Source organism: Eriocheir sinensis, unplaced genomic scaffold, assembly GCF_024679095.1.
Source record: "Eriocheir sinensis breed Jianghai 21 unplaced genomic scaffold, ASM2467909v1 Scaffold171, whole genome shotgun sequence".
Taxonomy (NCBI): domain Eukaryota; kingdom Metazoa; phylum Arthropoda; class Malacostraca; order Decapoda; family Varunidae; genus Eriocheir; species Eriocheir sinensis.
In genome coordinates, this window is record NW_026111084.1 from 561,273 (window position 1) to 631,961 (window position 70,689).

The following is a 70,689-nucleotide window of genomic DNA, read 5'->3' on the forward strand; positions in this document are numbered from 1 at the left end:
ACTGAACTACACCCAAGAAGAATTGAGAGGATAATGCGGAACTTCAGAAGATTATCACACAGATTTGCAACACCAATAATCCTTTCCAAGAAAACCTTGCTCCAGAAACTTTGTACAACATCAGCACTGGAAAGGTTGCCAGGGAAGACATCAAGAAAAGCCTGCTGGGAGTACCTACCAAAGGGAAACAAAGACACCAGGAATTCATTCAGTCATGTAAAGAGGACCCCAAAAACTTCGAGCGGCCCATCAAGAAGGAGAAATTTATGACTTTTGAAGATGGATGTGGAAAAAATCGCAGAGCGAGGAACAATAAAGTGGCGGCTCTCATAGGTACACGCAATCTGTTTGGTCGGCTCCTTGTTCTTGCTACCAAGAAGCAGCTTGATATGCAGCATGTTCTGCAATATCCACTTACTCCAGTACCACTGACTATGGCCAGTCCAGATGAAGTAATGGCAAAAACAGATAAAAGTGCATTGTTTGGAATCTTGGAAGCCCGAGTAAAAGATCATGGCAAACCAACAGCCATCGATGCTTACATAATAGATGGACAGTTTCTTCTGCACAGCATGCCTGGAAACCTGCCGCCAACCTATGGGGGACTCGCCAGGAGCATTCTTCTACAATCCCTTCGAACCCCAGCCAAGTCAGTCCACATCCTCTTCGATGACTACCCACAACCATCCATAAAAGACACTGAAAGGAACAGAAGAGGAGCTGACTGCAGAACTTTCGTCATCACTGGGCCTGAGCAGCGACGAGTTCCAAGAGATTTAAATGATGCTCTCAACTCAAGATCATTCAAAAAGCAGCTGCCTCAGTTTCTCGCCAAAGAATGGCAAGATCCCTGCTATGTAGACATTCTCGGTCACCATGAAGTCATTCTAGATGTCCCGGGTGAATGCTACCGTTTTAAAGTCCAGGAGGGAGTGATAGAACGCACAGCTGTTCAGAGTTTAATCAATGACCATGAAGAATCCGACACAAAAATCTGTCTTCATTCATTATTTTGTGACAATGCCAGCAGCGAAATTGTAGTCAGAGCATCCGACACAGACATAGCTGTGATACTCCTGTACCACTGCAACAAGTTCAAGGGCAAACTTTGGATGGATGTTGGAACAGCAGCAAAGAATAGCCGCCGGTACTTAAGTTTAACTGCTATCCATTCTGAGCTTGGATCAGAGCTTTGTGCAGCTTTACCTGCTTTTCATGCCTTTACTGGATCAGATTACACTTCATCCTTTGTAAAAAAAGGCAAAGTACGACCATTCAAGCTGCTTGAGAAAACACCTGACTACCAGCATGCTTTCACAAATATGACAAGGGAAGCACTTGTTTCTGATGCAGCCAAAGCCACCCTCTTTAGTTTCACTGCAGATATCTATGGTGCAAAAAAGAACAAAAGCCTTGGCGAGGTCAGGTTTCAGAAGTTCATGAAGGTCTATGGACCAAAGCGAGGAAAATGTCTGTTTTCCAACTTGATCGGCATTGATGCCAGTGGATTCGCACCATGTGAAGATGAAATCAGTGCCCACATAAAGCGTGCATCATTCGTTGCAAAGATGTGGGCGGCTGCAGATCAACAACATCTTGAACAGCATCCAACAGAAGAAGCTGGTTGGGAATTACTTGGCGGCGAGTATAAACTGATTTGGTTTTATGGAGAGCAGCTCCCAGACAGTCTGATCCCAAAAGAATCAGAACTACAAGAAATCGAGGAAGAGGCAGAAGCTGATATGCAGGTTGCATCATCTGATGAAGAAATTGGTTCTGATGAGGATGACTAGACGTTGACACATTTGGAAGATTCTGAGTATGATAATTTCATTGTTTGTATTAATCGGCAGATTTGATCTTGTTTACATACAGACTCATCAGCATTTTGGAATTCTATAATACCGGTAATTATCTACTATGACAGTCACATGCCTACAATACATAACTAGAGTAAATGTACAATTTTTTTGAGAGGGTAAACAAGCCATCAAATTATAATTTCATAATCACCTGCTGGGAAATGTAGCTTTGCTTTGTCTAGGTGAGTCAGACTTTATATAAGCTAACATCCTGAGTTCCAATGGCAGGGTAGTGCTACTTGTCCAACTGGAAATTGCAATATGGAAAGATGTGTCAAAACCTGGAACTTGTATCCTAATTTCAGATAATCCTACCCTCACACAGTCCAAGGGTAGGCAACAGAATCTTCAAATAAGAAAGTGACTTGGGGTCATATTGTAATTAGTCAAAATTAGTAATTTGAGCAATTCTCAAGTTGAGACAGATTTTTGCCGAAGGCCAGCACATTAGCATGACATACTTTGGTTTAAAATATTCATTATAAATCCTAATTTCATGTAGACATGCTTGTTATTTTTATAGGCCTTTGCCTATGATTAGGAGATATGTAATCCTGTATATTTTGGACTAAACAGGCATGAAGTGCTCATCCTCTTTATTTTACTAAAAATGTTAAATGTTCACATGCTTATCTCATGGTCTGTAATTCTGTGCCCCATCAATTAAATTTACCAAAATCCTCTTTTAGCATCAGAATCATGCAATTGAATGTTTGATATGAAAATAACATTCATTATTTTAATTTCCTTAGAACTTGCAGAATATTTGTCCCATAACTCCAGAGGAAAATATGTTTCATTAAAATGATAACCAGTATCAACGTTCTGTATGTTATGTATTTGCAGTTTTGATTATAATACACTTTATGAAGAAAATCTTTTTTTCTTTTTCTTAGGACTACCCAAAATGGTCAATATTCAATGACATCAGGAGTGCCACCATCAGACCGCTCATAAGCGAGGTTTTCACCAAAGTCATCATATAAGAACTATCTATCCTTGATAAGTAAGGTCCAAAATATTATTTAACCAAGTTTCATACATGTACTTGAGAAGTGACTTCAACGCGTCATATGAAGCGCCACCTTTAGGTCGTTCTTAAATGAGCTTTGCACCAAATTTGTCACTTAAGAATGATTAATTCTTGATCTGTAGGTCCTGATAAACAATTCTACCAAGTTTCAGCAATGTACTCAACATGTGATTTAAATGTCACAGTACCGCCATCTTTAGGTCGTTCTTAAATGGACTTTGCACCAAATTAGGTATTTAAGAATGCCTTATCTGCAATCAGGCTGTAAAACCGAAACTTTTGACACTAATTTTATCAATGTACTCAAAAGTGTAATTTAAATTCATTTTTTGGGGGGGTTTCAAGAGCGCCCCCTATTAAACGCACCAAAATCAGAACTTAAGAATCACCAAACGGTGGTCTCCTAGGGGTATACTAATGATTGCAACACCCAAACCTTTTGTACTTGAGATGTTATATAAATCCCTGCTAGCTCCTGCAATATACGCTTCGCATTACGGCTAAGTGTGCAGCTGTGACGGCATTACTTGCCGTTATTCAACGAGCTCAGAAGAAGAAAAGACGAGTCTGGGTTCGGTCATGGCTGAAGAGAAGGGAGGGAGACCCATGTTGTGTACAACATCATAACTTTCTTCAGCGTAGACTTACAGAAATCTGAATGGCTGTGGTCCCATAACACGGATGGTCCCTGACTCTTGCTATCAAAGAGTGTACAATGAAGGAGGACAAGTGAACTTTTGAACGAGGATAGGTGGCTATGGCGAGTGTTTATATCAGCTGGCCTGGGCGGTCTTGGTCTTGGAAATCAAAATAAAATCCAACACTGCTTTTCTCAACATTATAAAATATTACAAACACCGTCAAACATAAAAGGAGTATGTCAATAAGTTTTCTAATATCATGGGTATACAGATTCAATACACTAGGTAATATATATTATTCACATATCGGTGCACCAAAGAGCTCATTTGACTGCCTGCTTGCGGCTCGCCGAGCTGCTCCCTGTCCAAGCGGCGAGCTAAACGCAGGAGCAAAAGCTCGAGAGCAAGCCATTCCTCCAGCAAAAGCTGCCAGCAAAAGCTCGTGCTCGCCAGATTTGGTCCAGTGTGACGCCACCTTAACGCGGTATCGCTTCAGGTCCTCCTCCTCTCGGTCCTCTCTTCTGTTTATTCACACACTTGGCTTTTCAATGGTACTGTGCAGCTTAATTTTCCTCCTTGCAATACACCATCCCACTTTACTTTTCAGTTTGTTGCCTGAATCACTTATTGAAATTACTTATCCGTGCACTTATTCAAGCAGCTGTGCCCTTTTTTCCTAGCACTGCATCATGAACACTTTTGTTAGCTTCATAATTTTCCTTTATGTTTCCTGTATGCCTCCATACAGTCCTAACACCATGCAGATCGCCCCGTTGTCCTCCTCAAGCCTCTTAGCCCACTCCTCTCTGATACTGATAACTCCCTTCTCAACCTCTCGTAGTTGCTACATTCTGCAATTAGGTGTTCCACCGTTTCTCTCTCCCCAGCCCTGCAGCTACAGTTCTGGTTTCCCCCGTCCCTGTTCCTGCCATTTACCTCCAGGGTTCCTATTCTTGCTTTAACAACAGCTTACTCCCCCAATCTCCTACATGTCAGTCTACTTCCTAGTCTGGCTTCTGTTTCCTACTGTACCATCTTAATGTCGAGTTGCCATTCATTCCCTCTTGCCATTTGATTTGACCATTCCTTTCAACTTTCTTCTTCACATCCCTGATCCCTATATCATTCCAGTCCTCTCTCAGGTGTTCTCGCATTTTCCACCTCTCTAACTCTTTCCCCCAGGTGGACTTGTTTCCATTTTCTTGCATTATTTTATTTGTCCATCTTTCCTCGGTACTCTTTTCAAATTTATTTAAGAAACCCAACTTACCCTTTATAGTTCTTCCCTTAAACGGGCTCCATCCCATATTCCCCCTGATGGCCTTTACCGATGCCCTCCTAGGAGCTCCTAATCCCCACCTGCCTACCGTGTTCTGAACTTTTTCCAGCTGTGTAATGTCCCCTTCTCTGTAGTGCGTTATTTATGGTACATAGAGGCAATATGGTAGACCTACTTCTTTCCACAGACTTCGCCCTACGTCATATTTATTTACTACTCTATTGCCTCCTTTTATTATCATCCCTGACATCCTCCTTGCCCTCCCTTCATTCATTCATTTTCCTCAGTTTCTCACCTCCTATGCCTTCCTTGCTAACCTCGACCAGGCACGAACCTGTAGGAAACTCGCCTGTTTATAGTGTAGCTCTACTCGCTATAGACACTATGATGAGAAGGCCGAAGCATTGATTCTGGTAAAAAATTATGATATACATAACTGGTAGAAGGACTGAGACAAGACAGGCAGGACAGTAGGCAGGAAGACACCAACCGAAACGAGCGTAAGCCACTCCCATTGAGGTATATATGGGAAGCGAGGAGGGTGCTGAAGCCCTCCAAAGACCCTTCCCATGTCCTCACTTTCCGTTTCCCTATAGTCTCATCAACACCAGAGAGTAGTTCAGCATGCTCTCTAAAGACAGATCCTCTCTCTTTCCACACCACACTACGTTCACACAACATACACACCTTTTCCCAAAATTTAAAATTCAAATTGGCACAATTACGCTCTGCCTAGGAGTCTCCGCCTGGGGGGGGGAGGGACCACAAATACCCCCAGGAAGGACCCCCGTTCTTGCTGCCGACTTGAAAGGTGTCTTGATAACTCCTCGAACCTCTTTCTTCTCAATTTCTGCAACATTCGCGGTCTTCGCTCTAATTTTCATTCTGTGGAACACCATCACTCCTCTTAACTTCAACTTTTCTTCCTCACCGAAACACAGGTTTCTGAGGTTACTAACAGCAATCTCTACTCTGTTCCCTCCTACTATCTCTTTTCTAAATTTCAATCTAAAGGTGGATGTTACGCCAACGTGCGCAATGACATCACTTGCTCTCGTGCCCACGACCTTGACTCTTCAAAATTTTCCACCATCTGGCTAAGACTTCATTATCACTATGACTAAATACATCTGTCTGTTTATCTCTCACTTAACTCTACTAACTATGTAAGATTCTTTGACTACTTGAACTCTAAAGTGGAGCACATCTGGACCCACTCCCTTCGATCAAATCTCCATCCTAGGAGATTACAATGTTCACCACCAGCTTTGGCTTTTATCCTCTTTCACTGACCAGCCTGGTGAACAAGCCTACAACTTTGCTTTCTTCAACAATCTAGAGCAGTTGGTTCAGCACCCTACACGTATTTCCGACCATCTTGGAGACATACCCAACATACTAGACCTCTTCCTTACCTCTAACCCTTCTACTCACTCCGTCAGACTGTTATCTCCGTCGGGCTCCTCCGATCACAGCCTTATTTCTGTATCCTGTCCTATCGCTCCTGTGCACCCTATGGACCCACCGAAGAGGCGATGCTTCTGGCATTTTGCTTCATTCGTTGGGACGACCTGTGGATGTACTTTTCCGATTTTCCGTGGAATAATTACTGCTTCCAGGAGAGAGACCCCCCTGTGTGTGCCCAGCGCATCACAGAGGTGATGGTCTCTGGAATGGAGGCATACATTCCACGTACTTTCTGTACTCCTCATGCTAAAAAAGCCTTGGTTTAATCACGCTTGTTCTCGTGCTATCAAAGATAGAGAGGCAGCTCACAAACGGTACCAGAGCCTTCGCACTCCTGCTAACCATGATCTTTATAGTTCTGCCCGGAATCGTGCCACATCTATTCTTCGAGTTACCAAAACCTCTTTCATGAATACAAAATGTCAAAACCTTGCTCTTTCTAATTCATCCCGTGACTTCTGGCACCTAGCCAAAAACATCTCCAATTTCACTTCTTCATCTTTCCCTCCTCTCCATAATAACCCTGACGGCAGCACCGCCGTCTCATCTATCTCAAAGGCTGAATTCTTCTCTTAAACTCTCTGTAAAAACTCCACTCATGACGATTCTGAACATATTCCTCCTATACATTCCCCCTCTGACTCCTTTATGCCTGTTATTAAGATTCTTAAGAACGATGTTTTCTATGCCCTCAACTCTCTGAAGGCTTATGGACCTGGTGGAGTGCCTCCTGTTGTTATTAAAAACTGTGCTTCCGTGCTGACACCCTGCCTGGCCAAACTCTTTCGTCTCTGCCAATCAACATCTACCTTTCCTTCCTGCTGGAAGAACGCCTTTATACAACGTGTGCCTAAGGGTAACCGTTCCAATCTCTCAGATTACCGCCGTATATCTTTACTTTCCTGTTTATCTAAAGCTGGAGTAGGTAGGAAGACACCTACCGAACGGGCGCAAGCCACTCCCGGTGAGGTATATATGGGAGGTGAGAAGGAGCTGAAGCCCTCCAAAGACCCTTCCCATGTCCTCACTAACCGTTTCCCTATTGTCTCACCAACACCGGAGAGTAGTTCAGCATGCTCTCTAAAGACAGATCCTCTCTTTATCCACACCACACTACATTCTCACAACATATACACCTTTTCCCAAAATTAAAATTTCAAAATGGCGCACATACACCAAGCCTCGGAGTCCCCGCCTGGGGGGGGGGACCACAAATTCCCCCAGGGAGGACTCCCCTTCTGGCTGCCGACCCGAGAGGTGTCTTGATAACTCCTCGAACCTCTTTCTTCTCAATGTCTGCAACATTCGCGGTCTTCGCTCTAATTTTCATTCTGTGGAACATCATCTCTCCTCTAAACCTCACCTTCTCTTCCTTACCGAAACACAGGTTTCTGAGGCTACTGACAGCAATCTCTACTCTGTTCCTCCTACTATCTCTATCCTAAATTTCAATCCAAAGCTGGATGTTGCGCCTACGTGCGCAACGACATCACTTGCTCTCGTGCCCACGACCTTGACTCTTCTGAATTTTCCACCATCTGGTTAAGACTTCACTGTCATTCTATTACTAAATACATCTGTGCTGTTTATCTCTCACCTAACTCTACCAACTATGTAAAATTCTTTGACTATTTGAATTCTAAAGTGGAGCACATCTTGACCCACTCTCTTCGCTGAAATCTCCATCCTAGGAGATTTCAATGTTCACCACCAGCTTTGGCTTTCATCCTCTTTCACTGACCATCCTGGTGAACAAGCCTACAACTTTGCTATCCTCAACGACCTAGAGCAGTTGGTCCAGCACCCTACACGTATTCCTGACCGTCTTGGAGATCGGCCCAACATTCTAGACCTCTTCCTTACCTCAAACCCTTCTGCTTATTCTGTCAAACTGTTCTCTCCGTTGGGCTCCTCCGATCACAATCTTATTTCTGCATCCTGTCCTATCGCTCCTGTACACCCTCTGGACCCACCGAAGAGGCGATGCTTCTGGCATTTTGCTTCAGCTCGGTGGGACGACCTGAGGATGTACTTTTCCGATTTCCCGTGGAATGATTATTGCTTCCAGGATAGAGACCCCTCTGTGTGTGCTCAGCGCATCACAGAGGTGATTGTCTCTGGAATGGAGGCATACATTCCTCGTTCTTTCTCTACTCCTCACGCTAAAAAGCCTTGGTTTAATCACGCTTGTTCTCGTGCTGTCAATGATAGAGAGGTAGCTCACAAAAGATACCAGAGCCTTCAAACTAATGCTAATTATGAACTTTACATTTCTGCCCGAAATCGTGCCAAATCTATTCTCCGACTAACCAAAAATTCTTTCATTAATAGAAAATGTCAAAACTTTGCTTTCTCTAACTCTTCCCGTGACTTCTGGCATCTACCCAAAAACATCTCCTCCAACTTCACTTCTTCATCTTTCCCTCCACTCCTCAGTCCTGACGGCAACACTGCCGTCTCATCTATCTCTAAGGTTGAACTCTTCTCTCAAACTTTTTCTAAAAACTCCACTCTGGACGATTCTGGGCATATTCCTCCTACTCATCCCCCCTCTGACTCCTTTATGCCTGTTATAAAGATTCTTCAAAATGATATTTTCTATGCCCTCTCTGGCCTCAATCCTCAGAAGGCTTATGGACCTGATGGAGTGCCTCCTATTGTCCTTAAAAACTGTGCCTCCGTGCTGTCACCCTGCCTGGTCAAACTCTTTCGCCTCTGCCTGTCAACATCTACCTTTCCTTCTTGCTGGAAGTATGCCTTCATACAGCCTGTACCTAAGAAGGGTGACCGCTCCAATCCCTCAAACTACCGTCCTATTGCTTTACTTTCTTGTCTATCTAAAGCTTTTGAATCAATCCTTAACCGGAAGATTCAAAAGCACCTTTCCACTTCTGACCTTCTATCTGATCGCCAGTATGGGTTCCGCAAGGGGCGTTCTACTGGTGATCTCCTAGCCTTCTTAACTGACTCTTGGTCATCCTCTCTTAGCCGTTTCGGTGAAACCTTTGCTATTGCGCTGGACATATCAAAAGCTTTTGATAGGGTCTGGCACAAATCTTTGCTTTCTAAACTACCCTCCTACGGTTTCTATCCTTTTCTCTGTACCTTTATCTCCAGTTTCCTTTCTGACCGTTCTATTTCTGCCGTGGTAGACGGTCACTGTTCTTCCCCTAAATCTATTAACAGTGGTGTCCCACAGGGTTCTGTCCTATCTCCCACTCTTTTTCTATTGTTCATTGATGATCTTCTTTCCAAAACGAACTGTCCTATCCATTCCTACGCCGATGATTCCACTCTGCATTATTCAACTTCTTTTAATAGAAGACCCACCCTTCAGGAACTTAACGACTCAAGGCTGGAGGCTGCAGAACGCTTAGCCTCAGACCTTACTATTATTTCCGATTGGGGCAAGAAGAACCTGGTGTCCTTCAACGCCTCAAAAACACAGTTTCTCCACCTATCCACTCGATACAATCTTCCAAACAACTATCCCCTATTCTTTGACAACACCCAGCTATCACCTTCCTCAACACTAAACATCCTCGGTCTATCCTTAACTCAAAATCTCAACTGGAAACTTCATATCTCATCTCTTACTAAATCAGCTTCCTCGAGGCTGGGCGTTCTGTACCGTCTCCGCCAGTTCTTCTCCCCTGCACAGTTGCTGTCCATATACAGGGGCCTTGTCCGCCCTCGTATGGAGTATGCATCTCATGTGTGGGGGGGCTCCACTCACACAGCTCTTCTGGACAGAGTGGAGGCAAAGGCTCTTCGTCTCATCAGCTCTCCTCCTCATACTGATAGTCTTCTACCTCTTAAATTCCGCCGCAATGTTGCCTCTCTTTCTATCTTCTATCGATATTTCCACGCTGACTGCTCTTCTGAACTTGCTAACTGCATGCCTCCCCCCCTCCCGCGGCCCCGCTGCACTCGACTTTCTACTCATGCTCATCCCTATACTGTCCAAACCCCTTATGCAAGAGTTAACCAGCATCTTACTCTTTCATCCCTCACGCTGGTAAACTCTGGAACAATCTTCCTTCATCTGTATTTCCTCCTGCCTACGACTTGAACTCTTTCAAGAGGAGGGTATCAGGACACCTCTCTTCCCGAAACTGACCTATCTTTCGGCCACCTCTTTGGATTCTTTTTAGGAGCAGCGAGTAGCGGGCTTTTTTTTATTAATGTTTACTTTTTTGTGCCCTTGAGCTGTCTCCTTTGCTGTAAAAAAAAAAAAAAAAAAAATCCTTAATTAAGATTCAAAATCATTTTTCCACAACTGACCTTCTATCTGATTGCCAGTATAGGTTCCGCAAGGGGCGTTCTACTGGCGATCTTCTTGTTCTCTTAACTGACTTAGCCGTTTCGGTGAAACTTTCTCAGTTGTGCTGAACATATCGAAAGCTTTCGATAAAGTTTGGCACAAGCGATTGCTTTCTAAACTGCCCTCTTTCTGATTCTATTCTTCTCTGTTCCTTTCTCCGGTTTCCTTTCCGGCCGTTCTATCTCTGCTGTGGTAGACGGTCACTGTTCTTCCCCTAAACCTATCAACAGTGGTGTTCCACAGGGCTCTGTCCTATCACCCACTCTCTTTCTGTTATTCATCAATCATCTTCTTTCCATAACAAACTGTCCTATCCACTCCTACGCCGACGACTCCACTCTGCATTATTCAACTTTTCAATAAAAGACCATCACAACAGGTAGTACATGACTCCAGACTGGAGGCTGCAGAAAGTTTAACCTCAAACCTTACTATCATTTCCGATTGGGGTAGAAGGAACCTTGTATCCTTCAATACCTCAAAAACTCACTTTCTCCACCAATCAACTCGACACAATCTTCCAAACACCTATCTACAATTCTTCGACAACACTCAGCTATCACCTTCTTCTACACTAAATATCTATCATTAATTAACTCAAAATCTGAGCTGGAAACTTCACATCTCCTCTCTCACTAAAACAGCTTCCTTGAGGTTGGGCGTTCTGTATCGTCCCCGTCAGTTCTTTTCCCCCGCACAGTTGCTATCCATATACAGGGGCCTTGTCCACTCTCGTATGGAGTATGCATCTCACGTGTGGGTGGGATCCACTCACACAGCTCTTCTGGACAGAGTGGAGTCTAAGGGTCGCTTTCACAGTCACGTTTGTTTGTGTTGATCGTTACCAATGAGCGGCGATCGGCGCTACCAACAAGAAATCCGCTTTCACAGTCGTCTTTCGCGGCGCTGTTTGTTTGCATCAGTAGCAGAGATTGGAACCTCTGGTAACGGAGCTCTGGTAGCCGCAGGGGCTCCCAATGGAGCTTACCAATGACATTAATTAGTAAATAATACAAATTCTTGCTCTCAAATGGTTATATTATTTCCTTAAATAGATGTGAAAAAAATATTAAACAATACAGCAACACGATGCACGGCTTCAATGGTAATATAAGAAAAAAAATTAGAAGAATTTGAATGACATGAACTCACTTCACGTGTTGACCAGTAAACGTCCTGCTGATAATTTCAATTTCATTGATTGATGGTTTATTGTTGCAAAATACACAATAAAGAGAAGGAGGATAATACTTGTCACCATTATTCACCTGTTATGCCTTCTTTGTCAAACTCGTATTATTCTAGTTACCTAATATGTATGCATATATATATATATATATATATATATATATATATATATATATATATATATATATATATATATATATATATATATATATATATATATATATATATATATATATATCAGCCCTATAAAGTAAAGAATAAGTGCGGTCTGATAAATAAGTGTGAATAATTAATAAATGTAATTGATATAGGTGAAGAGTGTCTTGCTGACATCTGCTAAAATAAGAAAACTTTAATTAATACTTCTCACCGTTATTTCATCTTTTCCGCCTAGGAAATATAAGGCTATCAGCAGATTTGACCACTCTTTCATCATTCTTTCATCATATCTATTCTTCACAATTACTATTTATATTTATTCTTCACGTTTACTTTTTGTACGTTTATTTTTTCATATTACTCCTTCATAATCCTCCGCTCAGCTGATGTAATGTTGACATTTCCCGCCGCCCCGGCATACCAACACTGCCGAATCAAGCGCCTTCGTCTTGTCATGATTGTCACCACGCTGGTGGTCGCCGATACCACGAAAACAGCGACTGTGAAAGCGGATCGAGGCGATGGTAATGGTTGTTACCAGGATGGTAGGGCCTTTGGTTAGGGTGCGTACCAGACGACTGTGAAAACGGCCCTTAGGCTCTTCGTCCCATCAGCTTTCCTCTTCTTACGGATAGTCTTCTACCTCTTAAATTCCGTTGCGATGTTGCCTCTTTCTATCTTTTATCGATATTCTCACGCTGACTGCTCTTCTGAATTTGCTAACTGCATGCCTTCCCCCCTCCTGCGGCCTCGCCTCACACGACTTTCTGATCAAGCTTATCCCTATACTGTCCAAAACCCTTATGCAAGAATTAACCAGCATCTTCACTCTTTCATCCCTCACGCTGGTAAACTCTGGAACGATCTTCCCTCATCTGTATTTCCTCCTGCCTACGACTTCAAGTCTTCCAAGAGGAGGGTTTCAGGACACCGAAACTGATTTATCTTTTTGGCCACTCTATTCAGGAGCAGTGAGTAGCGGACTCTTTTATTTCATTATTGTTCTCTTTTTTTACGCTCATGCACTGTCTCCTCTGCTGTAAAAAAGAAGAAAAAAACTCCAGACGGCACGAGGACGTCAGCAGCGACGCACACGGGACGGGAGCGAGACACGTCCTCCTTCACCCACGGCCGCCAGCAGACTCGATGATGCTTTCGAGGATCCTTCAGAACTGCAGGGTTTACCGGAGTGCTGAGTTATTTGCAACTTACCATGGGCTTGTTGTTGCAACACTCAAGCTTCATGTCAGGACAAGAAGAATCTCGAAATGCAACTCTACTGTGTTCCATCTCGAGAGATTGGAGGACCTGGCATGTGCACAGTAGTATGCAGTGACAGTCTCAAATCGGTTTGAAGTGCTCGGCACCCTGGAGGACCCTGTAGAACGGTGGGATACCTTCAAACGCGAGACTCTGCAAGCTGCCGAGGAGTGCACTGGAGAGCGCCCGAGATATAGGAGTGGCTTTGCCTCGGTGGAGACGCTAGACTCTAGAGTATATCGAGGGGAATCGCGCTGCCATACTTGCTGGGAACCGGGACCAATACAGGGCTCTGTCACGTAGGACTAGAGCACTCCTGAGGAGTGACAAGGAGAGGTATGCCAGGGGTCTCGCCGAGGAGGTCGAGGGTCATTTAAATGCGAATGACCTCCGACCTGCTTACCGAGCCCTGAAGAAGCTCCGCTCCAAGTCTTCCTCTCAGGTGAGCGCTATCCGAACAGCTGACGGCTGCCTCGTGTCGGACATGGATGGGGAGAGGGCTCGTTGGGCTGAGTACCTTGAGTAGCTGTATATGGCAGACCCTCCACGTGGGCAGTGTCCAGTTGCTGGGTTGCAGGTGGCGGATGTTTACCTACCCATTGACGAAAGCCCACCCTCTTTGGTTGCGGTCAGAGAGGCTGTGGCTAAGTTGAGGGGTGGGAAGGCACCTGGCGCCTGTAACATCAGCGCAGAGCTGCCCAAAGCTGGAGGTGAGGCCATGATCCACGGGTTGCATGCGGTCTTGACTGCCTTATGGCAGTCCGGTACCATTCCTCCTGACTGGAAGAGGGGGTTGGTAGTCCCTATCTGGAAAGGGAAAGGGGGCCGCCAGGACTGCAGCATCCACCCTGGTATTACACTGCTCAGTGTGCCAGGCAAGGTGCTTGCCCACCTATTGCTGATGAAGCTGCAGAGACCTGAACAGTCTGGGTTCACGCCTGGTAAGTCAACAACTGATCGTAACCTAGCGCTTCGCGTACTGGTGGAGCGCCGAGGTGAGTTTCGACAGGGGACGCATGCAGCCTATGTCGATCTCATGAAGGCGTTCGATTCAGTGCAAGGTGAAGCACTCTGGGATCTTCTGCGACTCCTTGGGATTCCTGCGAGGACTATTGGTTTGCTGAGTGGCCTGTATTCTAGGACAGAGAGTGCTGTGAAGTGTGTGTGGGGGGGCTTGCCCAGCTTCTTTCCCGTGAATGCGGGAGTGAAGCAGGGCTGTGTCCTTGCCCCATCGCTTTCAAACACTTGTATGGACTGGGTACTGGGCAGATTGAATGATTGATTATTGGATCGTTATGTCTTGGCGCCGCAACTGCAGAGTTGTGGACCAGAGTCATTGCGGAGCATCCATTGGCAATACCAGGGTCACTGACCTTGTTTTTGCTGATGATGCAGTAATCCTAGCGAAGTCGCTGGAGGTTTTGGTGATGGCTCTCGGGGCACTGCACGAGGAGGCAAGTCCTTAGGACTTCAGGTCTCCTGGGCCAAGACCAAGGTACAGATGTTTGGAGGCTTGCTGGATGACACAGTACAGTCTGTTCATGCGTGTGGCGAGGACGTTGAGATCTCAGAAAGTTTCACGTATCTTGGTAACGTAGTTCATAACAACGGTGAGTCTGGCCAAGAAGTCTTACGGCGGATTGGTCTGGCCCACGATGTTATGGACTCGCTCAACACGTGTATATGGCGTTGTCGATACCTGTGCAGAAGGACAAAGATCCGGATCTTCAAGTCCCTTGTGCTCCATGTCTTACTCTATGGTTGTGAAACATGGAGACTTGGAGAGGCGGATTAATGCCTTTGGTAATAAGTGTCTACGCAGAATCATGGGATATCCCTCGAATGACTGTGTCAAACCGGCGACTACACCGTGAGACTGATTCGACATATATTACCTGCATAGTTCGTCTATGCCAACTCCGGCTATACGTGGCACGTTTTCCGGAAGCTGATCCTGCGTCTCGGGTTGTCTCTGTAAGAGACAATCCAATGTGGAGGAGCAGAGGCGTTCCTAGAGTATTTGGTATCCGGGGCGGAATATAATTTTGAACCCCCCTACCCTGGTGTGTGTGTGTGTATATATATATATATATATATATATATATATATATATATATATATATATATATATATATATATATATATATATATATATATATCAACACCTTGCTTCTTCTAATTCTTCCCGTGACTTCTGGCATCTAGCCAAAAATATATCCTCCAATTTCACTTCTTCCTCTTTTCCTCCTCTCCTTAACCTTGACGGCAGCACTGCCGTCTCATCTGTCTCTAAAGCTGAACTCTTCGCTCAAACTTTCTGTAAGAACTCCTCCCTGGACGATTCTTGGCATATTCCTCCTACTCATCCCTCCTCTGACTCCTTTATGCCTGTTATTAAGATTCTTCCAAACGATGTTTTCTATGCCCTCTCTGGCCTCAACTCTCAGAAGGCTTATGGACCTGATGGAGTGCCTCCTATTGTCCTTAAAATCTGTGCTTCCATGCTGACACCCTGCCTGGTCAAACTCTTTCGTCTCTGCCTATCAACATCTATCTTTCCTGCCTGCTGGAAGTATGCCTTTGTACAGCCTGTGCCTAAGAAGGGTGACCGTTTCAATCCCTCAAACTACCGCCCTATAGCTTTACTTTCCTGTCTATCTAAAGCTTTTGAATCAATCCTTAACCGGAAGATTCAAAAGCACCTTTCCACTTCTAACCTTCTATCTGATCGCCAGTATGGATTCCGCAAGGGGCGTTCTACTGGCGATCTTCTTGCTCTCTTAACTGACTCTTCGTCATCCTCTCTTAGCTCTCACCAGTCTTTGCTTTCTAAACTGCCCTCTTTCGGATTATATCCCTCTCTCTGTTCCTTTATCTCCAGTTTCCTTTCCGGCCGTTCTATCTCTGCGGTGGTTGACGGTCAATGTTCTTCCCTAAACCTATCAATAGTGGTGTTCCACAGGGCTCTGTCCTATCACCCACTCTCTTCCTGTTATTCGTCAATGATCTTCTTTCCATAACAAACTGTCCTGTCCACTCATACGCCGACGACTCCACTGTGCATTATTCAGCTTCTTTCAATAGCAGACCATCACAACAGGAAGTACACGACTCCAGACTGGAGGCTGCAGAACGCTTAACCTCAGACCTTGCTATCGTTTCCGATTGGGGCAGAAGGAATCTTGTGTCCTTCAATGCCTCAAAAACTCAATTTCTCCACCTATCAACTCGACACAATCTTCCAAACACCTATCCCCTATTCTTCGACAACACTCAGCTGTCACCTTCTTCAACACTAAACATCCTCGGTCTATCCTTAACTCAAAATCTCAACTGGAAACTTCATATCTCCCCTCTCGCTAAATCAACTTCCTCGAGGTTGGGTGTTCTGTATCGTCTCCGCCAGTTCTTTTCCCCTGCGCAGTTGCTATCCATATACAGGGGCCTTGTCCTCCCACGTATGGAGTATACATCTCATGTGTGGGTCGGCTCCACTCACACAGCTCTTCTGGACAGAGTGGAGTCTAAGGCTCTTCGTCTCATCAGCTCTCCTCCTCCTACTGATAGTCTTCTACCTCTTAAATTCCGCCGCGATGTTGCCTCTCTTTCTATCTTCTATCGATATTTCCACGCTGACTGCTCTTCTGAACTTGCTAACTGCATGCCTCCCCCCCTCCCGCGGCTCCGCTGCACACGACTTTCTACTCATACTCATCCCTATACTGTCCAAACCCCTTATGCAAGAGCTAACCAGCATCTTCACTCTTTCATCCCTCACGCTGGTAAACTCTGGAACAATCTTCCTTCATCTGTATTTCCTCCTGCCTACGACTTGAACTCTTTCAAGAGGAGGGTATCAGGACACCTCTCCTCTCGAAACTGACCTATCTTTCGCCCACCTCTTTTGATTCTTTTTTTGGGGAGCTGCGAGTAACGGGCTTTTTTTGTTATTGTTTCCTTTTTTGTGCCTTTGAGCTGTCTCCTTTGTTGTAATATATATATATATATATATATATATATATATATATATATATAAATATATATATATATATATATATATAAATATATATAAATATATATATATATATATATATATATTCATGGTTTTGAATGTCCTGCCTTAATTTATTGGGCTATGATTATTATTAAATTATTATCACCATGCATCGTTTACTATTCCAGGCAGACAAATTCAGAGACAACCACTGAAAAACATAAATAACTGGCTGACTGTCATCATTATTATCATCATTCTTATTATTATAATGGTAACTCTTCTTCAGTTCTTCTTCTTCTTATCATTATTGTTATTATTATTATTATATATGCATGATACTTCAGTCACTTAAAGGCCGATTTCGGTGCTCTGCATGAAATGAGAATAATACTTAAGATAATAATAATCATAATAATAACAATAATAAATATAATAATAATAATAATAATAATAATAATAATAATAATAATAATAATAATAATAATAATAATAATAATAATAATAATAATAGTAATTATTATTATTATTATTATTATTATTATTATTATTATTATTATTATACAAAAGCACGCGACGAAGACGTTTCCATGACGAGCTTGTTTTGTTTCCGTCACACGCTTAGACGTCTCCCCTCTCACCTACCTACGATACCGTTCAGCGAGATTCATGCTACAACAAACACTTAGGCGTCTCCCCTCTCACCTACCAACGATACCGTTCAGCGAGATTCATGCTACAAACACTTAGGCGTCTCCCCTCTCTCCTACCCACGATACCGTTCAGCGAGATTAATGGTACAACAAACACTTAGGCGTCTCCCCTCTCACCTACCTACGATACCGTTCAGCGAGATTCATGGTACAACAAACACTTAGGCGTCTCCCCTCTCACCTACCCACGATACCGTTCAGCGAGATTCATGCTACAACAAACACTTAGGCGTCTCCCCTCTCACCTACCCACGATACCGTTCAGCGATATTCATGGTACAACAAACACTTAGGCGTCTCCCCTCTCACCTACCTACGATACCGTTCAGCGAGATTCATGGTACAACAAACACTTAGGCGTCTCCCCTCTCACCTACCCACGATACCGTTCAGCGAGATTCATGCTACAACAAACACTTATGCGTCTCCCCTCTCACCTACCTACGATACCGTTCATCGAGATTCATGCTACAACAAACACTTAAGCGTCTCCCCTCTCACCTACCTACGATACCGTTCAGCGAGATTCATGCTACAACAAACATTTACATTCAAGATTTTAACATCACATGATACAGTACAGTTCTTTAGCTTCAACATTATGCAAATTTATGTTCTTTATAGTAAATAACATCTCTGCTACAAGCAAAGCAATTCATCTGCTACAGTCATATGAAACACAAGGCGCCGTCACTGACGCGTGGCTGCAGCTGGGTAATCAAAACTCCATCATTATCCACAGCGGCATTATATATGCCGGCATGGCTGGAGATCTGGGGGGCTGGGGCCCGGGGGTCTTGTCTCCGTGTGGGGTTCCCCACACACTAGCTTCTACAAATGAGTATGGCAACAAATGGGGGCTCCCAAATGGACCATTTTGGGGGGCGGCGGGTCCCTTTGTTGGGGGCCTGGGGGGGACACTCCTTTAACCTCTGTTTTGGAGCAGTGAGTAGCGGGCCTTTTTTTTTTTTTTTTTTTCCTTACGCCCTTGAGCTGTCTCCTTAGCTGTAAAAAAAATAAAAATAAAATGGGGTTCCCATTTTGGGGGCGGCGGGCCCCTTTGTTGGGGCCTGGGGGACGTCTTCTTATATGACCCCAACACCCCTTCCCTTAGCTACGTCACTGAATTTAGCCATTAGACTTGAGCCTGTATCATGGCACCCCCCCCAAGCTGTCACCCAGGGCGGACCGCCCCTCCCGCCCCCCCCTTACTACGCCACTGTGGAGGAGGCCAAGGGGATGCCCACGGAGTTCGTGGTTTTAGCAAGTCGATAGATCCTGCCGGGAGGTACTCGGGTTTGGAAGGGGGCCTGCATGGAGACTCGCCCCCCGGCGTATGCCCCCACTGATTGATTGATTGAGTCATCAGAGCTGTGGGGATGAGTGCTAGTTCATAGGCGATAACGTTTTTGAAGTTCACATTTCTAGAACTGTCTTGTAGTCCAATAACTCTTGAGAAGAAGAATTATATATCATACATGACTTTCTGGCCAAGTTTTATTCCCTTTCTTATCACGGACATGGTGGCGACTCTTTTTTCAGTATTGTTCCATATCAATTTGGCAAATATTTATGAACTCAGGAAGCAGCTCCTCATCAATGCTTAGTGCCTTCTCAACATTCACTGATGATATAACAACGTATCCAGTGGCTAAGTTGGCAAGTTGATCTGGGTCTGCATCAGGAATGAGATGGTGGATACACATATCAATTATCATTCTGATTCCATCTCTGTCTTTCTTATCACTCTCCATACGAGCAACTGACTCTTCTTTGTGAGTCATCTGGAATCTTTCATCAGCTGTCTCACCTCTCATGCCAGCCAACTAGCTGCACACATGACGGCTGAGAGCCCATGTTTTCAAGGTTTCTGGATTGAGTGTGACTCCAACAATTTCAGCTCGCCAGTGCCCATACCTCATGAAGGTTGATTCTATGGACATGTCACTCCAGATGCCATTCCATAACCCCTCCATATGCCGCATGACATGTTTGCCATTCAGGAAATGAGCAAGGATATCTGATGGTAGTCTCCCAATCGTTCTCAAGTAGATCAAAAGTGATCTGGCATTGTTGGAGTGCCCTGCAGCAAAGCCATATACTATCACTGCTTTCACACACTACATGCAGGGACCAATCTGCCTCTTTGCTTTGACATATGCCTTCATGATTAAGACAGGCTTTATAGGTAGTCAGTCCATACCCTACATAATCATGATTGCTCTATTTTCCAAATTCTCCATGAGGTCATCACACTTGACTAAAGTGTCTTGAAGGACTGGTTCAAGGATTACTTCTGCCACCATTCGTCAAGCATGTAAACACTGTGGGAACTCCTTGCCTGTGAACATTTTCTTTAAGTTATATAATTAAGATTTTTTTATTTCCCACTTCTGGATAGCGACACAAGCAACAAAAAACAGTCCAGCAAACGAGGGAGCAAAAAAAAAAAAAAAAAAGATTATAATCAAATAAAGCTAGTCCTGTACTATAAATTGTTCAACGCTGACTGATGTCCATCAGGTTGATTAATAATGTTGGGTGTGTACACATTTTGGGCCTATAAAAAAAAAAAATATATATATATATATATATATATATATATATATATATATATATATATATATATATATATATATATATATATATACCCATATGCAAGGTTAGGCAAAAAAAGACCCTCCGGCTGCCGGACTAGAGGGCAAAACATAAGAAAACAAACAAAAAATAAATATAGAATAATAAAAAGCCCGCAAAACGCTACAAATGCAAATACAAATTGAGTTATGTTGAGATGAGGTAAATTTAGGATGGAGAGGTGTCTTGATACTACCCTAATTGATTGTACATCCAGTTCTCATTATTTTATGCTACCAATTACCCCACCTTTACCTGTACACATATACCTGACTGCCTCACTGCCACCCTCCCGTCCCTTGGTAACAGGTATGGGAAACATGATGGAGACTGCTGCTATTGATGATGTTGTATGTATCGTGGAAAGTGATAGGCTATCCTGTTTGTTGATATTGTTGACATAGTTATTTGCCTGAGGTATCAGTTATTTGTTTCATGAAACAGTGATAGTCTACTGTTTGTTGATAGTGTTATTTGCTCAGTATACTTATTATTTGTTAAATGATACATGTGTTTGTTGCATACTTAGGCCCGTCGTCTCAGATGCTGACGGCTCTCACATTCACTATTTCAAAAGGGCGAAAAAAGAGATGAATCGGGTTCTCATTTTTTTTTCACGTCCATAGTACATATTACATAAGACGAGAATAGTGGACATCACTTTATTGAAGAGGAATAATCTTTGGAATACTTGTCAACAACGAACAGAACAACATGCCAGTGATTCAGTGAACAGAACTTAACTTCATGAAAGTCAATTTTCTAAGCTATAACTCTTTAAATGACGTTCATATAGTGCAATACACTTTTTTCGTGTGTGTATTAGTACAATTATTAATGAAATGATTTCGTGAAACAATCCTTAATATTCTTCAACACATACAACATTATTAAGAAAACGTTCATTATGCATCCATATTCACTTAAAAATATACGGTAAACAAGTAGGCTAATCCTTATAGATTCATATTTCGGTGGTGGTGAGGAAGGTGGTGGTGGTGCTGGAAGTAAGGTGGTGGGTAAGATTGCTCCCTTCCTATAAGAGGGAGCACGGGCCTTTGCCAGAGGCAGTGGACTGAGTGGAACGCCAGCACTCTTCGAGCGAGCAACTAACTCTCCTGGGGCCATACTTATAAAGATATTGTGTGTTTGACGTAAGTATCGCCATAACTAGGTGAAAAAGTTGTGGCTCTCACCATTAGATTCAGATTTCATCGCTACCAACCACGGCGAGGCACCTTATCAGCTCAGTTCTTTTATATCAATATTTAGGCTAAATAACACCGAAAAATTATGAAAACTATTTACTAAAAATACACTACATCCGTTATAAAATTGTTTTAGAAGGTAATGATGAAATTTGTAAATATGATGGCATTGCTTATGTCGTCCCCGCCGCGTCTGCTGCTGCTGCTTCACCTTCCCCTCTCTCCGCTGAGTGCGGCGAGCGGAGGAGGAAAGATAACTGGGCTCAGGAGGAAATGCTCCTCCTGGCCCAGTTATTTCAAGAGCGCAAGGCGCTCATGAAAGGAGACTTCACCGTCTGCAATACCCGGGGGAAGGCGGCTGCCTGGAGGGCGATTGTAGATCGCCTTACAGAGGCCTTTCCCCGGGGCAGAACCATCAAGGACTGCCAGAAGAAGTGGCAGTCCCTGTAGTCCACGGCGAAAAAGAACATCTCCGCCCACAAACAAGCGGTCACTGCCACAGGTAAGAAATGTTTCCATGTTTCACGACATAAAATTATTAGTCAAACACTACACTACGGTATAATTCCACTTTAGAGAAAGCAGTGGCAGGTAAAAGGTAAGACGTATTCAACTTTATGTAGCAGACTAACATAATATTAGGCAGGCCCAACAAAACTTACCAGTAACATGATAATCTATATATTAGTAGGTATTTTACAGTTTCCCCTTACTCATCCTTAGTCATTTTCCTGTCTCAAGTTTACCTTGCAGTATTTCTGAATCAATAGTTTTAGAATACATGATAATTATTTTTATGAGACTCATGGACACTAATGAAAACCAAAAGTGATGGTCAGTATAACACCCATAGGACTCATAAAAACTGAACCTCCACAGTCAGATTACTCTAATAGCATAGACCTTTACAGTACTACTACCTGTAAATCATTATACTTGAAGAGGTTGCATAAGGTTCTTAAGGTAAGGGAAATAAAATTCATATGAATTGTTTTCAAGTAGTATTGTCTGGCACGTGTAGTATTTAAGGTTGTGGCTGCCTGCCTGCTTCTGGTGGAACATGTGGTTGAAGGGAGTAGATAACTTTCACCCACATTTTACTAGAAAATGCTCTTAAATTTGTTCCTGTACAAAATTCTATATTTTTTTTATAAGAAAATGGATGTTGTTAAGGCATGTAACTTACATATTGCCTCTGAAAAAAGATCCTTAACCTTAAAGAAAAAAAATGAAATCCATTATTAGAAAACAAAAGAAGGAAATTGTACTGTTGTAATCACTTCAGTCCTTGATCATCTACCTTTTTCATCTACCATGCTCAACACTAGTGCAACAAGTATTTGGTATTGTTATGCTGTATTTAATGTGCATCTGTAAAAGTTTCAATGGCAGCATGAACATGCATGTTGATAGACTTGAATTCAAAATGAATGCCAGAGTACAAGTTGTTCTTCTAAAAGTGTACTACAAACTTTTACAGCCATTGTAAAATAATTCATATGCTTGCATTTTCATTGTTGACATTATTACAATGACTTATGTCATATTTTTAATTCTAGGTGGTGGTCCAGCTCCCCCTCCTCTCTCGCAGCTGGACGGCCTCGTTGCTGACATCTTGGGGAGCGGCAATCTGGTGTTTGGTGGCTGCCACGATCTGCCAACAGACATCCATGTCGGTGAGCCACCTGCTTCTCCCCTCATAACCGTCAGCTTCGAGGATCAAAGGTATGGGCTACTTCACCACTTAGGATTGTATTGTTGATGCTATTTCTCGGGTTACCTGCTTAGTTTATTAGCATAATGAGAAATAAATTAACCCCTCGCTTTTACGGAAATCAACAAACTTTTCTGGTACAGTCCTGTTTCTGAGTGAATTCAATGATACATTTTGACAGGTGAGGGGTTTGGGTCATTAGTGGCCCGGCATAAATTATACGCCCTATTGTAAACACTTTCATTCTTGTCCTTTGGTGAATCCCCTTTCATCTGCAGTCATGAATATATATTTTTAGTTACAATAATGAACACCAAAAGATAACTTTAAGCTCGTATACCAAAGTTTGGATATATATGAAAAGTTTGAACCACTCAGACTACTGGATGTTAAGATGCGTCACCTCCTTTCCCCCTTTTAGTTTGTTATAGCGAGGGTTTATCAAATTGCAAAATTGCATGATTACTTAGCATAAGGAAACATATGTCAAACTGGACTGTAATAGATTTGCACACGTCCATGATTGTCCGGGACCCACAGAAGGTATATGTAAGGTGCCATGGAAATAACTTCAAAAATGAGTTTTTTTTAATTTTTTTTTACCATGCGTGACTGCACATGCTCTCAGTTCTCTCAGTCACACAGCAAAGTTGTTATAATAAAAGGTTTCAGTAGGAATTCCTGAAGTTAAATTTGCTGCTGTGCAATAGCATATATTTGGACTATTTTAGTTTTATTTAAGTTTCATACTATATCTGGAGATCAATTTGAAATTATTTTCTTCCTCATTTGGAGTTTCCTAATTCAATTTTCAGTGTGCTTACCACAAACTAATTGCATTTATTTGTTGCATAAAAGTATGAATAAAAATTTAGTAAATCAACACTTACCGTGTATTATTTTAAAATTAATTTAATAATTCAGTGGATGTAGTGCCAGCATTAACTAAAAATGGTATACGTTAATATTTATTATGATTCTGAACATATTAATACTTTTTCAACATACATCCTTTTCACTTAACCAGCAGGGTACTTGAGGAGGAGGAGGAGGACGACGACCTCGTGCCTGTGCTGTCTGGCCCCAGAGTTCTCCCCTGTACAAGCCACCACCTTCACTGCTGCTGCTGCATCTTCCTCCACCCTCAGGCAGTTCCACAGCCAGCTCAAAGCTTCCTTCTTGTTGATAAAGAAGAAGCCCTTCACCTTACTAAGAAGAGGAAGCTTGAACTGGCTATCTTAGAGGAGGAGCTTGCTATCAGAGCAGCAGTTCGGCGGGCAGAAGAGGCCAAGGTAGCCACCGAAGAGGCCAAGGCAGCCACCGAAGAGGCCAAGGCTGCCTATTATGAGGCCCTCACCAAAAAACTTGGCTAATGGGAACAAGTTTGAGCAGCAGCTTCTGCATCATTATGATGAGATGACGGTTTCTTATTCTAAAATCAGTTAATTTCTTTGCATTATTTACGTTAAGTTCAGACAATTCAATTACCGTGTCATCAGCATTTTAATTATTGTAATTAGTAAAACCACTTCAACAATCGTCTGTTTATAAGCTAACAGCTTCCTTTTCTTTGTATAAGCTAAAAGCTTATACACAAACGATTGTAGAAGTGGTTTTAGTAATTGCACAATAATAAAATATGCCGAAGACACGGTAATTGTTGGTAGAATATTAAATGATGAATGTAATGAGTACTTAGGCCCAGGTTCACCTTTTCACTGACTGGTGCAAATCAAATTTTCTGGAACTTAACGTAAATAACCCAAAGAAATGTTAATTGATTGTAGAATAAGAAACCGTCACGTACCCGATCTCATCATAATTGATGCAGAAGCTGTAGAGAGGGTGAAAGTATAAATATGGAGCTGCCCTGTGTAGGCCACTCGGCCTCTTGCAGTTTCCTTATGTTCTTATGTTCTTATTTGGGTTTAATGATTAACAGTGATTTAAAAGGTAGCAGAAATACAAACATGGGAGTGAATAAATGTGATAGCTTCATTTTGAAAAATTTACACATATGTTAAAAGATAATAAGTAGGTTGAATGCAGAAGCAAATTAAATCAACAAAATTAATCATGGACGAACATTGAATCAGGTGGACATAACCATGGAAGAGGTAACCCATCACCTCCACTCCTGCTGCTACCCCAGCAAACACATGACGTCAAGGTGACGTCACCTCTTGGTCATCTTTAGGTCACGTCTCAGAATGACCATGAACCGACGTCAAGACGACGTCGCAGGAATGACGTTGCCATGACGCGACCATGAACTGACGTCAAACCGACGTCGCAAGAATGACATTGCCATGACGTGACCCTAAACATATTAATAACAGCAGTAATGGGGTAGGAGGGGAAGCAGAAAGACTTCTTATGCGTATATAAAGAAAGACGATTTAATACCATTGAAAAAAATCCCTGAAAATAGGTAATATACAATAAAATAAGCATTATAAAAGTGTTCGAACGCCTTCCAGACTGTAGCCAGTCACAACATATTACAACAACATGAATACCCACGCCAACACCCCATACAGACACTCCAAAAATAGCTGAATAAATCAAATAGACCGATGACAATCCTATTAAAGCTTTGGATACCCTGTTCATTTTAAACTGTGGCGGATATTTGAAGTGAAGCCGGACGAAGGGATTCGGACCCTTCCCGCCACCCTTCGTTTACGTGTACTGTACCGTTTAATGTTTACGTGTGGGTGTCTGGGTGAGCCTGCAGCCACGGACGTCTCCGTTTCTAAGGTAAGTTTTTGCCTCTACCATGTCTTCTACTGACCCCTTCTTCACAGGAATAACACGTAGAGCCATCACACTGATTGTGAACACCCCACAACACCCCCCAAACAGTGCGGGGAGCGGAGAAATAATGCCAGATCTTGGATGATGTTCTGTGTTAGTGTTAGCTGGCAAAGGAGTAATAGTTTTCATGTGTTTTATTAGAATGGCTTCATCCTGGGTGTACTTACGGGACATGGAATGGGTGCCAAGGAGACTCAGGGGGATAATATTCAGGAGGTATGGGCTCTCTCTACCGCCGTTAATACTCACGTTTTCTGCATTATTTCTGTATCAGTATATAGTGTAGACCCTGTTCACTTCCGGAAACCATAAAAAAAAAAAAATACATAAAAAAAAAATTATTCCTGGACCCCGAGAGACATACACCCTCCCTTTATCACATACCGCGCATGACTGATTGTCGCAGAAGCAGTGCCACGGCCTCGGGCTGGTTTGCCGTTAAGCAGTACGTAAGTAGTGTTCAACGTACACCAGTCGGGACAATTTTGAAACGACACGAAAACAATAGAAACGATGAGCGACCAATATTTGTATCCTCCAATGATGCGTGACATTTCTATTCTCAGTGTCACGGACCAATGACAGGGCTTTTTTCTCAAGACCGCAAGGAGCGGGATGGATTTGAAATCACAGATCCACAGTTGAGCGTGAGCCATGGATTGTGCTGGTTGTCCTGCTACAGAGTACGAAGTGATTCAGAACTACCTTAACAAAGACAAGGAGGCTTTGAAAGTGTTTGAAAGCCACGTTATCATACCAACGAAGAGGAGGTGTGAGAGGTGCAATACCGAACTAGAAGTGAATAGTGAGGAGCGACATTTTCGGTGCTATAAGCGTTTTAAGCGTGACCCCAAGAGCAAGAAAAGGACGCGGTGTAATTATTTTGCAGCACAGAACAAAGACACTTGGCTCGATAAGGCGAAACTGCAACCTAGCAAAAACCTCCTCTTCATAAACGCCTTTCTACGCAAATCTTTTACGCAAGCTTTGTGTGAAAAAAACATAGGCCTAAGACCAGCAACGATCGTTGACTGGAAAAGCTTTTGCTCTGAGGTGTGCGTTAACTGGCTTGAAAATCAGGAGCCGATTGGTGGCCCGGGGAAAGTGGTGGAAATAGACGAAAGCAAGTTTGGCAAACGCAAGTATAACGTTGGGCGGCTCGTGGACGGAGTGTGGGTGTTTGGCGGCGTCGAAAGAGGCACAAAGCGGCGCTTTGTTCTACCTGTCGAGCAACGCAACGCCGCCACCCTCATCCCACTGTGCAAAAAGTACATTTTGCCAGGCACTACTGTTTATAGTGACTCTTGGAGGGCGTACAGTTCCCTGAAGGACGAGGGATACACGCACTTCGTGGTAAACCACTCGAAGCACTTTGTTGACCCAGTGACAGGCATACATACAAACAACATCGAACGAGTCTGGAAAGACATCAAGAGCTGGGTTCTTCGATCTGGCAACAAAAAGAGTCACTATAAACAGTACTTTGCAAGATACTTGTTTGCCCACGAACATCCGGACCACAAGACCATCTTGCACCACTTTCTCCAGGAGATAGCACGCTTATATCCACCACCACAATAGGTAAGTTGCATTCTACGTAGTTAGGTTAGATTTGAATATTTATGAAACAAAGGTGATGAAGTGTACCGGCACGTGCGCGGCGATGTAGGGAACAGGTTGACTGGCTAGAGCCCCGCAGGGCTAGGTAGCGCCCCGCAGGGCTAGGTAGCGCCCCGCAGGGCTAGGTAGAGCCCCGCAGGGCTAGGTTAGGTTAGGTTAGGATAGGTTAGGTTAGGTTAGGTTAGGTTAGGTTAGGATAGGTTAGGTTAGGTTAGGTTAGGTTAGGTTAGGTTAGGATAGGTTAGGTTAGGTTAGGTTAGGTTAGGATAGGTTAGGTTAGGTTAGGTTAGGTTAGGTTAGGTTAGGATAGGTTAGGTTAGGATAGGTTAGGTTAGGTTAGGTTAGGATAGGTTAGGTTAGGATAGGTTAGGTTAGGTTAGGATAGGTTAGGTTAGGTTAGGATAGGTTAGGTTAGGTTAGGTTAGGCACAAACTATTTTTTTCTGGGTAATTTGTGGTGTTTTTTTCATGTGGATATGGTTTTTTTCCGGAAATATTAGGATTGTGACTTGATGAAGAAAATTGAAATAGCCCCTTTCCTAATAGTTTCCGGAAAAAAAGACTATCTCCACTTGAAAAAGCACCACATTTTACCTAGAAAAAAATAGTTTGTGCCTGGAAATTCGAGAGCCCACATCTCCTGAATTATTACCACTCAGGGTATTAGGGATGAGTAAGGCCATAGCAGAGAGAGAGAGAGAGAGAGAGTGTGTGTGTGTGTGTGTGTGTGTGTGTGTGTGTGTGTGTGTGTGTGTTTAACCTTGCCATGATCTGCGTGTAGGCCACAAGTATTTCACATAGAAGGGGTTTCGACCCCGAGTTCACGCTAGTGGCGGTGCATCTTTGCATAGTTAGGGAAGAGGCTTGTTGATAATATTTATTTTCCTAGGCACCCAGTGTGAAATACAGGATGCATTGTTAGCCTACCACGCCCTTACCAGCAGCAGCAGACCGTGTGAGAGGGCGTGGACGTAACAATAGTAATAAACAATAATAATATTATTCTTATTACTTATTATTATAATAATAATTATTATATTATTATTATTATTATTATAATTATTATTATTATTACCATATTGGCGGTAATATTGATTAAGAATGAAAAATGTACAATTACAAAATCTATTCAAATTTTCTTCAAGACAGTTATGGTCCATCTTAGTTTAGTTTCTAAATAAAACCAAAAACAAAAACACGAAACCTGCTTCAACGCCATTCCTGAGTGACTAGTCTTTAAAAATAATGGACATAATTAAAACCAAAAAAGAAAGAAAAATATTTCTTTGTGGTTAGGTAATTATTACAAAATTGCATCAAGGCTATGCAATGTATTTTGTCTTCCAAATATTATTGATGTTTAACTGTGACACATAACCTAAGGTTACTGCCAAATCCCACATAGGAATTGTTGTAACCCATCATCAGTTGGCAATCTAATAAACTAAAAGGCAGTATATCTCCTACTCTTAAATAGCTACTCTATGGAGTCCCAAGCTTCATATATTTACTTGTATTAAATTTCTGTTTTCAGTGGAAATGGATGAGTAAAAAAAAAGGGCACGTAAGGAGTATAAGAGGAAATGGATAGCTGCCAAGCGCAAACTTAACAAAGCAAGTCAGCAAATCACCACCACAGATCTGAGTAGTAGTAGTGATGATGATTTAATTATCCCCACCTTAAGTCTGAAAATGGACATACCAACCGATAATGACAGCAGTTCTGATTCTGATTGATGCCCATATGATTGAATCATCAGAGTCTGATGATGATAACACTCAATATTTAGCCACCAAGCAATTAAAAGAAGAACTGAGTAAATGGGCATCTTTCCATAATGTCACACACAATGCTGTAGATGACCTCCTTAAACTACTGATTAAAACTGGTCATAAGGATTTGCCCAAAACTGCTAGGTCATTGAAAAATACACCTCGAGATATTATCACACATATGAAATCAGGAATGGATTATGTGTACCTTGGGTTGAAGGAAGAATTACTGAACCATCTAAACAGTTACACAGCAGAAAGCAAAATGCATTTAACTGAACTTAAATAAGAAAAGCAGCACTTGCTTTGTAACCTGTCTGCTACCGCTGACGCGTCTCACGCGTTCAAAGCTAAACCACTCCTATATACCGCTGACGCGTCAGAAAATTATCGTAATAAATCGCAATAGAAAGAATGCTTTCATGCGCATTTCGGCGTTCACTTGAGTGCAGCACTTCTAGGGGACGGTGAGTGGAATGAACAACTTTTCGTATTGGTTTTGGCTATATTAAGTAATTTTAGCCCCCCAAAAAGAAAAAAAAATTGGCCAATGGGCGGTATAGAGCGCATCTTTTATTTCCCACAGGGCGGTAGCAGATGGGTTAAATTAGTATACTGTTGACCCATGCTAACTCCAGACTAATAGGGGAAAGGTTGGTCTGACAAATGCAAATGTCCGACAGATGAATTTACCCCCCCCCCTCCAAAGGAGAAGAAAAAAAAAAAAAAGCAGGTACTTACACTTGGACTTTAGTCCCTGGGTCGGTCAGAGTCCAAGTTAGTGAGGAGTCTGAGTTAGCGAGGGTCAACAGTATTTGCATCTTTGCCTACGTACCACGCATATCCTGGCTACTGACAAAGCCATCTGGAAGGATCTTCTTAGGACGTTTTCTCTTGATCCTTGATACACCATTACTATCACCATCAGAGTCAGCACTGCTCAGAGTATCCTCAACTGTAGATGTGTGCAGGTAATCTTCACAGTCTTGGTAACTATCTGAAATATGAACAGAAATCAATAAATTATTTTACCATACATGCAGAACTCTACCAAACATGTGGGGTGGCTCTTGAAAAGCAGAAATGCATGACACGAACTCCAAATTTACTTAAACTACTTTCACACATACATGCTCCATACAAAAGTTGGTAATATGATTCCTTCAAACATTTGAATTTTTGCCTACACAGCCAGGTCCCTCTTGAATGTTTAAAGGTTGCCAATGAGTGGCAGAGCAAAGGGACAGTGCACAAACAGTGTGAATGCACACTGTAACAACCACTACATATATGGTGGATTGCCCAGGGCCCCTCTTCACCCACTGAGACCCAAGCCAGCCTTGGCTATGGCTGCTGACACTGGGAGGCCATATCGGATGACTCAAAACCCCCCACACCTTGCTCACAGGGGGGTAATCTCTAGTTGTCAGCGATATTTTTTATCGGTCTGAGCAGGACTCGATCATACTACACGCTCGTACCAAAATGGCAGGCACATGCTACCACTGAGCTAGCCAGTGGCTAGGAGCCCTGGACATGGGTCACAACCCCCTATTAATACATGGTACTCACTCACTGCTTGTGGACAGGGGCGTGGGGTATCAGAAAAAATGCACAAATTTTTCCTCTACGCCCGGGGAATCGAAACCGGGCTCTCTCGGTTGTAAGCCAAGTGTGCTATGATTACACCAAATGCCCCTCAGTGCTCCCAAAACAATAGCTCCCAGCCTATGACTTATCTCTACCTCCATACGGTTCCCCCAGGTTCAATGTCCACATCCAAGTACCTAAACTTCTCCACCTGTATAGAGATTAATATATAATAACAGAGTCTATGCACTCTCAGCTGTAGCTATACATGAAAAGCAGAAAAATATAAGAAGATTAACACCTACCTGATGATATTTTCACTTTAACTAAACGGAATTTCCTCCAAGATTTTAAGTCCGGGTGTTGTTGAGACCTCAATGCCTTCTCTGCATTTACACCTTGAGGCCAATATAAGACTTGCTCTTCGTCATCGATCCAGCTACATGGTACAGTATGCTCCTCTTCTCGTTTTCCCTCAAGCCAGACTGCTCGTTTCCACATCCTGACAATTTATACCAGAGTTAGTAATTCAGAACCTATTGTAATAAGATGTTTTTATTTCATTTGAAGACATAACCTGTATCATTATATATATATATATATATATATATATATATATATATATATATATATATATATATATATATATATATATATATATATATATATATATATATATATATATATATATATATATATATATATATATACATACCATCACAGAGGTAAAACAACCCTGCAGCATCAAATGGTGGGAGATTAGGTTCAAACAATCTTATGTCAAAAATAGATGTGTAAATAGAAATATGACAATGCTGGCAAACATATTTACCTCAATTCTAAATAAGCTATTATATCTTTAACAAAATCAGTAATTTATAAATGCTACAAAATGAAACTTGTCACACCCTGTCAAAAGTAAATAGTCTCACCATTGATGATTATCTTCTCGTATAAAGACTTCCACTAGGTGTTACAGCCATCTTTAGATGTGAAATGAGAACAGGAGGGAATAAAGATGTGAAATGAGAACAGGAGGGAGTAGATGTAGCACACATGAAAAAAAAAAAAAAAATTGAGGCCAGAATATCCAGAATATAAGACTCAAAAGTTCAGTATGAAAAAGGAGACATTAGAGATACTGTATTCATATTATCAAAATAATTTTTTTAAGCAGATGACAAGACAGCAAAGGCAAAAATAATTTAAATATCTTACATACTTTATTCAGTTTTGTCATGCAAAAATGGTATCAATACTACTCCGTCTTTGTAGGGTAATTTCACAACTTTTCTGAACAATTGCTTGGAATGAATAACTTTAATTTTTGTCCTCGAAGTATTTTTCATGAACACAATATTGATGAGTTTTGAATCACAAGGTTCAGTGAAAAAATTTTCAGTAAGGCTTTGGCTTAAAACATCACATGTATAGTATCCATTGTCCTTTACCTCTTTCAGGAAAACAAAGTCCTCACTTTCCAATAGGAAATAATTATCCTTGTACTTTGTGGAAATGCATGTTTCTAGAGAAGTGTCTTTGGTTGCACTGTATCTTTCCTTTTCAGCAAGCCTTTTGAATACTTGTGAGATGGGGTTATTTGTTGACCGCACTAACTTTTTTATTTTATATAAATGATTCTCAAAGGGGAATGCACTTAAAGAATTCAGTGAGCACTGATAGCTTTCCACATCATCAGCTAAATGGATGACATTATGTACATTATATACAACAAAATGAGGACCAAATACATCATGACATTGTTGCACAAAATACTCCAGTAGTTCTCGGGCATATGACAAGTAGCCATTCCTTATATAGTTATTTGAATTCAATAAGATACTAAGAGCTACAGTTAGTGACAGGCTTGTTTTGTAGATTTCAGCTGAAACAATATCTTTCATTGCAATGATACTTGTATACAAGATGAATTGCCTGAATTCAGTAGCCTTCCAGCGATCAATAAGGCAAGAGATCTTGGCTGCCTTGCAAACTCACTTGGGAGTCTATTTGACATGCCCTTTAAAGCAGCAGACACCAAGCTTAACTGATGCTGGGAGAGTTTACACACTCTCGGACCTCTCATAAGAAAAAGTAACATTCTTCTTGTGACACCAAGGCAAATTAGATGCATGTAATCAAGAGGGAATCCTTTAACACAGGATATTCCATACTGAATGAGAGGACTTATTCCCCGTTGATGAGTTCCTTCATAATGACCTAGATTAAATTTTTCATCAGTTCTTTCTCTACATTTATCTTTGGAGTCTAGTATGACAACATTAGAGTCCCAGGTTCCTTTAATCTCACACCTTTCACAAGCATAATACCCGGTGTGGCCTTTAATGCATTTCAGAAAGGCTCGTGCAGGAGCGTCACATATGAACGAAATAATCTCCTCCTAATCTTTTCCCATCCACAAATAAACCATCTTTTGAAAGTTTCATGTATTCACCTAAAAAATCTTCGAGAAAACTTTCTACCGGTTCTGGCTTTGTCTTCCCACAATACAGAGCTACTAATGCTGGCCTGAAATTGCTAAACTTTATCAGTATTGGCCAGAACTGTTCATTACTTGACTTATACAATGGAATTCCATCTACATTTACACTTAATTTAATGAAATCATTGTTTTCTGTGAAATCTTTGTTGCGATTCAATATAATTTGTAAACATGAGGCCATTCCAAAATAAGAATAGCGTCCGCCACATTTTTCAACTGTTGTTACGTGCCTTGGCGTTTGCAGTAATGTCCGTGCATCTTTAGGAAGATTAAGCCCTCTTTTGTTAAGTATTTCTAAAAGCTGACCAATTGCTTGATGTTTTATATTATTCTCAGAGGCCCACTTAGCTAATTCCTCCAGAACAGAATCATCATTGATGCTATCTTTAAGTTCAGGTTGACTATCACTGTCGGTGCCAGATTCTTCTTCTGAAGAGCATATTATATTGTCATCAATCAATTGTTGATAAGGTAAAGTGTAAGGCATATCAGTATTCTCCTTAGCATCATGAAGTTTACTGACTTTAGAAGAAGTATAGTTTTCTTCATCTTCACTACTAGAAAAGAGCTCTTGCAGTTGACGCTGTAATTTCCGGTACCTTTTATAGTAAGCCATGACTTTACTACAGAGCTTTTATATTGAATTATGAGGGATAGTTAACTAAGAATGAATACAGTATCATATATAAAGACTGTTTTAAAGTGAAAGAAACTGAAATGGCAGGACAGAATGCTAGAGAGAGAGAGAGAGAGAGAGAGAGAGAGAGAGAGAGAGAGAGAGAGAGAGAGAGAGAGAGAGAGAGAGAGAGAGAGAGAGAGAGAGGATTAGAGAATGCAAGGAGAGAATGAGAGAATTAGAGCATGCAAGGATAGGAATAAGCGGAGACTGCTGATGTGGCCATCCCCTAATGAGGGGAGTTCTTAGTGACAGGCATCACATATAGGTAGAAAAGGAACTGAAGCAATGTTATCTGAAATTAAGACAAAACAATATTATTAGGTACCAACATTGAGAACACATAACAAGTATGCACACATACAAACATGTAAGCCATCTGCAGATATACAAGGATAGATAGTGGTGAATGATTGGAACAGACATCGCTATCGTTTCCGATTGGGGCAGAAGGAATCTTGTGTCCTTCAATGCCTCAAAAACTCAATTTCTCCACCTATCAACTCGACACAATCTTCCAAACACCTATCCCCTATTCTTCGACAACACTCAGCTGTCACCTTCTTCAACACTAAACATCCTCGGTCTATCCTTAACTCAAAATCTCAACTGGAAACTTCATATCTCCCCTCTCGCTAAATCAACTTCCTCGAGGTTGGGTGTTCTGTATCGTCTCCGCCAGTTCTTTTCCCCTGCGCAGTTGCTATCCATATACAGGGGCCTTGTCCGCCCACGTATGGAGTATACATCTCATGTGTGGGTCGGCTCCACTCACACAGCTCTTCTGGACAGAGTGGAGTCTAAGGCTCTTCGTCTCATCAGCTCTCCTCCTCCTACTGATAGTCTTCTACCTCTTAAATTCCGCCGCGATGTTGCCTCTCTTTCTATCTTCTATCGATATTTCCACGCTGACTGCTCTTCTGAACTTGCTAACTGCATGCCTCCCCCCCTCCCGCGGCTCCGCTGCACACGACTTTCTACTCATACTCATCCCTATACTGTCCAAACCCCTTATGCAAGAGCTAACCAGCATCTTCACTCTTTCATCCCTCACGCTGGTAAACTCTGGAACAATCTTCCTTCATCTGTATTTCTTCCTGCCTACGACTTGAACTCTTTCAAGAGGAGGGTATCAGGACACATCTCCTCCCGAAATTGACCTTCCTTTCGGCCACCTCTTTTGACTCTTTTTTTGGGGGAGCAGCGAGTAGCGGGCTTTTTTTTTATTATTGTTTCCTTTTTTGTGCCTTTGAGTTGTTTCCTTTGTTGTAATATATATATATATATATATATATATATATATATATATATATATATATATATATATATATATATATATATATATATATATATATATATATATATATTCATGGTTTTCAATGTCCTGCCTTAATTTATTGGGCTATTATTATTATTATATTATTATCACCATGCATCGTTTACTATTCCAGGCAGACAAATTCAGAGACAACCACTGAAAAACATAAATAACTGGCTGACTGTCATCATTATTATCATCATTCTTATTATTATAATGGTAACTCTTCTTCTTCAGTTATTCTTCTTCTTATCATTATTGTTATTATTATTATTATATATGCATGATACTTCAGTCACTTAAAGGCCGATTTCGGTGCTCTGCATGAAATGAGAATAATACTTAAGATAATAATAATCATAATAATAACAATAATAAATATAATAATAATAATAATAATAATAATAATAATAATAATAATAATAATAATAATAATAATAATAATAATAATAATAATAATAATAATAATAATAGTAATTATTATTATTATTATTATTATTATTATTATTATTATTATTATTATAATAATAATAATAATAGTAATTATTATTATTATTATTATTATTATTATTATTATACAAAAGCACGCGACGAAGACGTTTCCATGACGAGCTTGTTTTGTTTCCGTCACACGCTTAGACGTCTCCCCTCTCACCTACCTACGATACCGTTCAGCGAGATTCATGCTACAACAAACACTTAGGCGTCTCCCCTCTCACCTACCTACGATACCGTTCAGCGAGATTCATGCTACAACAAACACTTAGGCGTCTCCCCTCTCACCTACCCACGATACCGTTCAGCGAGATTCATGGTACAACAAACACTTAGGCGTCTCCCCTCTCACCTACCTACGATACCGTTCAGCGAGATTCATGGTACAACAAACACTTAGGCGTCTCCCCTCTCACCTACCCACGATACCGTTCAGCGAGATTCATGCTACAACAAACACTTAGGCGTCTCCCCTCTCACCTACCCACGATACCGTTCAGCGAGATTCATGGTACAACAAACACTTAGGCGTCTCCCCTCTCACCTACCTACGATACCGTTCAGCGAGATTCATGGTACAACAAACACTTAGGCGTCTCCCCTCTCACCTACCCACGATACCGTTCAGCGAGATTCATGCTACAACAAACACTTATGCGTCTCCCCTCTCACCTACCTACGATACCGTTCATCGAGATTCATGCTACAACAAACACTTAAGCGTCTCCCCTCTCACCTACCTACGATACCGTTCAGCGAGATTCATGCTACAACAAACATTTACATTCAAGATTTTAACATCACATGATACAGTACAGTTCTTTAGCTTCAACATTATGCAAATTTATGTTCTTTATAGTAAATAACATCTCTGCTACAAGCAAAGCAATTCATCTGCTACAGTCATATGAAACACAAGGCGCCGTCACTGACGCGTGGCTGGAGCTGGGTAATCAAAACTCCATCATTATCCACAGCGGCATTATATATGCCGGCATGGCTGGAGATCTGGGGGGCTGGGGCCCGGGGGTCTTGTCTCCGTGTGGGGTTCCCCACACACTAGCTTCTACAAATGAGTATGGCAACAAATGGGGGCTCCCAAATGGGCCATTTTGGAGGGCGGCGGGTCCCTTTGTTGGGGGCCTGGGGGGGACACTCCTTTAACCTCTGTTTGGGAGCAGTGAGTAGCGGGCCTTTTTTTTCTTTTTTTCTTTACGCCCTTGAGCTGTCTCCTTAGCTGTAAAAAAAAATGGGGTTCCCATTTTTTGGGGCGGCGGACCCCTTTGTTGGGGCCTGGGGGGGCGTCTATTTATATGACCCCAACACCCCTTCCCTTAGCTACGTCACTGAATTTAGCCATTAGACTTGAGCCTGTATCATGGCACCCCCCCCAAGCTGTCACCCTGGGCGGACCGCCCCCCCGCCCCCCCCTTACTACGCCACTGTGGAGGAGGCCAAGGGGATGCCCACGGAGTTCGTGGTTTTAGCAAGTCGATAGATCCTGCCGGGAGGTACTCGGGTTTGGAAGGGGGCCTGCATGGAGACTCGCCCCCCGGCGTATGCCCCCACTGATTGATTGATTGAGTCATCAGAGCTGTGGGGATGAGTGCTAGTTCATAGGCGATAACGTTTTTGAAGTTCACATTTCTAGAACTGTCTTGTAGTCCAATAACTCTTGAGAAGAAGAATTATATATCATACATGACTTTCTGGCCAAGTTTTATTCCCTTTCTTATCACGGACATGGTGGCGACTCTTTTTTCAGTATTGTTCCATATCAATTTGGCAAATATTTATGAACTCAGGAAGCAGCTCCTCATCAATGCTTAGTGCCTTCTCAACATTCACTGATGATATAACAACGTATCCAGTGGCTAAGTTGGCAAGTTGATCTGGGTCTGCATCATGACTGAGATGGTGGATACACATATCAATTATCATTCTGATTCCATCTCTGTCTTTCTTATCACTCTCCATACGAGCAACTGACTCTTCTTTGTGAGTCCTCTGGAATCTTTCATCAGCTGTCTCACCTCTCATGCCAGCCAACTAGCTGCACACATGACGGCTGAGAGCCCATGTTTTCAAGGTTTCTGGATTGAGTGTGACTCCAACAATTTCAGCTCGCCAGTGCCCATACCTCATGAAGGTTGATTCTATGGACATGTAAGTAAGTAAGTAAGTAATGTTTATTGCCATAATATACACACATTGATATATACATATATATATATATATATATATATATGTATATATATATATATATATATATATATATATATATATATATATATATATATATATATATATATATATATATATATATATATCTATATATATATATAATTCTGGCCTGTCAAGCCGAAGCTTCCCGACAGACTGTATTTATTTCATTGTACTATTATTATCTTTCTAAAGGTTGCAGATAGCTCCCAACCATAAAGCTAAATACAAATATACAATAAATAACAACATTAACTATAATACCAGATGAAGTTATAATAGTTATATCTAAAATGTTAACTATAATAACAACTACAACAGCATCAACAATAATAATAATAATAACAATAATAATAATAATAATAATAATAATAACAATAATAATAATAATAATAATAATAATAACAATAATAAAAATAATATGGACAATAGTACTATGCAATTCACTGATTAGATTTAATAATGTAAATTTGTGTTCATGTTTCAGGAATAAATTATAATTTTAACCGTGATTGTTTTGGATTGTAAATAAGTGTGTTTTTACTGACTTTTTAAATAGAGAGAAATTATTACTATTAAGGAGATTTTTTATTTCTACTGGCAAAGAATTCCAAACTTGAGGTCCTGAGCATAAAATACTATTTCTGAAAAGAACTGTCCTGAACTGTGGAATTGTTCCTGCGCGTATTATGCACTGTATTAATAACTTGAAAAGGATGAGTTCCATGCATCAGTGCGAGGTTTTTATAAATAAATAATAGTAGAAAATAACAATGAATGTTTTTAAAATTAAGAAGTCTATGTGTGGAAAATACGTTATGTGTGGAATCAAACTTGTTCATGTAAAACATACACCTAAATATCTTATTTTGAGAAACCTGAAGATTTTTAAGAAAGGAAGGCCACGTACACGCCCACACAGATACACAATAAATGAGATGCGGGTAACAAAGTGTATAATAAATACTGATAAGTGCTTCTTGTGTAAGGCTATTTCTTATTCGATACAGTATGCCACATATCCTAGATAGTTTATTTGCAACATAATTAATTTGGTATTTCCAATTGATATTTTGATCTATGACAACGCCCAAAAACTTAGTATAAGAAACTCGTTCAAGTACTTTTCCTTCAAGTGTTATAGGTGGCATGTTAGTAGTGACTGATCGGTTTTGAAAGATAATGTATTTTGTTTTAGTGATATTTAACCTTAACTTATTATGTTTAAGCCACATATTAATTGAATTGAGCTCATTATTAATGTTTATATGCAAACTATTTATATTTTATCATCTAATAGTAAATTAGTGTCGTCAGCATAAATGGTATACTTAAATTTATTACTAGCATTGACAATATCATTAATATAGATGAGAAAAGTATAGGTCCTAGGATAGATCCTTGCGGTACACCCATTTTGATAGGCTTGAAAGAAGAATATTTAGAATTACAGTAAACAGCTTGAAATCGATTTGTTAAATAATTTTGAATAATTCTAAAGGAACTCCCCGAATCCCAAAATTACTAAGTTTACTTAATAGAATTTTATGACATAGCGAATCAAAAGCCTTAGAAAGATCTAAAAAAATTCCAACTAAATAATGTTTCTTTTCCAGATATTTATACACATTATTGGTAAACTGAAATATGGCCGACTCAGTAGAGCGCCCTGGTCTAAAACCATGCTGACAATTCGAAAATAAATTATTTTTCTCAATGAAATTTACAAGACGAGTGCATATCACTTTTCAAAGACTTTACTGAACACAGGAAGAACTGATATAGGTCTGTAGTTATTGACATCATCTCTATTATCTGACTTAAACAATGGAATAATTTTAGCTTTCTTAAGTTCGTCCGGAAAAACTCCTTTCTTTAATGTGAGGTTAACTATGTGTGTTAATGGCAAGGAAATTATGCTGGCAGTTTGTCTTACGACCAAGGGAGAAATTTCATCAAAACCAGATGATGTACCTTTTAATGACTTAAGAAAGTTTTCAATTTCTATCTGTGTAGCTGGTGATAAGTATACCGAGTAATTAGGTGAGTTGTGTAAATATGTCATATATTCATCCCCTACTATATCATGATCTAGCCCCCCAGCCTTCAAAAAATGGTCATTAAATGTTTCAGAAATGTCAGTACAATGTGGCTTTAATTCAATAACTGTATGTTTAGCACCTGTGCATCTACCAAGAATAGTATTAATGGATCTCCAGTGTTGTTTTGGATTACCTTGGCTATTAAGTAACTGCTCTTGGTTATACTTCTTCTTGGCTAATTTTAAAAGTGACGTTAATTTATTTCTATATATTCTATAAGGCTCCTTAAACGTTAAAGGCCATTTATGAGCTAGTTTTTCAAGTCGATGTTTTTCTCTAATACTATTCTTAAGAGCTAGAGTAATGTGTGGACTACGTTCCTTTTTAAAACTAAATTTAATTTTTCTTTCCGGAAAACACTTATCAAAACATGTTTTAAATTTACTGTAAAATAAGTTGTAGGCCTCATTAGCACATATACAATTTAATGTGTCACTCCAATTAGTTTGTGAGAGACTATTACTAAATTTTTCAAGGGAGTCCTGATTAAATATTCTTTTAGTTACGTAAGTGGGAGAAGGATGACGATATTTATCACATTTAAATACAGAGATTACTGGGTAGTGGTCACTGATATCTGTCTTTAATATATAATTGGCAGTATTACTTTCAATCTGAGATGACCAAACATGATCAATTAACGTGGATGAAGTTGAAGTTACTCGAGTAGGCAAGGTAGTTAGAGGAAATAAAGAATAGCTGTACATTATATTAATTAAATCCTGCACATTGTCATTATTACATTGTAACAAATCTATGTTTAAGTCTCCAAACACAAAAACCTCCTTGTAATTTTTATCTTTAATTAGGGATAAGATTTCATTAAGTGAATTGTGAAAATTATTTATACTGCTTTGAGGTGGTCTGTAAATACAAAGAAATAAATAGGTATTAGCATTACATATTGCTTCGATTCCCAAACATTCCATAAAAGGTTCCAATTTAGAAAATTCATTGATCACAGAAGATTTGTACTTACTAGAGATATAAATGGCCACTCCCCCACCAAACCTGTTTCTGTTATTAGTGAACATTTCATATTCCGGTAGTCTGTACAGTGAAGAAATATCTACATCTAAGCGGGTTTCTGTTAATCCTATGACATCAAATTTAGTTTGGCACGAAAGGACAGTGTCTACAGAGTATTGGAAATTCGATGAGATGGATATAATATTCAGTGTTAATAAATATAATTCACTATTATTAGTAGAAAAAGGAAAGCTATCCAGATAAATATATTCAGATTTAGAAAAAATTAAATTTCTTGTTCTTAAATAAAACTGAGTTACATCAAGATCGTTATTATAATTTCTATCTTCTACACTAAGTGAATGGAAAGCATGTAGGTCTTGATTTTGTGTATTATTGACATTAAAACAATGCAACAAATCTTCATTGTTAATAGAGGCAAAAGGGAAAATATAATCTATTGGTGGAGGCATATTATCGTTAGTAGTAGTAGTGGAAGTAGTAGTAGTAGTAGTGGAAGTAGTAGTAGTAGTAGTAGTAGTAGTAGTAGTAGTAGTAGTAGTAGTAGTAGTAGTAATAGTAGTAGTAGTAGTAGTAGTAGTAGTAGCAATAGTAGTAGTAGTAGTAGTAGTAGTAGTAGTAGTAGTAGTGGTGGTGGTATATTGAAGCGGTTATAGTGATAGTAGTAGTAGTAGTAGTAGTAGTAGTAGTAGAAATAGTAGTAGTAGTAGTAATAGTGGTAATAGTTGTAGTTGCTGTAGTAGTAGCAGGAGAAGAGGTATAGAAGTAGTAGTAGTAGTAGTAGTAGTAGTAGTAGTAGTAGTAGTAGTAGTAGTAGTAGTAGTATTTGTTGTTGTTGTAACCATAAAAATAGTAGTAGTAGTAGTAGTAGTAGTAGTGGTGGTGGTGGTAGACGTAATAGCAGTAGTAGCAGTAGTAGTAGTAGTAGTAGTAGTAGTAGTAGTAGTAGTGGTAGTAATAGCAGATAGTAGTAGTAATAGTAGTTAGTAGTAGTAGTAGTAGTAGTAGTAGTAGTAGTAGTAGTAGAATCATTGATTGGAATAGGAATTGTGAGTTATTATGTACTAAATTACTTAACGTTGTGAATCTATTTCTTGGTGCCGCTTCGCAGGAATTTCTTGATTTCCTTGCGTTGGGGGGACGAAGCAGCAGGTGGGGCCGAGGACAGCCGCGAGCCACCAGGTCGGTGCACGGGGAGGGGAGAGCGAGTGTTGTCCACACCACCCCACGCCCCAGCCGCCTCGACACGGACGACACCACCATCACCATCAGCATCACCAGCACCATCAGGAGCGCCAGCAGCACCAACAGCACCAGCAGCAGCGTCAGCACCATCAGCAGCATCACCAGCACCAGCAACGGCAGTCACTGGCACCTGGCCGCCACGCAAGCCCCAGCCTCCAGCTTCAGCCGCGCGCCCGGCCCGCACGTCCAGTCCAGTAGCACTTCCAAACGTCTTGTCCCGAATGATCAGTTTGGTGTGTCGGAAGAAAGCTACTTTTCCTTCAGCCCTTGCCTGCTTGAGCAAGGGCATCTGAGCATTCTTGATTGCTAGAAGCTGCAGACAAATCTTCATTCAGGTATATGTTAGTACCCTTCAGGTGTCTTCCTCGTCTGATTGCTGCGTCTCGATCCCCATAACGAGCGAAGCGCGCCACAACGGGGCGGGGCCTGGCATCTCGGCGTTGACCAACCCTGTGCGCGCGCTCCAATATAATTCCTGGTATCTGCAGTTTTGATTCCAGGAGAGATGTCACAGCCGCTGCAGTTTGCTCCCAGGTTTCATCTCCTCTCTCCTCCAGTCCACTAATTCTCAAGTTCTTCCTGCGGCTGTAGTCTTCTTGATAAGTGACTTTTTCTTCTAGTTCTTTAATTTTAAGATGAGATGATTGAAGTTGCTGGTTAAGTGTGTCTATTTTGCTTCTGTCTTCCTTTTTCTCCTTTTCGTGTTCTTTGGCATTAGATTTAAGGTCGTCGACTTCCCTCTGAGTAAATTCCAGGCTAGTTGTTAGTTCTGCCACTTTCTTATCCAACTTGGTAACTTGGTCGTTTAGCTGCCTGACGACCACATCTAGTGCAGACTTGTACGCTCGCTCCTGGGCCTCCAACAGCAGCTTGAAGGTCGACGAGTCCATGTTTGAGCAAACTAGCCGCTGTCACTCCAGATGCCATTCCATAACCCCTCCATATGCCGCATGACATGTTTGCCATTCAGGAAATGAGCAAGGATATCTGATGGTAGTCTCCCAATCGTTCTCAGGTAGATCAAAAGTGATCTGGCATTGTTGGAGTGCCCTGCAGCAAAGCCATATACTATCACTGCTTTCACACACTACATGCAGGGACCAATCTGCCTCTTTGCTTTGACATATGCCTTCATGATTAAGACAGGCTTTATAGGTAGTCAGTCCATACCCTACATAATCATGATTGCTCTATTTTCCAAATTCTCCATGAGGTCATCACACTTGACTAAAGTGTCTTGAAGGACTGGTTCAAGGATTACTTCTGCCACCATTCGTCAAGCATGTAAACACTGTGGGAACTCCTTGCCTGTGAACATTTTCTTTAAGTTATATAATTAAGATTTTTTTATTTCCCACTTCTGGATAGCGACACAAGCAACAAAAAACAGCCCAGCAAACGAGGGAGCAAAAAAAAAAGAAAAAAGATTATAATCAAATAAAGCTAGTCCTGTACTGTAAATTGTTCAACGCTGACTGATGTCCATCAGGTTGATTAATAATGTTGGGTGTGTACACATTTTGGGCCTATAAAAAAAAATAAAAATAAAAAAAAATATATATATATATATATATATATATATATATATATATATATATATATATATATATATATATATATATATATATATATGCAAGGTTAGGCAAAAAAAGACCCTCCGGCTGCCGGACTAGAGGGCAAAACATAAGAAAACAAACAAAAAATAAAGATAGAATAATAAAAAGCCCGCAAAACGCTACAAATGCAAAAACAAATTGAGTTATGTTGAGATGAGGTAAATTTAGGATGGAGAGGTGTCTTGATACTACCCTAATTGATTGCACATCCAGTTCTCATTATTTTATGCTACCAATTACCCCACCTTTACCTGTACACATATACCTGACTGCCTCACTGCCACCCTCCCGTCCCTTGGTAACAGGTATGGGAAACATGATGGAGACTGCTGCTATTGATGATGTTGTATGTATCGTGGAAAGTGATAGGCTATCCTGTTTGTTGATATTGTTGACATAGTTATTTGCCTGAGGTATCAGTTATTTGTTTCATGAAACAGTGATAGTCTACTGTTTGTTGATAGTGTTATTTGCTCAGTATACTTACTATTTGTTAAATGATACATGTGTTTGTTGCATACTTAGGCCCGTCGTCTCAGATGCTGACGGCTCTCACATTCACTATTTCAAAAGGGCGAAAAAAGAGATGAATCGGGTTCTCATTTTTTTTTCACGTCCATAGTACATATTACATAAGACGAGAATAGTGGACATCACTTTATTGAAGAGGAATAATCTTTGGAATACTTGTCAACAACGAACAGAACAACATGCCAGTGATTCAGTGAACAGAACTTAACTTCATGAAAGTCAATTTTCTAAGCTATAACTCTTTAAATGACGTTCATATAGTGCAATACACTTTTTTCGTGTGTGTATTAGTACAATTATTAATGAAATGATTTCGTGAAACAATCCTTAATATTCTTCAACACATACAACATTATTAAGAAAACGTTCATTATGCATCCATATTCACTTAAAAATATACGGTAAACAAGTAGGCTAATCCTTATAGATTCATATTTCGGTGGTGGTGAGGAAGGTGGTGGTGGTGCTGGAAGTAAGGTGGTGGGTAAGATTGCTCCCTTCCTATAAGAGGGAGCACGGGCCTTTGCCAGAGGCAGTGGACTGAGTGGAACGCCAGCACTCTTCGAGCGAGCAACTAACTCTCCTGGGGCCATACTTATAAAGATATTGTGTGTTTGACGTAAGTATCGCCATAACTAGGTGAAAAAGTTGTGGCTCTCACCATTAGATTCAGATTTCATCGCTACCAACCACGGCGAGGCACCTTATCAGCTCAGTTCTTTTATATCAATATTTAGGCTAAATAACACCGAAAAATTATGAAAACTATTTACTAAAAATACACTACATCCGTTATAAAATTGTTTTAGAAGGTAATGATGAAATTTGTAAATATGATGGCATTGCTTATGTCGTCCCCGCCGCGTCTGCTGCTGCTGCTTCACCTTCCCCTCTCTCCGCTGAGTGCGGCGAGCGGAGGAGGAAAGATAACTGGGCTCAGGAGGAAATGCTCCTCCTGGCCCAGTTATTTCAAGAGCGCAAGGCGCTCATGAAAGGAGACTTCACCGTCTGCAATACCCGGGGGAAGGCGGCTGCCTGGAGGGCGATTGTAGATCGCCTTACAGAGGCCTTTCCCCGGGGCAGAACCATCAAGGACTGCCAGAAGAAGTGGCAGTCCCTGTAGTCCACGGCGAAAAAGAACATCTCCGCCCACAAACAAGCGGTCACTGCCACAGGTAAGAAATGTTTCCATGTTTCACGACATAAAATTATTAGTCAAACACTACACTACGGTATAATTCCACTTTAGAGAAAGCAGTGGCAGGTAAAAGGTAAGACGTATTCAACTTTATGTAGCAGACTAACATAATATTAGGCAGGCCCAACAAAACTTACCAGTAACATGATAATCTATATATTAGTAGGTATTTTACAGTTTCCCCTTACTCATCCTTAGTCATTTTCCTGTCTCAAGTTTACCTTGCAGTATTTCTGAATCAATAGTTTTAGAATACATGATAATTATTTTTATGAGACTCATGGACACTAATGAAAACCAAAAGTGATGGTCAGTATAACACCCATAGGACTCATAAAAACTGAACCTCCACAGTCAGATTACTCTAATAGCATAGACCTTTACAGTACTACTACCTGTAAATCATTATACTTGAAGAGGTTGCATAAGGTTCTTAAGGTAAGGGAAATAAAATTCATATGAATTGTTTTCAAGTAGTATTGTCTGGCACGTGTAGTATTTAAGGTTGTGGCTGCCTGCCTGCTTCTGGTGGAACATGTGGTTGAAGGGAGTAGATAACTTTCACCCACATTTTACTAGAAAATGCTCTTAAATTTGTTCCTGTACAAAATTCTATATTTTTTTTATAAGAAAATGGATGTTGTTAAGGCATGTAACTTACATATTGCCTCTGAAAAAAGATCCTTAACCTTAAAGAAAAAAAATGAAATCCATTATTAGAAAACAAAAGAAGGAAATTGTACTGTTGTAATCACTTCAGTCCTTGATCATCTACCTTTTTCATCTACCATGCTCAACACTAGTGCAACAAGTATTTGGTATTGTTATGCTGTATTTAATGTGCATCTGTAAAAGTTTCAATGGCAGCATGAACATGCATGTTGATAGACTTGAATTCAAAATGAATGCCAGAGTACAAGTTGTTCTTCTAAAAGTGTACTACAAACTTTTACAGCCATTGTAAAATAATTCATATGCTTGCATTTTCATTGTTGACATTATTACAATGACTTATGTCATATTTTTAATTCTAGGTGGTGGTCCAGCTCCCCCTCCTCTCTCGCAGCTGGACGGCCTCGTTGCTGACATCTTGGGGAGCGGCAATCTGGTGTTTGGTGGCTGCCACGATCTGCCAACAGACATCCATGTCGGTGAGCCACCTGCTTCTCCCCTCATAACCGTCAGCTTCGAGGATCAAAGGTATGGGCTACTTCACCACTTAGGATTGTATTGTTGATGCTATTTCTCGGGTTACCTGCTTAGTTTATTAGCATAATGAGAAATAAATTAACCCCTCGCTTTTACGGAAATCAACAAACTTTTCTGGTACAGTCCTGTGTCTGCGGGAATTCACTGATACATTTTGACAGGTGAGGGGTTTGGGTCCTTAGTGGCCCGGCATAAATTATACGCCCTATTGTAAACACTTTCATTCTTGTCCTTTGGTGAATCCCCTTTCATCTGCAGTCATGAATATATATTTTTAGTTACAATAATGAACACCAAAAGATAACTTTAAGCTCGTATACCAAAGTTTGGATATATATGAAAAGTTTGAACCACTCAGACTACTGGATGTTAAGATGCGTCACCTCCTTTCCCCCTTTTAGTTTGTTATAGCGAGGGTTTATCAAATTGCAAAATTGCATGATTACTTAGCATAAGGAAACATATGTCAAACTGGACTGTAATAGATTTGCACACGTCCATGATTGTCCGGGACCCACAGAAGGTATATGTAAGGTGCCATGGAAATAACTTCAAAAATGAGTTTTTTAAAAAAATTTTTTACCATGCGTGACTGCACATGCTCTCAGTTCTCTCAGTCACACAGCAAAGTTGTTATAATAAAAGGTTTCAGTAGGAATTCCTGAAGTTAAATTTGCTGCTGTGCATTAGCATATATTTGGACTATTTTAGTTTTATTTAAGTTTCATACTATATCTGGAGATCAATTTGAAATTATTTTCTTCCTCATTTGGAGTTTCCTAATTCAATTTTCAGTGTGCTTACCACAAACTAATTGCATTTATTTGTTGCATAAAAGTATGAATAAAAATTTAGTAAATCAACACTTACCGTGTATTATTTTAAAATTAATTTAATAATTCAGTGGATGTAGTGCCAGCATTAACTAAAAATGGTATACGTTAATATTTATTATGATTCTGAACATATTAATACTTTTTCAACATACATCCTTTTCACTTAACCAGCAGGGTACTTGAGGAGGAGGAGGACGACGACCTCGTGCCTGTGCTGTCTGGCCCCAGAGTTCTCCCCTGTACAAGCCACCACCTTCACTGCTGCTGCTGCTGCATCTTCCTCCACCCCTCAGGCAGTTCCACAGCCAGCTCAAAGCTTCCTTCTTGTTGATAAAGAAGAAGCCCTTCACCTTACTAAGAAGAGGAAGCTTGAACTGGCTATCTTAGAGGAGGAGCTTGCTATCAGAGCAGCAGTTCGGCGGGCAGAAGAGGCCAAGGTAGCCACCGAAGAGGCCAAGGCAGCCACCGAAGAGGCCAAGGCTGCCTATTATGAGGCCCTCACCAAAAAACTTGGCTAATGGGAACAAGTTTGGCTTGGCAGCTTCTGCATCAATTATGATGAGATCAGGTACGCGACGGTTTCTTATTCTAAAATCAGTTAACATTTCTTTGGGTTATTTACGTTAAGTTCCAGACAATTTGATTTGCACCAGTCAGTAAAAAGGTGAACCTGGGCCTAAGTACTCATTATATTCATCATTTAATATTCTACCAACAATTACCGTGTCATCAGCATTTTTAATTATTGTGTAATTAGTAAAACCACTTCAACAATCGTCTGTTTATAAGCTAACAGCTTCCTTTTCTTTGTATAAGCTAAAAGCTTATACACAAACGATTGTAGAAGTGGTTTTAGTAATTGCACAATAATAAAATATGCCGAAGACACGGTAATTGTTGGTAGAATATTAAATGATGAACTGGTAGAATAAGAAACCGTCACGTACCCGATCTCATCATAATTGATGCAGAAGCTGTAGAGAGGGTGAAAGTATAAATATGGAGCTGCCCTGTGTAGGCCACTCGGCCTCTTGCAGTTTCCTTATGTTCTTATGTTCTTATTTGGGTTTAATGATTAACAGTGATTTAAAAGGTAGCAGAAATACAAACATGGGAGTGAATAAATGTGATAGCTTCATTTTGAAAAATTTACACATATGTTAAAAGATAATAAGTAGGTTGAATGCAGAAGCAAATTAAATCAACAAAATTAATCATGGACGAACATTGAATCAGGTGGACATAACCATGGAAGAGGTAACCCATCACCTCCACTCCTGCTGCTACCCCAGCAAACACATGACGTCAAGGTGACGTCACCTCTTGGTCATCTTTAGGTCACGTCTCAGAATGACCATGAACCGACGTCAAGACGACGTCGCAGGAATGACGTTGCCATGACGCGACCATGAACTGACGTCAAACCGACGTCGCAAGAATGACATTGCCATGACGTGACCCTAAACCTATTAATAACAGCAGTAATGGGGTAGGAGGAAGCAGAAAGACTTCTTATGCGTATATAAAGAAAGACGATTTAATACCATTGAAAAAAATCCCTGAAAATAGGTAATATACAATAAAATAAGCATTATAAAAGTGTTCGAACGCCTTCCAGACTGTAGCCAGTCACAACATATTACAACAACATGAATACCCACGCCAACACCCCATACAGACACTCCAAAAATAGCTGAATAAATCAAATAGACCGATGACAATCCTATTAAAGCTTTGGATACCCTGTTAATTTTAAACTGTGGCGGATATTTGAAGTGAAGCCGGACGAAGGGATTCGGACCCTTCCCGCCACCCTTCGTTTACGTGTACTGTACCGTTTAATGTTTACGTGTGGGTGTCTGGGTGAGCCTGCAGCCACGGACGTCTCCGTTTCTAAGGTAAGTTTTTGCCTCTACCATGTCTTCTACTGACCCCTTCTTCACAGGAATAACACGTAGAGCCATCACACTGATTGTGAACACCCCACAACACCCCCCAAACAGTGCGGGGAGCGGAGAAATAATGCCAGATCTTGGATGATGTTCTGTGTTAGTGTTAGCTGGCAAAGGAGTAATAGTTTTCATGTGTTTTATTAGAATGGCTTCATCCTGGGTGTACTTACGGGACATGGAATGGGTGCCAAGGAGACTCAGGGGGATAATATTCAGGAGGTATGGGCTCTCTCTACCGCCGTTAATACTCACGTTTTCTGCATTATTTCTGTATCAGTATATAGTGTAGACCCTGTTCACTTCCGGAAACCATAAAAAAAAAAAATACATAAAAAAAAAATTATTCCTGGACCCCGAGAGACATACACCCTCCCTTTATCACATACCGCGCATGACTGATTGTCGCAGAAGCAGTGCCACGGCCTCGGGCTGGTTTGCCGTTAAGCAGTACGTAAGTAGTGTTCAACGTACACCAGTCGGGACAATTTTGAAACGACACGAAAACAATAGAAACGATGAGCGACCAATATTTGTATCCTCCAATGATGCGTGACATTTCTATTCTCAGTGTCACGGACCAATGACAGGGCTTTTTTCTCAAGACCGCAAGGAGCGGGATGGATTTGAAATCACAGATCCACAGTTGAGCGTGAGCCATGGATTGTGCTGGTTGTCCTGCTACAGAATACGAAGTGATTCAGAACTACCTTAACAAAGACAAGGAGGCTTTGAAAATGTTTGAAAGCCACGTTATCATACCAACGAAGAGGAGGTGTGAGAGGTGCAATACCGAACTAGAAGTGAATAGTGAGGAGCGACATTTTCGGTGCTATAAGCGTTTTAAGCGTGACCCCAAGAGCAAGAAAAGGACGCGGTGTAATTATTTTGCAGCACAGAACAAAGACACTTGGCTCGATAAGGCGAAACTGCAACCTAGCAAAAACCTCCTCTTCATAAACGCCTTTCTACGCAAATCTTTTACGCAAGCTTTGTGTGAAAAAAACATAGGCCTAAGACCAGCAACGATCGTTGACTGGAAAAGCTTTTGCTCTGAGGTGTGCGTTAACTGGCTTGAAAATCAGGAGCCGATTGGTGGCCCGGGGAAAGTGGTGGAAATAGACGAAAGCAAGTTTGGCAAACGCAAGTATAACGTTGGGCGGCTCGTGGACGGAGTGTGGGTGTTTGGCGGCGTCGAAAGAGGCACAAAGCGGCGCTTTGTTCTACCTGTCGAGCAACGCAACGCCGCCACCCTCATCCCACTGTGCAAAAAGTACATTTTGCCAGGCACTACTGTTTATAGTGACTCTTGGAGGGCGTACAGTTCCCTGAAGGACGAGGGATACACGCACTTCGTGGTAAACCACTCGAAGCACTTTGTTGACCCAGTGACAGGCATACATACAAACAACATCGAACGAGTCTGGAAAGACATCAAGAGCTGGGTTCTTCGATCTGGCAACAAAAAGAGTCACTATAAACAGTACTTTGCAAGATACTTGTTTGCCCACGAACATCCGGACCACAAGACCATCTTGCACCACTTTCTCCAGGAGATAGCACGCTTATATCCACCACCACAATAGGTAAGTTGCATTCTACGTAGTTAGGTTAGATTTGAATATTTATGAAACAAAGGTGATGAAGTGTACCGGCACGTGCGCGGCGATGTAGGGAACAGGTTGACTGGCTAGAGCCCCGCAGGGCTAGGTAGCGCCCCGCAAGGCTAGGTAGCGCCCTGCAGGTGGAAGTGGTACTAAGGTTAGGATAGGTTAGGTTAGGTTAGGTTAGGTTCGGTTCGGTTCGGTTAGGTTAGGTTCGGTTCGGTTAGGTTAGGTTAAGTTAGTATAGGTTAGGTTAGGTTAGGTTAGGTTAGGATAGGTTAGGTTAGGTTAGGTTAGGTTAGGTTAGGTTAGGTTAGGTTAGGTTAGGATAGGTTAGGTTAGGTTAGGTTAGGATAGGTTAGGTTAGGATAGGTTAGGTTAGGTTAGGATAGGTTAGGTTAGGTTAGGATAGGTTAGGTTAGGCACAAACTATTTTTTTCTGGGTAATTTGTGGTGTTTTTTTCATGTGGAGATGGTTTTTTTCCGGAAATATTAGGATTGTGACTTGATGAAGAAAATTGAAATAGCCCCTTTCCTAATAGTTTCCGGAAAAAAAGACTATCTCCACTTGAAAAAGCACCACATTTTACCTAGAAAAAAATAGTTTGTGCCTGGAAATTCGAGAGCCCACATCTCCTGAATTATTACCACTCAGGGTATTAGGGATGAGTAAGGCCATAGCAGAGAGAGAAAGAGAGAGAGAGAGTGTGTGTGTGTGTGTGTGTGTGTGTGTGTGTGTGTGTGTGTGTGTGTGTGTGTGTTTAACCTTGCCATGATCTGCGTGTAGGCCACAAGTATTTCACATAGAAGGGGTTTCGACCCCGAGTTCACGCTAGTGGCGGTGCATCTTTGCATAGTTAGGGGAAGAGGCTTGTTGATAATATTTATTTTCCTAGGCACCCCAGTGTGAAATACAGGATGCATTGTTGGGCCTACCACGCCCTTACCAGCAGCAGCAGACCGTGTGAGAGGGCGTGGACGTAACAATAGTAATAAACAATAATAATATTATTCTTATTACTTATTATTATAATAATAATTATTATATTATTATTATTATTATAATTATTATTATTATTACCATATTGGCGGTAATATTGATTAAGAATGAAAAATGTACAATTACAAAATCTATTCAAATTTTCTTCAAGACAGTTATGGTCCATCTTAGTTTAGTTTCTAAATAAAAACAAAAACAAAAACACGAAAACTGCTTCAAAGCCATTCCTGAGTGAATAGTCTTTAAAAATAATGGACATAATTAAAACCAAAAAAGAAAGAAAAATATTTCTTTGTGGTTAGGTAATTATTACAAAATTGCATCAAGGCTATGCAATGTATTTTGTCTTCCAAATATTATTGATGTTTAACTGTGACACATAACCTAAGGTTACTGCCAAATCCCACATAGGAATTGTTGTAACCCATCATCAGTTGGCAATCTAATAAACTAAAAGGCAGTATATCTCCTACTCTTAAATAGCTACTCTATGGAGTCCCAAGCTTCATATATTTACTTGTATTAAATTTCTGTTTTCAGTGGAAATGGATGAGTAAAAAAAAAGGGCACGTAAGGAGTATAAGAGGAAATGGATAGCTGCCAAGCGCAAACTTAACAAAGCAAGTCAGCAAATCACCACCACAGATCTGAGTAGTAGTAGTGATGATGATTTAATTATCCCCACCTTAAGTCTGAAAATGGACATACCAACCGATAATGACAGCAGTTCTGATATTCCAAAGCAAAACGCTTGTCAAGAATACGCATCGGAGCCATTATGTGGTGCTACAGATGAGCCTGTACTTGTATGGAGCTGGGAGGAGATTGATGCCCATATGATTGAATCATCAGAGTCTGATGATGATAACACTCAATATTTAGCCACCAAGCAATTAAAAGAAGAACTGAGTAAATGGGCATCTTTCCATAATGTCACACACAATGCTGTAGATGACCTCCTTAAACTACTGATTAAAACTGGTCATAAGGATTTGCCCAAAACTGCTAGGTCATTGAAAAATACACCTCGAGATATTATCACACATATGAAATCAGGAATGGATTATGTGTACCTTGGGTTGAAGGAAGAATTACTGAACCATCTAAACAGTTACACAGCAGAAAGCAAAATGCATTTAACTGAACTTAAATAAGAAAAGCAGCACTTGCTTTGTAACCTGTCTGCTACCGCTGACGCGTCTCACGCGTTCAAAGCTAAACCACTCCTATATACCGCTGACGCGTCAGAAAATTATCGTAATAAATCGCAATAGAAAGAATGCTTTCATGCGCATTTCGGCGTTCACTTGAGTGCAGCACTTCTAGGGGACGGTGAGTGGAATGAACAACTTTTCGTATTGGTTTTGGCTATATTAAGTAATTTTAGCCCCCCAAAAAGAAAAAAAAATTGGCCAATGGGCGGTATAGAGCGCATCTTTTATTTCCCACAGGGCGGTAGCAGATGGGTTAAATTAGTATACTGTTGACCCATGCTAACTCCAGACTAATAGGGGAAAGGTTGGTCTGACAAATGCAAATGTCCGACAGATGAATTTACCCCCCCCCTCCAAAGGAGAAGAAAAAAAAAAAAGCAGGTACTTACACTTGGACTTTAGTCCCTGGGTCGGTCAGAGTCCAAGTTAGTGAGGAGTCTGAGTTAGCGAGGGTCAACAGTATTTGCATCTTTGCCTACGTACCACGCATATCCTGGCTACTGACAAAGCCATCTGGAAGGATCTTCTTAGGACGTTTTCTCTTGATCCTTGATACACCATTACTATCACCATCAGAGTCAGCACTGCTCAGAGTATCCTCAACTGTAGATGTGTGCAGGTAATCTTCACAGTCTTGGTAACTATCTGAAATATGAACAGAAATCAATAAATTATTTTACCATACATGCAGAACTCTACCAAACATGTGGGGTGGCACTTGAAAAGCAGAAATGCATGACACGAACTCCAAATTTACTTAAACTACTTTCACACATACATGCTCCATACAAAAGTTGGTAATATGATTCCTTCAAACATTTGAATTTTTGCCTACACAGCCAGGTCCCTCTTGAATGTTTAAAGGTTGCCAATGAGTGGCAGAGCAAAGGGACAGTGCACAAACAGTGTGAATGCACACTGTAACAACCACTACATATATGGTGGATTGCCCAGGGCCCATCTTCACCCACTGAGACCCAAGCCAGCCTTGGCTATGGCTGCTGACACTGGGAGGCCATATCGGATGACTCAAAACCCCCCACACCTTGCTCACAGGGGGGTAATCTCTAGTTGTCAGCGATATTTTTTATCGGTCTGAGCAGGACTCGATCATACTACACGCTCGTACCAAAATGGCAGGCACATGCTACCACTGAGCTAGCCAGTGGCTAGGAGCCCTGGACATGGGTCACAACCCCCTATTAATACATGGTACTCACTCACTGCTTGTGGACAGGGGCGTGGGGTATCAGAAAAAATGCACAAATTTTTCCTCTACGCCCGGGGAATCGAAACCGGGCTCTCTCGGTTGTAAGCCAAGTGTGCTATGATTACACCAAATGCCCTTCAGTGCTCCCAAAACAATAGCTCCCAGCCTATGACTTATCTCTACCTCCATACGGTTCCCCCAGGTTCAATGTCCACATCCAAGTACCTAAACTTATCCACCTGCATTCAGATTAATATATAATAACAGAGTCTATGCACTCTCAGCTGTAGCTATACATGAAAAGCAGAAAAATATAAGAAGATTAACACCTACCTGATGATATTTTCACTTTAACTAAACGGAATTTCCTCCAAGATTTTAAGTCCGGGTGTTGTTGAGACCTCAATGCCTTCTCTGCATTTACACCTTGAGGCCAATATAAGACTTGCTCTTCCTCATCGATCCAGCTACATGGTACAGTATGCTCCTCTTCTCGTTTTCCCTCAAGCCAGACTGCTCGTTTCCACATCCTGACAATTTATACCAGAGTTAGTAATTCAGAACCTATTGTAATAAGATGTTTTTTATTTCATTTGAAGACATAACCTGTATCATTATATATATATATATATATATATATATATAAATATATATATATATATATATATATATATATATATATATATATATATATATATATATATATATATATATATATTACATACCATCACAGAGGTAAAACAACCCTGCAGCATCAAATGGTGGGAGATTAGGTTCAAACAATCTTATGTCAAAAATAGATGTGTAAATAGAAATATGACAATGCTGGCAAACATATTTACCTCAATTCTAAATAAGCTATTATATCTTTAACAAAATCAGTAATTTATAAATGCTACAAAATGAAACTTGTCACACCCTGTCAAAAGTAAATAGTCTCACCATTGATGATTATCTTCTCGTATAAAGACTTCCACTAGGTGTTACAGCCATCTTTAGATGTGAAATGAGAACAGGAGGGAATAAAGATGTGAAATGAGAACAGGAGGGAGTAGATGTAGCACACATGAAAAAAAAAAAAAAAAATTGAGGCCAGAATATCCAGAATATAAGACTCAAAAGTTCAGTATGAAAAAGGAGACATTAGAGATACTGTATTCATATTATCAAAATAATTTTTTTAAGCAGATGACAAGACAGCAAAGGCAAAAATAATTTAAATATCTTACATACTTTATTCAGTTTTGTCATGCAAAAATGGTATCAATACTACTCCGTCTTTGTAGGGTAATTTCACAACTTTTCTGAACAATTGCTTGGAATGAATAACTTTAATTTTTGTCCTCGAAGTATTTTTCATGAACACAATATTGATGAGTTTTGAATCACAAGGTTCAGTGAAAAAATATTCAGTAAGGCTTTGGCTTAAAACATCACATGTATAGTATCCATTGTCCTTTACCTCTTTCAGGAAAACAAAGTCCTCACTTTCCAACAGGAAACAATTATCCTTGTACTTTGTGGAAATGCATGTTTCTAGAGAAGTGTCTTTGGTTGCACTGTATCTTTCCTTTTCAGCAAGCCTTTTGAATACTTGTGAGATGGGGTTATTTGTTGACCGCACTAACTTTTTTATTTTATATAAATGATTCTCAAAGGGGAATGCACTTAAAGAATTCAGTGAGCACTGATAGCTTTCCACATCATCAGCTAAATGGATGACATTATGTACATTATATACAACAAAATGAGGACCAAATACATCATGACATTGTTGCACAAAATACTCCAGTAGTTCTCGGGCATATGACAAGTAGCCATTCCTTATATAGTTATTTGAATTCAATAAGATACTAAGAGCTACAGTTAGTGACAGGCTTGTTTTGTAGATTTCAGCTGAAACAATATCTTTCATTGCAATGATACTTGTATACAAGATGAATTGCCTGAATTCAGTAGCCTTCCAGCGATCAATAAGGCAAGAGATCTTGGCTGCCTTGCAAACTCACTTGGGAGTCTATTTGACATGCCCTTTAAAGCAGCAGACACCAAGCTTAACTGATGCTGGGAGAGTTTACACACTCTCGGACCTCTCATAAGAAAAAGTAACATTCTTCTTGTGACACCAAGGCAAATTAGATGCATGTAATCAAGAGGGAATCCTTTAACACAGGATATTCCATACTGAATGAGAGGACTTATTCCCCGTTGATGAGTTCCTTCATAATGACCTAGATTAAATTTTTCATCAGTTCTTTCTCTACATTTATCTTTGGAGTCTAGTATGACAACATTAGAGTCCCAGGTTCCTTTAATCTCACACCTTTCACAAGCATAATACCCGGTGTGGCCTTTAATGCATTTCAGAAAGGCTCGTGCAGGAGCGTCACATATGAACGAAATAATCTCCACTCCTAATCTTTTCCCATCCACAAATAAACCATCTTTTGAAAGTTTCATGTATTCTCCTAAAAAATCTTCTAGAAAACTTTCTACCGGTTCTGGCTTTGTCTTCCCACAATACAGAGCTACTAATGCTGGCCTGAAATTGCTAAACTTTATCAGTATTGGCCAGAACTGTTCATTACTTGACTTATACAATGGAATTCCATCTACATTTACACTTAATTTAATGAAATCATTGTTTTCTGTGAAATCTTTGTTGCGATTCAATATAATTTGTAAACATGAGGCCATTCCAAAATAAGAATAGCGTCCGCCACATTTTTCAACTGTTGTTACGTGCCTTGGCGTTTGCAGTAATGTCCGTGCATCTTTAGGAAGATTAAGCCCTCTTTTGTTAAGTATTTCTAAAGCTGACCAATTGCTTGATGTTTTATATTATTCTCAGAGGCCCACTTAGCTAATTCCTCCAGAACAGAATCATCATTGATGCTATCTTTAAGTTCAGGTTGACTATCACTGTCGGTGCCAGATTCTTCTTCTGAAGAGCATATTATATTGTCATCAATCAATTGTTGATAAGGTAAAGTGTAAGGCATATCAGTATTCTCCTTAGCATCATGAAGTTTACTGACTTTAGAAGAAGTATAGTTTTCTTCATCTTCACTACTAGAAAAGAGCTCTTGCAGTTGACGCTGTAATTTCCGGTACCTTTTATAGTAAGCCATGACTTTACTACAGAGCTTTTATATTGAATTATGAGGGATAGTTAACTAAGAATGAATACAGTATCATATATAAAGACTGTTTTAAAGTGAAAGAAACTGAAATGGCAGGACAGAATGCTAGAGAGAGAGAGAGAGAGAGAGAGAGAGAGAGAGAGAGAGAGAGAGAGAGAGAGAGAGAGAGAGAGGATTAGAGCATGCAAGGATAGGAATAAATGGAGATTCTTCTGATGTGGCCATCCCCTAGTAGGGGGAGTTCTTTGGAACAGGCATCACATATAGAGAGATAGAAAAGAAACTGAAGAAATGTTATCTGAAATTAAGACAAAACAATATTATTAGGTACCAACATTGAGAACACATAACAAGTATGCACACATACAAACATGTAAGCCATCTGCAGATATACAAGGATAGATAGTGGTGAATGATTGGAACAGACATCACAGCCATGTTGTGAGTGCCAATACCATAGAGACATTCAGGAAGAGGTTGGATAAATTCATGGAAAGCGAGGTTAGGTGGGGTCAGGCTTACAGGAGCTGCTTTGTATAGGCCAACTGGCCACTTGTAGACTCCTTACTTTCATATGCAAACAGACCAAGAAAAATATGCATGAGTAAAGTTAAGAAATACCTAGATAGATTATTTTCAAGTTAGGCTAGGTAGGTTTAGCTTGTTCACTTGCACGGGCTATAAATTCATATAGGCTATTTACTTCACCTAACACAACAAGAAGCTTGTGGTAGGTACAGACTAGATGATTTTATCGTAAATCTAAAAAACGGGACCACACACGTTTAAATGTACTAGTCCAAAACTATACTGTTAAACGAAATTAGGTACCTACTTCTGCAATGATTGTGAAAAAATACTAGATAATTAATTTACTAACCTTGTAATAAGTTGGGCAGGAAGAAGACAAAACAAAGCCTGTGTTGACACTGTATATAGGCTTCAAGAGTTGCAGCCTTTCAGCCCAGTTATCACAAGCTAGTGACAAGTTAGTGACGCTCAACTTCATGAGACTTCAAGTTTTCTTCAACTGAAAATAATAAGAATACTGTAATTACCACAACAAAATACACGACAGTATTCATAGCTTTGCAGAGTTTGGGTAAAATATTTCATATTACTTGAATACTATTACATCCATAGCCCTAAGCATTAAAGCAAGCTGGCGTTTTCTAAATGTTTACCCCTAAAGAACCGAAATTAGGTTAAGATTCGTATTATGCACCCTTGCCTAGTAACTGACGTGTCTCTATACATGCAAACTTTAAAATAAATAAGTAAATATGAATCTAACTTTAATCTAACCTTATATCGAATCTACAATAACCAACCTAACGTAACCTAACCTACCTTAATCTAGTCTAACCAACCTGTCTGTCTATCCAAACTAACTTAACCAACCCCTTTTCATTTTATATGTAACTTTATGTCTGTGATTATAATGAAAATAGCAGGTTTGCAGGAGCTTGTGAAGTGAGTTAAAGATATAGGCTACACATTAAAGAATTAGTATTTGATGAGACTGGAGACAAGATGTGGAGGGGTGCATAATACGAATCTTAACCCTAAATTAACTTAACCTAACCTAAATCACAAGGGGGTAGGCAAAAAACAATTTTCGAGGCAAAAATGTCCCCACATCCCCTAACCTAACTAAAACTAACCAAACCTAAACAAACCTAGCCTAACGCATCTAACCTAACCTAAAGTATGAGGTGGTGGGGAAAAAATAAAAAAATAATTAATTAATAAATATTTTGATGAAAAAAACTGCCAGGTTTACAATCAGCACATCGAAATCTATCGGGAAAAAAAGTAGTTTCAACCCCAAAATCCATTCTGACCTCTGCAATAATAATACCGAGTTGGACCTGTTTCTGCCGGAGATCACTGACGAGCCCTGTCCTACACTCCCCATGCAACTCTTATAAGGGGAGCAAAAATCGAGGAAACTACTCACGTATACATACCAGCTGAGTCACATCAGCGCTCTCAGCAGGGGAGGGCCGCTGGACTCCCAAGGCGCCCATGAGTACTTTGTAACAGTCGTGGGCGCCGTGGGAGTCCAGCGGCCCTCCCCTTCTGTGAGCCCAGATGTGACTCAGCTGGTATGTACGTGATGGAGTTAGTTCCTCGATTTTTGCTCCCCTTATAAGAGTTGCATGGGGAGTGTAGGACAGGGCCTTGTGCATCAGCGGCCCGGGTGGCCGCCCTGGCTGGCACGCTTCTTACCTCTCATTGTACAGATCTTATCATCGTCAACGATTCCTCAAGTGTCCAGCACATCCACAAGCCCTTCCTAACACATACAGCACATGCCCTCATCATGAAGAAAACAATATATCAACTCTAAAAGGCCTGGTCTACATACCTTGTTTACGCTGTACTGGAGTTTTGGCGCGCTCTCTGGGGCCCACCCTCAGCTGCAGCGTCTGACAGCACAGCAACACGTAGAAATCCACACTCGAGCCGATATGTATATATAATGAAGACTAAAATTTCTCATCTAGACCTTCTCACCGCAAATATTCATTCTGATAAAAATAACACTTTCCAACCTGCAAGTTCAGCTAACATATACGTGCTGCAGCCGTAATTTTTACAACGATCGACCGGCCATTTCAGATTCAAATTTTCGTCACCATTAATAACCATATTTCGCCAGGCGGTATTTATTTTTAATATTCAGTATCACTGTTGACTAGATAATTAATGCCAGAGAAGAGACATATAGGGCATGTGTACGTACGTTATATGTACCTGATAAAAAATTAAAAATAATGACGTAGATCTGGCAAAAATTGAAAATTACAAAATTTACCAAATTTCACCTTGTCATTTCTTTTCATCAACATATATGTCTGCGGAGGAAGGAGAATTTTTTTTCTGAAAAAAATAATATATATATATATATATATATATATAGAGAGAGAGAGAGAGAGAGAGAGAGAGAGAGAGAGAGAGATCTTGCACGACTTTTTTTTTTGGCAATATCTATTCTTATACATCAAACTACATTAGAATAGGTACCTTTTTATGAAGGGACGCGTCGTAGTTCTCAAGTTAATTGAATTGAAATATAATGTGTGGTGTACTAGTATAGCTTTTCATAATTAACTCGTGAATTCCACGAGAATTTCTTACCCCAGTTTTATGCACGGCTGTAGACACGTCATTTCTTAAGAATTACACGTGCATTCATTCACGTGAATTTGTCGGCTAAATACTCACGTGGTAAAGACGTGGATTTCTGGTGAATTCACGTGTTCACGAGTTTTCACCAGATATCCACATCTAAAAGATGTGAAATTCTGCACGTGTGCTGCCTGGGAGACACCTCATTCCGCAACCAGCAAAATCCTGAACATCATAATGGGATAACACCATTTTGTGACACACCTCTCGACATGGTCACAGGATTTCCAGCTGATTACATGCACCAGGTGTGCTTAGGGGTACAGAAGCGTATGTTGCTGGCTTGGATGAGGGGAAGAAAAGAAACTAGGTTATCAGCGCGCCACATGAAAGAAATTAGTGATCGACTTAGAAGCCTGCAGCGATTTATCCCCAAGATATTTGCTCGAAAGCCACGAGGACTAGATGAAATTGATCGGTGGAAGGCTACAGAATACCGCCAGTTCCTCCTGTATACAGGAAAAATTGTTTTGCAGGGCATCATTCCAGAAAATTTGTACAATCATTTTCTTGTTCTAAGCGTAGCCATGTGCATTCTTGTGTCTGAAGACTTGACCAGCCAACACAGTGACTATGCCAGGGCACTGCTTAAATACTTTGTACAAAAGAGCCAGGATCTATATGACAGAGAATTTCAGGTGTACAATGTGCACAGTCTTCTCCACCTGACTGATGATGCAGTTGAATATGGATGCCTTGACACATGTTCAGCATTTCCCTTTGAAAACTATATGCAGAAAATTTTAAAAATGGTGCGATCCCCAAAGAATCCGCTGGTCCAGATTTTTAAGAGGTATAGAGAGTCCCATCCAGTCATCAATGACCTTACCAGCAAAGTGATTTCTTGCAAAAGGCCAAATAATTATTTTGTCATTAATGACCAGTCATGTTGCGAAGTCAGAAGTGTCAGCCACCAGACAAACAACACTGGGGAACAGATGTATATATGCCGTGTCTATGGTCATGCACAATCCTTGTTCCAACATCCTTGTGACTCTATGCTGATAGGAGCTATGACTGTCCGGCAACAAGACTACCAAATACAAGAATTACCAGAGAGCCAATTGAACTCTCAGGCTATAATGATAGAAAGGAGCGATGGGAAACTGGTATTCCTGGCAGTTCTCCATGGTTTCTAAGTTTGGTTTTTGAGGGGTGGTGGATGGGGTTTTACTTCACTTTACTTCTGACTTATCGGAGACAGGCCTGCTTGTGACAGATTGAGTGCTTTGTTCACTAGAATCAAGCTCAAACAAATGCGAATAGCCCTAAACAATCACTTGATGTAGGGATCAGCCAAGGGGATCCCAACAAAACTGTGCATAATTGGTTATTAAGGTGAGAGGCAGCTATTTCCATCCATCCATCCATATCCCGACGCCCACTCCCACATGGAAGCTCCTCATGGCTGAGAATAGCAGACGACCACCCCCCGAACTATGAGGGCGACTCCACAATCCTGGACCAAGACACAAGAAGGAGGTGGCCGTGGCATATACTCGCATACTTGTGGCACATGCCCAGTGACAATGCTGGACATATATGCCATGGCAAGAATTTCTGCTCTGGTAAATGTATTTTGCTGTGTCATGGATGCTATACATGGGTGATATGTAATTAATAACTTATAATGTAGACCCATTTTTGTTTAAAACCGTAAATTATAATATACATTATTTCTTTGCCTTTCTTGTGAAGCACATAGCGTCATTCCAATTAATGAAATTTGACTATCTATGCAAATACATATAAGAAACTCAACCTCTATCAGAGTATGACCCTAGGACAAGGGTTCCCAAAGTGGTCAGTATTGACATCTGGGGGTTTATTGTGATAGCCAAGGGGTCGACAAGGATTTATTTATTTATTCATTTCTGTATTATACATCATTTCAGATGAGTGCTTGTGCGTATGCAGTGGTGTTGTTTGAAGGAGAAGGCTGTGTGGGAATTGCCTACAAGACCTGGATTGAAAGCCGGGAGGATGTAAGTATTATCAAGAATGTACTGGCTTCAGTAGTACACTGAACAATTGATTTTTTTGTTTATCAGTACTGTAATTACTTTTTTGTGGTTTTACCAGCAACTTTGTTGAACAGTATCCTTTAACAATATCCTAAAAGTGTCATTCATTAATTTTTAACATATTTTATACCATTTGATTAATTATGCATATATATATGTTTATGGAATACATTTACTTTTTGTATCATGTATGGATTTTTATGTATGTTTCTAGGCTCTCTTTTGCTACTGGCCAAAAGATAGTGTAAGTGCTCTCAAGAGAGCAAAGAGAAAGGAAATGCCAGATAAGGATATGTGGACAAGACACAAAGTCATGGTTGTTTCATATACTGGTGAGAATGATTTTATCATGTAAAATGTTTACATTTTGAGCTATATGATCCTGACAGCTATTGAATGTTTTGATTTTTGTAGTCATACAGAATATGACAGCAAAAGTAAAAACCACACAAAAAACATCCATATGACCTCTTATGATAATTAATTGATTCTATTCAGTTTATTTTCATGAATAAAAGTTAAATTTCTAATGTATCTTAAATTTCTAGATGTGCTATGTATTTTTTTTCCCACAGATGATTTTGATAAAGCACAGCGTCACGCACGAAAGGCCGAGGACACTGACAATGTGGCCACTGAGGACGAAATGGAGAGGAGGAGGAAAGTGCCCAAGCGATATGAAGCAACAACAGACACTGGTACGTAAAAATATTGGCTGTTATCCTGTTGGCTGATACAAGAAATATGCACTGCAGCATTCATGCCCATTAGGCTAGATGCCCTCATTAATTCTTTTTAATGCCTCTTTAAAATATTTTATTTATATGTTACTCTCTGTAGGATGATTTTGCTTGTGTTGTAGATAATACAGTAGAATGTTTAATAAATTTTAATTGCATTTCTTTCAGAAGAAAGTGATGATGGTCTCCAAATATCAGCAAGTTATACAACTAAAGACCCTATGCTCCCTGCCCAACCAACAAAATTTAGAAAAAGCACCAACACGGATGAGTCCCTGAATGTTATGCAGTCTACCAGTCCATCAAGTAATAGCAATCAGAGGACACCAACCCCAACAAACACCCAACCATCTGTTTCACAGCCCTGCAGCCAAAGTGCAAGTTTGCTTGAAGCTGCTAATGAGTCAACATCTATTGCATCTAGTGCATTCACTGATGATGGTATGTCTACATTTTGATAATAGCTTATTGTAGAAGGCAAAATGTGTACATATTGACACTTCACAAATCAGAATAACCTACCGTATTTTCTTTTATAGATTATGTGGGATAGTATGATTTACTTTTTTAATTCAAACATATTTAAAAAGATAAATAATCTATAACTATTTATGTGGAAGTATGTGACTCTGTGCAATTTTTCAGACTTTAAAACAGAGATCAGAGAGAAGTTGGACATTGTGCTGCGAAACCAACAAAAAATTATGGACATGTTAAAACAACGGGAAGAAGAGGAGCCACTGGTAGTTGAAGATGTCGTCCCCACACCGATGGAGACAAACCATCAGCTGCTGGAATTCAATGCTAAACTGGATGAAGATCAGAAGCTTAGAAAGAAACTGGTAATTTTATAGCATTATCACGCCTATATTTTTTTTTATCAGTCATAGAAGAAGCTTGATGTACTCAAATATCATATGTAAATACAGTATATGTTGATTCACTATTATGAAAAAGGCTAGCCTTCTTTAATAAAACCTTTATTTTCAGATTACTGTCTTCATGTCTCTGAGTGGTGGCTCCCTGGCAGAATATTTACGTAGAGTCATGTTCAAGATCGCCACCCCTGCTGTATGGTCGACATACAACATGAAGGGACATGGACAAAAACAGGCTTTTGTGGAACTACGCCTCTACAGAATTCTGCTAAGTATGTTTGCTTTCTAACACTCTTAGTGTATACCTAAAATTGAATTTTTTTCACTCTGACAAACCTTAACCATGTTTCAGTTGAATCCGTTGGTAACGGAAACAAGTGCTTGGAAGCCGTAGTTTATTCCTGACTAGTTTCGGCTACTGCCTTCTTCAGAGGAATAATGAAGACAGTAGCTGAAACTAGTCAAGAATATACTTCTGTGTCCATGCAAGCCCTTGTTTTCGTCACCATTGGATTATACATGTCCTAAATGTGTCTCAAGACATGTTTCAGTTTTCAAATCTTACAATGTTTCCATGACATTTTTTTAATACATGAATGTAATACTGTTATATATGGATTAATAGCTTGAATTGGTACAGACACTTCAGTTCCATTCATTGTATCAACTAAACTGCTTGTTGTTATAATTAATTCTGAACCGGAAAAGAATTACACAAATCCAAAACTATCATGTATAAGTTCTGCATTTTAAACTTCGCATAAATAATTGCTGATGCATATTAATTTCATGGCATGCTTGTTTCTAATTGTTAAAGGAACGAGTCGCAAAATTGACCCAAGAATAAGTCAAATAGAATTTGATGAAGTGGTGGGTAAATTGTTGAAACATGCACCTAGTAAACAAGGTGGATATCGATTCAAGGTAAGGGCTCAATTTAAATTGTTTATGGCTTTCTCTATAATATATATATATATATATATATATATATATATATATATATATATATATATATATATATATATATATATATATATATATATATATATATATAATGTCATTAATTTCATTGTTATCATTGTTTGCATTTCTGATTGTGATGTTTATTAATTTTTTATTCCTTAAAGACATCAGAGTTGACGAAATCTCAAGTAATTATTAAAGACACAGAATTATTGTATTTGAGATATTTTGAATAGTGAATAATCTTTCTTTTGCTCACAGGACCGCAGCAAGCCCCTCCGCACAGACTCCAAGGATAGCAGTGTGACCAGCGTGGATTCAGACTGATGAATTGTATATATAAGGTAGGGATTTGAAACTTATTTTGGTAATTTTCTATGTATAGTCTATGGCAGTAATTTGACCTGCAATATACTGTAGAGCACATCGGCATATAACAAATTTCCATATGCTTTGAGTCAGACAAGTCTTTCTCTTGTTCTACATCTCTGCTGTTGAAGGTGGCGCTAGGCTGGGGACCTGCCCATTCTCCTCTAACGTTTATAGTCCCACTTGTGGCACAGGCTCAATGATAATGCTGAGCACTGTACCATGACTACCCCCCCTTATGGTGTCATGGCCCAGAATGGGAAGTGGTCGCCCACACAGTTCGTGTGGTTGTCTGCTACTCTGGGCCATGGCGTGGGGAGCTCCAATTTGGGAACAGATGTCAGGCTATGGATGGATGGATGGAAGGTTTTGTAAGAATGTGAGATCAGTGACACAAAAGTAAAACTTCTAGGCAGTCTCAACTGCAGCCGTCATTGTTTGAAGGTTGGTTAGCACGCTGTGCCAGCCATTTTATCCTTTTCATGAGTATTAAGTTATGTGTAACAATATTCACCTCATTAAATAGTAAGGAAATGCCTAATTTTCATGTCTTATATTACTCAGCAAAATAGTGACATAACAATACATAAGACATAAATATAGGCCATTTCTTTACTACTATATGATAGGCATGCCCCCAGTAAGGCCTGGATGCAAATAGGTAGGGCCACCTAAGGTTAATTATGAAATCATTAATGATGGAATTTTGACGACCCCATATGTGGTTGGGACTAATAATAGGTCCACTGTCCCCACAAGTATGCCTAAATGATGCTATAACGAGGACCACTTCTGTGGCTCAGTGACTTAATGCAGTATTATCTAGTATGTAATTGCGTGATATTACCCATGTGTATTTTGTATTCAATTTGTTTGAAATAGTGAATAATTTTTTCCCCTCTTTCTTTCCATAGAAATGTCATAGATCCTAGATATGAAGCTGCTCCCACAGGACTCACAACAGTCATTGTAGTGACAGTGTGTGACAAGTTAGTTGTATGATGGTGCAGGGAAACCCAAGATTGGGCAGGAGTAATTTGTTCTTTATATTTTGACTTGCAGTCGTCCTCAGAATGAGCAGGTACAAGTTGTTGTTGTTGTTACATTTTGCCTCTGCGGTGGGGGACAGGACTATGGTAGAGCCTGGCACAGGTACGGCTGGTGTGCGCTGGCAATAGTCAAGTGGCCTTCGTATGGCTGGGGAGGCGGAGAAGTGGATCTGACCAACCCCTCCGTGTCAATGAGCAGGTAGAAGCGACTGAAGTGTGCAGCTGCTTATATCCCCTACATTGGATCATCTTGCGGGTGGCCTGGGAACCGAGGCTTGCCATTAGTCCATCGTTGCCATCGACCCATGAACTGTTTGTGACAATGTTTGGCTGTCCTGAGTCCTACTCATAGTGACAATGACTAGTCTTCAGCAGTCCCTCCTAGTGATTAGTGTTTCATTCTATGGAAATGTGTGCCACTTTCACCGTCTTCCTCCCCAGCAAACACACTACGTAATTTTCACGTGACGTAATGGTGAAAATAAGGTGAATTTTTTATTTCACGTAAGGGCCACGTAGTATCCACGTCGCGAATTCCATCCACCTAACAAAGTTTAAGGCATGTCTTGTGTTTTCAATGTTAATATTTTGTTTTCCCGTGATGTATGACCTAACTAAATATACTGTAATGAAATAAGGTGAATTTTTTTTTTTTCACGTAAGAGCCACGTAGTATCCACGTTGCGAAGGCCATCCACCTAAAACAGTTTAATGCACTTTTTGTGCTTTGAATGTTAATACTTTCCACGTTAAATACAATTCCGGAAAACAAATCAGTGTAATTTAAAACGTGATAAACACTAAGAATAACAGTAATATATATAAATATGACGAAATAAACATTAATAGTTTGTAAAGTGTTCGATCAGCGGCAACTCTCCCGCACGTTCCTCCGCCGCCTGCTGCATGTGCTTACCCGCCACGGATAATGTGGTGAGTTTTTATCTTTTTTACGTCATTTACACCTTTCCCCCACCTTTGTTACATCTACACACATGACATTAAGTGCTCATGGATTAGGTTGAGCGGCAGATCATCCCTGTAAATTGTGTTGAAGGTGAAATGTGATGAAAAATGTAGTGGCGAGGGACAGCGTGGGTTAACAATGCACGCCGTGTATCACAATTTTTACACTTTCCATGTCATTATTCACCATTCTAACTTAGTCTGGAGTGTCCAAGGCTTAAGTAGACGTGCAAGTTACATATAAGAGGTGAAATTAACGTGCGTAGGATATATTTTAACGCAAGCCCCATATTCTAGTACATGATTGGTACCTGTTTGTCTGTCCTTGCGCAAACTTATACCATGGCTGATGAGGTAATCTAACGTAGTTTTGGTGGTGTAGTAGTGGTTTTGTATGTGTGATTTACAGGAGTGTTAAACCTTTTTAACTTAGATTACTTATACAATGGTACTTTACGTTGCCTGGTTGTAATCTGACGTAATTTTGGTGGTATAATTGGTTTTCATGCGTGATTTAGAGGAGTGTAATACTTTTTAAAGCGTTCTCTGGAGCTGCAGAATACAATTTCCACCATAATTAACTACATATCCCAAGGGTGTGAATGCCATAATGATTTTTTAAGTGCGTGCATGTTTTGTAAGCATTTACTATGCATTTCAGCGGCAGACAAACGGTGTTTTTTGCAGATATCTCCTAAACTAATCGTTGGATGAGTATGATATTTCAGCACACTACCTTGAACATCCGTTCGTAATTTTTGGTTAACATACCATATTGCTATATGTGTTATGTGAGGAGTTTACTGAGTGATATTACGCCTAATCCAGTCATCATATCAAAGGTGTTACACAGAATCGGACGAGTGTGGGGTACTCGTCTAACCCCTCCACCACCACCACCACCACCCTGAAGAACCCCCAGACCACTCCTTCTCTACCCCAGTATCACATGACCCTCTTCCCCCCCCCCCCTACTCACACCATCAGCCTTCCACCTGTGATTTTTTTCCCCTATTGTAATTACATACGTATAGGTATAATAGTTACATACGTCAGTATGTACATACATATCATACATTAATAATATTATCTAATACAATTGCTGGTATATGTGGACATGAAAACCAGACTGGGTCAAACGACCGTTAAAGCAATAGCTAATTCCGCTGTTAATGGCCGTATAGCTTGATAATAAGCAACGTATCTAACCGTATCTCCTCCTCTATCCGAGGTCTGAATTTTTGATAACATGAATATACAACAAACAAGTCAACAAAATAATATTATATATAAACTGGACCACTTTTTATGATCAATAGGCAGACAGTACGCAATAAGAGTATCAACTTTTCCTTACAGTAGAAGGTCCAAGTCACAGGTAATTCCAGCACATCATGTTCACGTGGTTGACCATAACGACTGCAAACATGGCTCTCCTATATACTACACGTAAACGTGCTGTTGTACAGTAATTATCAACGTGAACCACTTCTTGCCTTCATGAACATGTACCATACTCTTAGGAAATAATCATATCTATACATACACACTTACAGAACATTATAATGTATAAATACAGTAGTGGGAGAAGTAGGGAGGGGCACAGGAGTGAGGGAGGCGAGAAGCAAGGAAGAGGAGAGGAGGGATAAAGAGGCGGGGGGGGGGGGGGGGGGTACTTCCGAGACGGGGGAGACGTAGTAGTGGTTAGGAATGGTTTGGGGGGGTTTGTGGGGGGGGGGGCACACTTTCATTCGAATGCGTGAACATGACTCGTCGGCTTTGTGTTATTTTTCACGAGTAAACTCCTCACATAACATATATAGCAATGTGGTATGTTAACCAAAAATTACGAACGGATGTTCAAGGTAGTGTGTTGAAATATCATACTCATCCAACGATTCGTTTAGGAGATATCTGCAAAAAACACCGTTTGTCCACCGCTGAAATGCATAGTAAGTGTGTAGAGGCGTCACGTACGTGGTCTGGCTAGCTGTTATCTAACATAATTTTGGTGTAATCACATGTGGTTTTTATGTGTGATTTAGTGTTACACATTTTCACTTAGTTTACTTATATTCTGGTGTTTTAAGTGCGCGGTTGGAATTATATAAGTGTATAGCTGTCACGTAGTCTGTGTGTGGCCTGGTAACATCGCGGCTGAGGTG

The 70,689-nt window shown here is 40.4% G+C and overlaps 1 protein-coding gene and 2 long non-coding RNA genes across 4 annotated transcripts; 2 read left to right on the plus strand and 1 right to left on the minus strand.

Annotated features, from left to right (window-relative positions):
• The first annotated feature begins 28,061 nt into the window (after positions 1–28,061).
• On the plus strand, positions 28,062–52,417 carry LOC126990524 (uncharacterized). The gene is made up of 3 exons (XR_007744504.1): positions 28,062–28,306; positions 52,021–52,155; positions 52,186–52,417. It is a non-coding gene; the product is annotated as an uncharacterized LOC126990524 (long non-coding RNA).
• LOC126990525 (uncharacterized) lies at positions 29,227–60,743 on the minus strand. Of its 2 annotated transcripts, none has more exons than XR_007744506.1 (5): positions 60,712–60,743; positions 59,221–59,370; positions 56,140–56,190; positions 55,531–55,727; positions 29,227–30,685 (listed from the first exon to the last, which is right to left on the minus strand). It is a non-coding gene; the product is annotated as an uncharacterized LOC126990525 (long non-coding RNA). The 2 variants fall into 2 exon arrangements; XR_007744505.1 differs by lacking the exon at positions 29,227–30,685 and adding an exon at positions 54,344–54,632.
• Positions 60,744–62,198: 1,455 nt separating this feature from the next.
• Positions 62,199–64,292, plus strand: LOC126990527 (uncharacterized). The gene is made up of 4 exons (XM_050849122.1): positions 62,199–63,103; positions 63,431–63,520; positions 63,774–63,891; positions 64,135–64,292. Exons 1-4 carry the CDS (start codon positions 62,975–62,977, stop codon positions 64,263–64,265), a joined length of 468 nt encoding a protein of 155 aa, XP_050705079.1. The 5' UTR covers positions 62,199–62,974; the 3' UTR covers positions 64,266–64,292.
• The last annotated feature ends 6,397 nt before the right edge of the window (positions 64,293–70,689 follow it).

What these genes read in the sequence shown, in the direction of transcription:
- LOC126990527 (XM_050849122.1), top strand. Translation starts at nt 62,975, where the DNA reads ATGAGGGCGACTCCACAATCCTGGACCAAGACACAAGAAGGAGGTGGC. An exon ending in TGGCAAGAATTTCTGCTCTG is followed by an intron (nt 63,104 to 63,430) that starts GTAAATGTATTT and finishes ACATCATTTCAG; the next exon opens with ATGAGTGCTTGTGCGTATGC. An exon ending in CATGGTTGTTTCATATACTG is followed by an intron (nt 63,892 to 64,134) that starts GTGAGAATGATT and finishes TTTTTCCCACAG; the next exon opens with ATGATTTTGATAAAGCACAG.